This window comes from Trachurus japonicus, chromosome 8 (genome assembly GCF_045865225.1).
Source record: "Trachurus japonicus isolate A0001 chromosome 8, Traja_1.0".
Classification (NCBI taxonomy): Eukaryota; Metazoa; Chordata; class Actinopteri; order Carangiformes; family Carangidae; genus Trachurus; species Trachurus japonicus.
Window position 1 is genome coordinate 22,348,321 of NC_140914.1, and position 55,909 is coordinate 22,404,229.

The 55,909-nt window shown below is 41.7% G+C and overlaps 2 protein-coding genes across 5 annotated transcripts; one reads left to right on the forward strand and one right to left on the reverse strand.

Moving 5' to 3' along the window:
* The first annotated feature begins 15,839 nt into the window (after positions 1-15,839).
* LOC146983212 (uncharacterized) lies at positions 15,840-35,224 on the forward strand. 4 transcript variants are annotated; one of them, XM_085784689.1, is made up of 20 exons: positions 15,840-16,384; positions 17,576-17,693; positions 18,957-19,005; positions 22,581-22,625; positions 22,756-22,838; positions 23,063-23,159; positions 23,347-23,489; positions 24,840-25,015; positions 25,294-25,397; positions 25,526-25,684; positions 26,002-26,150; positions 27,089-27,212; positions 27,306-27,375; positions 27,528-27,570; positions 27,806-28,126; positions 30,036-30,179; positions 30,461-32,380; positions 33,100-33,202; positions 33,341-34,375; positions 34,421-34,959. In XM_085784689.1, the coding sequence occupies exons 1-20, from the start codon at positions 16,219-16,221 to the stop codon at positions 34,721-34,723; spliced, it is 5,352 nt and encodes a 1,783-aa protein (XP_085640815.1). In that variant the 5' UTR covers positions 15,840-16,218; the 3' UTR covers positions 34,724-34,959. The 4 variants fall into 4 exon arrangements, with proteins under 4 accessions (XP_085640815.1, XP_085640812.1, XP_085640814.1 ...); XM_085784686.1 differs by having other exon boundaries at positions 33,341-35,224; XM_085784688.1 differs by having other exon boundaries at positions 33,103-33,202; positions 33,341-35,224.
* An 8,246-nt stretch (positions 35,225-43,470) lies between these two features.
* Positions 43,471-50,065, reverse strand: LOC146983213 (poly(A) polymerase type 3-like). The gene is made up of 19 exons (XM_085785433.1): positions 49,877-50,065; positions 49,391-49,549; positions 49,003-49,069; positions 48,808-48,889; positions 48,508-48,617; positions 48,370-48,423; positions 48,152-48,263; positions 47,920-48,009; positions 47,402-47,540; positions 46,969-47,041; positions 46,741-46,861; positions 46,452-46,536; positions 45,232-45,285; positions 45,013-45,114; positions 44,794-44,897; positions 44,481-44,707; positions 44,115-44,342; positions 43,928-44,019; positions 43,471-43,574 (listed from the first exon to the last, which is right to left on the reverse strand). The coding sequence occupies exons 1-19, from the start codon at positions 49,882-49,884 to the stop codon at positions 43,565-43,567; spliced, it is 1,917 nt and encodes a 638-aa protein (XP_085641559.1). The 5' UTR covers positions 49,885-50,065; the 3' UTR covers positions 43,471-43,564.
* Positions 50,066-55,909: the final 5,844 nt, after the last annotated feature.

The window sequence follows — 55,909 nt, forward strand, 5'->3', positions numbered from 1 at the left end:
GAATTAAACACACCTGATTGCACACACATCACCATTTACACACACAAGGGGAGGGGCTGTGTGGTGAGAAGGTAAAATAATGAAACAGATAAACAAGGAGAGAGAAAACGTAGGAAGCACTGGGAAGAAAGAACACAAGTAGCTTGTAAATGTTCACAGCATTTTTCTGAAAAGTTTATTTTTCTGGGATTGTGAGTAACAAGTGAGTGTGAAACTCATAGAAGGACAAAAAAATGCATTTTTGTTTGCTTTGTTACCTCCCTAAGCCACCATTGCACTGTTTTGTATAAACTAACATATAAAACACCAAGCTAATACCATCACACCACAACTTTGACAGTTATTACCCTGATAATAAAAGATATTTTAAACCTCAGTCATACTGTTTAATTTATGACACTGCTGTTTTATCTCCTGTCTTTTACGCCATAAAGGGAGCTTAAAGGGACAAACGTGCATCACTATGGACTTGCTCTTGCTGTCCTCCACGTGTAAATATTAATTTTGCAAGCTAACTAAAACATCAGCAGTTGTCATGGGCTGTGAAAGGGAAAAAACTGCTTTTCTCCAAGCAAGGGCTTTTAATTTTTAAAGGACAGGAGCACACAAGGGCTTTTTATGCTCAGCGCTGCAGAGACATCGTTTTAAGGGTGTTATGTTGAAGGGTGGGAAGGAATGGCAAAGTACATTTGCACAGGAACAACTGTTTTTAAACCAGCTGAATAGCTAACTAGCGTTATGACATGCTTCATGCTAAAGAGAAGCAGGATAGGTAAAAAAAAAAAAAAGAAAAAGAAAAAAGCAACAACTGTACTCTTCTGCTCATTAGGACATGTTAGCTACTGGTTGGCCTTTAGCTGCTTTTTGGCTAACTGTAGGTTAGATGCGTAACTTTCTGAATAATATCAGATGAAGAATATTGCCTTAAGTAAGGTAGGATAAAAAAAAAAATTAATAATCATTTGAGTTAGCTTAAGGATCAAACATATATTAGCAAAAATTATTGCTAATCATACTTGATGCCAAATATGACTTAAAAGGTTTTCCTGTGTATCATGGCCTCCAGAGTTTAGCTTTAGATCATAGGTTCGCTGCTCTAAATACTCTTTTCAGCATAGGATTTCCAGCAGTATGTACTGACTCAGCAGTAGTAGCTATGTAGCTCAGCACATCAAGGCCCCCTTGGATCCTGAGGGTCTTTCCTGAGGGGTCAAAGTTCAGAACTGCCATCCATGAGCCATGTCAGCATTGACCTTTCAAACCATGCATGCCATATCCATCCGCTTCCAGTGCTTACATCCGCTGTATCTCTAATCGAGTCTCAAATGGCACCCTAATCTCTATACTCCGTAGGGACACTCGACTGCTACATTTAAGACGCCTTACATGGGTGTGTGGGCCCGAGAGCCTGTGCTGTGTTTAACCATGTTTACTCCAATAGAGCGCAGGGTGCTTTTTGAGACGAGACCTCTGTGTATCTCTTCTTACCGCCATACAGCTTTGATACTCTGATATCAAAAACAAATAATTGTATTATTAGTAAAAAATTATTCTATTCTAAAGGTGCCACTGTGCAGAGGATGACAAACTCTGTCACATATTATAGTAATTAATGTATTAATGGGGGGTTTGATGGAAGGGAACAGAGTTGGGAAGCAGGGGTCGTAGTCTTTGTAATAATATATTATTCTAGTTTCATTTTCTACTTTGATGTGGTTTTTGAGATTGTGTTGTTATGCTCACATCTGAAGCCTCTGACAGGAAGGACAGAGGAGAGGAGGAGACTGGAGCGCTTGGACGATCTCTCATGGACGTTAACCTCACCTCACTGGTGTCAGAGAAACACTTGACTCCACAAAGGCAAAGCACACACACACACGTGCATTCAATACAAGGTCACTATACTATTGAGGACTTATGACCATATTTATTAACCCATGACCTTAACACAGCGTGTTACAGGCAAATGTTCACTGTGCAGAAAATAATGCAACCAAATACATGTAAGGATATTTTGACACTTAACCTTAACCCTGACCCATCACAGGGAACAATTTTCACCGTAAACCACTAAAGTACAACTCAACCACTGCCTCAAAAATACCTTTGATTTGAACCAGGCATAACTGCTCATTAGAAATTTTGACAGAAATACCTTTTGAAAGCTTTGCAATTGCTACATATCCAGCATTAGCATTAATAGCCAGTTACTTGATGGTCTAAAAGAACCATTACAACATTTTTTATTTTTTTACTGAAAGGATTAGTAAGAAGAAAGTAGCACCAGTGTTGACTATTGTCTGAAGTTAGCATGCTAACCATCTAGCCTTGGCTTTCTGATAGTGGCTCACTGTAGCCTCCAAGCCCTGCTCTTGATATTTGACAATCACCATCACCTGGTCCCAGCAAGAAACTAGAGAAAACTTGCAGATTGGCCTTTTATCTATACGCATCTATTTAGATGTTTATGGTGACAATATATAATCAAATTTAATTATATTACTATTTTACTTCCTTCAGTCACATTTACTAAGATAATAATGAAACACAAACCTTTCTTAAGTCAATCAAAATGGTTCTGCAAGATTTTTTCCTGCAAGCACTGTGTAAAATCTTGGTCCTCAAAAGTATAGAGACACAAGAACACGACACACAGCATACGCACACTCATTAATGGTCGTGAAAAGACATAGATGTGTGCACAGATATACACTGAATTACACCTTCATAAACTACACACACACACACACACACACACACAGCTTCAGCCTCTGCCAGTGTGATGTGGAGAGAAGTGCATCCTGTTAAAAGAAAAACCACTGTGTCATGTTTGGGGGGGAAAAAATCATTCTGAGTGTTTCCATGGGAGAAAAACAACAAACTGTTCCTGTGGCTGATGTGTCGCTCCTCATGGGAACTTCAAGTACACTGAGCCTACTGATCCAGCAGCGAGGACCAGGAGGACTGTTTCAGAAATGTGAATTTAATGGAATAGTTATGAGACAAACACAAAGTACTCTACATTTTGCACTCGTGCTACCAACACACAAACACACATAAACAACACATACAAGGTTACTGTGTGAGGGGGGCTTATGGGTGGAGTCATGTGCCTGCATGTTTGTGTGTGTTGATATTCACACGTGTGTGTTTGTGTGTAAGTGTGTGTGCAGTTAGCCTCTCCTCACCCATGCACCCAGTGCCTGCCTGTCCTGCCTTCAGACAGCACCCAGATCAGCCATGGGGCTTCCAGTATAACCTCCTCTGCATTCCCACAGCCTTTAATGGTTGCACTGGGATCAGTTTTAGAGCTAACTGCCCCGATCATTCCTCAGCAGACGCAGCCATACAAGCTATAAGGACTGTTTTGGATTCAGAGTGTTCTGGTGGAGTCTTTTTTTTTTTTCTTCTTTCATTTCTGGACTGTTGGCCCTTTATTTTGACACAGCTGCTGTTAAGATCTGGTTTGTTTGTTGACCTTGTTGTCTCTGTCTTTGTGGCTGATTTAGGATCGGCAGAGGGGACTTAGCAGGATAGACAGTAATCTATCCAGTCCCTAATGACAGCTGGTCTTGAATCAGCTCAACTTGCTGGAGCCCCCTGTTTTTTATGTTCACCAACCCAACAAATTCAGCCAAGAAACAGAAAGACCTACAAGCTCGATCTGCACACTTTGCTTGTATGACTTGCATCATTTAAGGATTTGTCCAACGGAGCTTCCACGTGACAGCATTTCCTCTTTCAGAAAAGGTCATCCCACTTGTACCTACTGCCAATTAGAAGCAAAACCTATACTGTTAATGTGGGACAATATACACTAGATCCCTGAATAGAATCTGTGAAAAAAAACAAGCAGCATTTCAAGACATTACTGGCCATTGTGCCTATTATGCCAATTTTCCAGACCTGTTTCCACTTCCTTAATGATTTCCTGTAACTTGTGCCAACTTTTAGCTCTACAGCTAGAGGGATTTCTACCTGTCCTGAATTTTACATATCTCATTTTGAGAGGGAGTGTGAAGTGATTAAAATCTGCTTTTCGTGGTTTTGCCTCAAGCCCCACGTTCAGACAGTGTTGTTTACATGCAGAACATATCTGATGGCATGGTTGAGTAACAAACGGTGAAAGGCTCGAATGGCAGGATGTTTTTCCAGGCTTGGAGAGTTTTGCTCTGTATCAGGTGTATTGTTGCTCTCTCTTGCATAATTAGCTTGTAAGCGAGAGCAACAGACATGTTAAAGGTTTTTTTTTCCATGAAAAAAAATATAATTTTTTTTATTTTTATCTACCCGACAGATTTTCAGAGTAATTGCTACAATGCACATGTGATGTATTGCATTGCTACTTGGATTTTTGAATGAGTGAACTCTCATCAAAAAAGCCACGCCCAAAAGAGACTAAATCGCCCATCACTTTCTACTGAGCCATGGTGTAATCAGTAGTCAGGCTACTGGATGAAGAGACTGGTGAAATAAACAAGAAAAAAGACATGCATGTTTTTAGCCACGATAGTCATGCTATCATGGCTAAAGACAGGGTTTAAGCTATGATAGCAGGGTGGCCAATGGATGGAGGTCCAGACTTAAAGACCACAAATTATTGAATGGATTACCATGATATTTAGCATAAACATTCATATCTCCCTCTGGATCACTTGCATCTACTTGCCCCTTAACTTTAATTTCAAAATTTGTCCAACACTTATATTTACAGTATTACTGAATACATGCAAAGGTCACATTCCCATCAGCCTCAGCTGTGCTCGTGTACCCAATGATCGTATCTGGCCCTCTGCGTTGTGTTTCTCACGGCCTGCCCTAGGTGGGGTTCGATTCCATGACCTCCCGCATTGGAGGCGACGATACTAACCTCTTCGCCAAGAGGTTGACAACCACTTGGCAAATTGGTTAGCACGTCCTTTATGGGTGGAGTGAGTGCACAGCCGTTACACTCGATGTATTAATGCTGCAGTCAAGACAACTCGGAAGTTACCGAAAAGGACTAGGAAATTTCCGACTTCCGACATCAGGTTAACTCGGATGAGAAGAAACATGGATGCCTGAAAGAAGTTTGGCATAGCCTATTGTGGCTGATTGCTGAACACAAAAACAGCAGCAATTTATGCTTATTTTGGAAGCAGATGAATATGTGTGAAAACAAATAACTTTTGTTACAATTCCATTCGAGGAACACCATGTTTCATTGCTCTCACTGACGTCAAGTCGGAAAATCTGAGCTCTGAGATGATACCCGAATTCCCGGACCTGTAATTCCCGGGTTTGGCAGTGTTCAATTCATTTTTCACAACTCTGAGCTTGTTTTTTCTGAGTTTCAAGTTGTCTTGAATGCAACATAAGTGCTAAATAACAAGTGTTAGCAAGTTAACATACATGCTAGATCAAGATGAATATGCTTAACATTAGCATGTGAGCAATGTTGTTGTAAGAATGTGAGCACACTGATGTTAGCATTTAGCTCAACACAGATGATCCAAACTACAGCCAGCCTCACATGGCTGAAGATTCATGTTACTAAATGTAAACTTAAAAAAAAAAAAAAGCAGTAGCTATATGACAGTTAACTGACTTTGTCCATTTTTAACTGACCTGAGGACTGTTAGAAAACAAGAGCACAAACTCAGGAGATGACTCATACGTACATAGTTGGTTTATGGTTTTTATTTGCGTTTATTTATTGTAAAGTACTGCAATGTAGCTGTTATTGCCATATAAACAGAGTAACTTATTATATGTGTGACAATGGCTTTGCAAACAGTAATGCTTTTTTTTTCAGGGTGTGTATCATGCAGGCAGTGTAGCAGTTTGCTTTGAGGCTATTCAGATGGAGATGAGGCAAATAAATAGCAACCAGCCGTTACTGTGTGACATGGAGGGTGACGCTGGGGATCAACAGTGTTACCTTGCAGCACAGATTAAAGTGAAAAACAAAAAAAAGCCTAAAGACAAATGTGCAGCTGGAGCCTGAAGTAGCATTAATGAGCAAAATACCCACCCACTCACCAAGCCCCACCACCAAAAAAAAATGGAGGGTTGTAGTTTTGAAACAGCTAAAAGCATGGTGATCGGTGATATGTTAAAAGGATGAAGATGATCAGTGGGCAGCTTTTTATCCTGCTCCATATCTCTGAGCCGTATCATGAGATACTTATTCCTCTACAAACACGCACACACATGCATGCAGAAACATGCTGGCACTCACATTTGTCTTTCTATACACAGGCACACTGACTGTATAACTCCCACAGCTCACACACACACACACACACACACACACACACACACACACACACACACACACACACACATACATACATAGCTGCCAGTCAGTTTCACTGTATACTTTATAATGTAAACCTCCAACAGCGGTCTGACACGGACACATGCTGTGAATAAAAGCACACTTTTACTTACATGATATAAATATGATTACCTATATCTAGAGAGAAAGAATATTATATACAGTATAACAATTAGAAAATAAAGAGTCACCTTTTCAAAAGTGCCTGTGGTGAGTTCATTTTGTATTTGAGTGTGTGTGTGTGTGTGTGAGAGAGAGAGAGAGAGAGAGAGAGAGGGAGGGAGAGATTGTGTTTGTGTGAATGTAGCTATGATGTATGGCTGTGTGATTTTGTCCCACATCATCAACAAACTGATGCATTTCCTGTATGTATTCGATAATGTCACCTCACAACATCCCAGTTTGTTGGTCTTTTTTCTCAACAAATTTACACCATCTGATCTTTATCAGAAATCCATCCACACATCGGTATAAACTCCTCCCTGAACCATGTGCACACATACAAAAACATTTGATGTGTATCGGCTGTTCTGCCATCTGATATCAATTATTATCTCTGCAGCCACCACCACACTGAATGACGAAGAGAGCGAGAGATGGATGAGAGTTAAGACCTGCGGAGGAGAGACATTTTAAGGAGCAGTAATTATCCATGCGTCACACGGAGAACGCTGGGGGATTCACTGATTGAAACATTTACAGGAATCATGGCATGACATCATCTGATCTACAGACCCTTCAGTGGGATCCATTTAGGGCAGTGGTTGGCAAACTGGAGATTCACCCAACACGGGCACAATGTGAATCAGGTTATAATCCGATTTTTTATATTTTTTAAAGAAAAAGATAATTACTGTTTAACTGAACTCAAAACTTTACTAAAATTTCAAACATTGCCCCAGTTTTTGTTTTTTTGTAAAATACAGTTAAATTTGACTTCTCAAATAAACTCAAGTAAGCTCAAACTCAAATAAACTACACTAAAACCTGTCCATTTCATAAGTGTTGTCTTGTCAGTTTGGATAGTGAAGAACCTGGATGTGACCGCAAAATGGGGCTTCCTATACAGGCATCACAAACAGGTTCTTTTTCACACAATTACTTATCTAAATTTTTCTATGTACAAATAAGAGGATCAGATACAAAGTTGTTCTCCACAGTTATTAACACTTGGCCTCCACCTCATTAATATGGTAGGATGATACTAGACTAATTGGTTTCAAGTATATACCAAAGTAAAATTAATGTAGTGCTTGTACTTATCTTAGTTTTATTTAAGGATGTACTTTTTTTTCTTTTTTTCTTTTTTTTTTTTTACATCTAACACACTAATTCATCCAAACGAGGCCACTGAGTTCCAGGCCAAATCAAGGATGGATTATTTGGAAATCCCTGAGGGCGATCACACTCACAGACCAAAAGGACAAGAAACACGGAAAATGATGTCCAAAGAGTAAGTTCAAATATGTTTAGACACTTCAATACTTTCTGAATTTGTGGCAGTGAATTGTGCTTATATATATGTATACTCTAGCTTGTTTTAGATCTTTTACTAGGCTATATATCATCCAACCACAATTTAACAGCAGGGCAGTAAGTGTGTGTAATGTGAGGAAGGATTTAGTGGAGAGCTCAGATTCACCTGATGAATATTCATAACTCTGACGTCACCGATGGAGCTCCGCGTCGTCGTCATAGAGATTAAAGTGGATGACGGGATTATTGGAGAGTCACTGGGATTGGCTGCCACTCTGCTTTTGTTCCTCTTAACTGCATCTAAATGTGCCATTTTGTCACTCAATCTCTCTCGCTGCTCATCTCTTCTGCTGCACAGAGATATTGTGACTGTTGCCCAGATTTCATTTTTCCATTTTTCTTTTTCCCCTCTTCACCCGGGCTCTCTCTGCTTTTTTTCTTTTTCTCCATGATCCTCTTAGCCATTTTCCCCTCTGCCACTTTTTTCTGTTTTGAGATCCCACCCTCCTGTCGAGCAGTATGGTACTGTAGTAATTGCTTTCTTCAGCTCCATTGGCTCAATAAGAGAAAATTGTTCCTTATGCTAATAGCCCATAAAAGATGCAGAGCAGTTCCCAGCAGGAATCCCACATCAGATTATTTTACATTGCTGTACCAGACAGTAACGTCTTTACTCACAGGCTCTAAAAATAAAACTGAAATTTGTGAGGATGACAATGAATTCTGAATACTGACAATTATTGCACTGTGTTATTAGTTTATCAGTATATTTTTGAATTCATGTAGCTCAGTGCATTATCACCATTAACTTAAGCCAGAGAAAAAATAACTGTGGCAGTGGTACATATACTGTAGTAAGGCCAGCAATAACATTCATTTAATTGCACGAGTCAACCTAATAAATAGGCAATTGTGTATCTTGATTTTTGTTTTTGATCACACCTTAAAATTTTATTGATCTTGAATTGGTGTCACATTTTATACGGAGAAGCTGTTGAGAACAAGTCAATAATGTGGGGACCAGTCCCCAAAAGGTAGGTTAGCCAGCACAGTGTGACTTTGTAAACACACACACGCACGCATGCAAACCTGGCAATGTGACACACATAAGTGATATTATGCAAGATAAGCTCCTGACATTATATACAAATACGTGTGTGTGTGTGTGTGTGTGTGTGTGTGTGTGTGTGTGTGTGTGTGTGTGTGTGTGTGTGTGTGTGCATGTGTATCTCTCTCTCTCTCTCTCTATCTGTGTGTCTGTGTTTATGTCCCAGTTGGATGTTGCTGTAACAGCTGTTTTAGGCTGAATGAGGCTCAGTGGGAGAGTTGCTACCAGCTTTGATGTCTAAATGATCTATCTATCTATCTATCTATCTATCTATCTATCTATCTATCTATCTATCTATCTATCTATCTATCTATCTATCTATCTATCTATCTATCTATCTATCTATCTATCTATCTATCTATCTATCTATCTGTTGTGAGTTTTGAGTACACAGTCAGCTGGCATTGGTAGTGCTTAACCTACCAGTGTGTGTGTGTGTGTGTGTGTGTGTGTGTGTGTGTGTGTGCATTCACCAGAGACATGCAGCAAGCACCTGATGTCAGTGCACGCAGTGTTGTTCAAAGGTTTGAATGCACATTAGTGAAATCACTTGTGCATGGTAAATGTCCTTCTCTGTTTGAGTGCATGTGTTTTGTAACGCCTGTCCGTGTGTAATGTAGGGGAGAGCGGGGTAAGTAGTGCCAATTTTTACTTAAATTTCCTTTGAAGCAAGGGGATTATAATAATACCCCCAACTAATATATGTACATATAGTTTAGGATGTTGTGCATCCCTGGGAACAATCACTTTGAATCTTAAATCAACTGTTTCAGAAATATAGCTTTAGAAAAAAAAAAAAAATTCTGGCACAACTTGCCCCCGGTGCGGGGTAAGTTGTGCCATTGGAGAGAATTCACTGGGGTAAATTGTGCCATTGATAATTGAAGTAAAACAGATAATTTTAATCTCACAAATGTTAATGCTATATAAAAGCAAGACATTCAATACAAAATTAAAGCCAGAAGCGGCGATGATCGGGCCCTCGCTTGTCCCCATGCAGTCGTGGAGGCCTGAGGCACGCTGGGGGCTGTGGCGCAAAGAAACGCAATGTTTTGTTCATCCACCAGGCTACGAGCACAACCAGACTGGGCAGGTGTGTTCAGGGGCGGTCCCTCATCACACATGTTAAGTTTCAAGCAAATCCGTGCCCACTGCCACGTTTCTCCTATACACAGACAGCACTGCCACTGGCACAACTTAACCCAGGCCCTTTGGCACAAATTACCCCAAGCCCAGGATTTTGAAAAAAAAGGATTCCCCAGCTGTTTTGAGCTGGCATAATGCTAACTGTATAGACTCATGGTGTAGCTTAATAAAGCACTAAAACATGTGTGAACTGTTTTCAAAGTTATCTATAATTGTTCAAACACGGCAATCACAAAACCTTGATCATAGAAATTTTACTTTGGAGGGCAAAAACTTGTTTTTTGAACATAAATGTGCTTTCCTCTCAAGCCATGTGTCTCCCTTCTTGATAGGATGAGTGAAATGGATGCCCCTTCAAAAATATGTGGTCACATGACCAACTTCTTCTATAGTTTTCTAGATAACAGGGGTGGAACTACTTGCCCCATGGCACAAATTACCTCACTCTCCCCTACCTGAAGATGAATCACTGTGTGTAGTTCATTATCTGTACAAACTGTTATTTAAGACAACTATCCTCCATTTCATTTGGCGTTTTACATATTTATCACTTTTCATGCGGCCTCTTCACTACGTGCATCAGCATTACTCCAGTTTTGAGAAAGACCAGTTGTTGAATATGTGAAAGTTGTTTGTCCCCTGTTAACCTTCCCATAACTCTTTGTTAACTTATGTTCAGTGTGGTGCATCAGCAAAAATCATTAAATATGTTAATAGTTTTGTGGTAATGTCTAACTTTACAAATGATGAATGGCCTGAGTTAACATTTCACAACGGTTTTACAGCGCACAACATGACGCCTCTATGGACACAGCCCAGCATCAGAATGTTGCTGTGGTACAGATGTTACAGACACATCTGTTATGGCTGAGGACAGTTCGTTTGAGCATTACTGTAAAAGCAGTTTTAGGAATAAGTGAAGACAGACAAAAAACATATGGCTTTGTGTAAATTGTGGCGCCAGATTCACATACTATCACTACTTTTTTTCACTTTACATGTTTATAGTGTTACAGTAAATGTAACTCATTCTTCAGTGGTACAATAACTCATTTAGTTTGGGAGCAGGAGTGATTTGGGGCTGGTGATGGTTTATTGAAAAAGAAAAGAAGCCTATTTATTGACAGAAACAAAATACAACAAAAAAGTGTGTTTTTAAGTGTGAACTGGCACAACTGCTTATTACACACATTACACCAATAGGCATCTTGATATGCAATATTTACTGTGAAATCCCACTTGTCTACTACCAACCATCTGTTTTGCGATATCAAGACCAAGAAGCCTCTGTGATGCTGTTCTTTCAGCTAAATGCGGACAAAATGCTAAACGCAGTAACGTGTTCAATATGTCAACGCTAATGTCTTTATGTTCAGAAGGTAAAATGTAGAGGTGATGGAGCAACAAGCTGACAGCCATGCTGATGGTATGACTAAAAATTCACTTCCTCACACACATCTTGACTCATGATATTTGATATTTTGGTCCAGTGTTGAGGATGGATATCCACTCTGAACCTGGAGACACACAGCGTCAGATCGGTGCCAGACCTGGTGGAGAAATCTCCTGCAAGTTGAGATTTAAGGACAAGAGATACTTCAGTTCTCTGAGAAGGGCAAAGTGAGTGAAGAGCACTCTGAACCATTGACAAGGAGAGCATGTGTGTGTGTGTGTGTGTGTGTGTGTGTGTGTGTGTGTGTGTGTGTGTCTTGAGCTGGGGCGCCGAAAAGGGGGGGTAAAGGAGACAGATTCTAGGGGCCCATGATTCAGGGGGGCCCAGAGAGGCCCCTAATGATGATGAAATGATAATACAGAAAAAATAATGACACTAAGTTATTAACTAACATATAATCACAAATGTTTTATTTTCAATGTCCTGGTAACAATAACTTTATTTGTTTTGGAAACATCAACGCCTGCAGGGCCCCCCTCCCCCCCCTATTTATGTAAAATGGTTCGGTCCGACTGGATCAGCTGCAATCATGTCAATCAAATGGACCACAGCGATGCTGCAACTCAAATATTTTCCTAAAGAGGAGAAGATAAACACATGATACTAATTCTTACAAAAAATATGGTTTAAAAAGCATAAACCCTTTAAAAAAATTAAATAGAAGACGTGCAACAAGAACAGAAGAGAAAATCTGTGGTGTGTGTAGCAGACTGATAGTCAAAAATACCATTTAAATGCATAATTGTATGTAAAATAGCATCAAAAAATTTCACCGCTGTGTTGGGGGCCCTGTAAAGATTCTTTTAATGGGGCCCAAAATCCCTAGCGGCGCCCCTGGTCTTGAGTGGAGTAACACTATGGCCATCTGCAGTGTGAAAAAAAGCCTCGGAGCTGTGAATGCTGCTCAAGCAGAGACAAGAAGGAGAGAGTGAAGGGTGGAGGGGAGGATGGGGGAAAGAAGGAGAGGAGAGAAGAGCAAGTGTTAAGGGCTGAAGGCAACAGAAGAGGGTAGTAGGGAGGGAGTCGTCTGCTGATCACTGTTCCAAACTATTGGTTTCCCCTCAGTCAGAGGATAAGGAAAAGTGAGGATATGGAAAACGGGCCTTTGCTGTAATCTTTACAATCTTTACTTATGGGTCCATTGTGCATTTCTTATTCATTAAACAGTACATTAGATTTGTAAAATAGCATAAAATTACATAAAAGCAGTGGACTGACAGAGGAGATTCAGTTCCATTTCCACATTTCCATTAGAAGACCTGAATAAAATGAGGGAAAACTTGAATACTATATTTTATATTTGTTTTTTTTAAGTATATTTTTGGCTTTTCATGCCTTTATTTGATAGGACAGTTGAGAGAGACAGGAAATGGGGAGGCAGAGAGAGGGGGAATGACACGCAGGATAGGGCCGCTCGACGCGGGATTTGAACCCGTGCCGCCTGCAGTGAGGACTATAGCCTCAACACATGGGGCGGGTGCTCTACCAACTGAGCTAAACACCGCCCCCTTTATTTTATATTTGTGTCAAAATGGCCGACAGAAAGCGAGGGAGTCAGATACCAGCCCGTCAGTTTGCAGCCAGATCGGTCCAACAGTGATGTCCCAACCAATTAAGTCACATTCATTTCTAATCAATGACTCATTCAGCTAGTTAAATTATTTGTTACTCTAAAAATGAGTCAGTAGGCTAAATTCAATAGGCAACCAGACAATTAACTTCTCACAATCCAGGTTTGATGGGAACCTGTCATGAAAACTCACTTGTGTGTTTACACATACTTTAAGAGCCTATCATACTACTGGAAGACCACTTCTGCTGAAATGTTGAAAAATGGATGAGCGAAAAATGAAAATAGTCATAATCAGTCAAAATTGTCAGCTATAAAGTCAAAGTTGTTACTTACCATAGACTTAATGTGTTCTAATTTTGATGCGTTGTGATTAACTAAGTGTATTTAAAATTTTCATTCCCCTGTCTGACTGAAATGGGTTTCCATAGACAAACACCATAATACACTCCAGTTTAAACACGTCATATGCCAGCATACGAGTTTGTTTCCGAGCAGCTCTTTGATGGCTGAGTCACTGAACATGTCCTGTATCATATCATGATAAGAAGAACATCAGTTTAAAGGCAGCAGCTGTTTCCCTTTCATCCTCTCTCCCGCTCTCTCTTTCCCTCTGCATCTCTCCATCCTCCCACTGCTTTCACAATGGTGTGCTAAGCCAGGGAAGATAGGGCAAATCCCTCCTCTGAGCAGAGCAGGCAGGAGAGAAAGAAGCAGAGCAAGAGACTGAGGAGAGAGAAGACTGAGCGCAAAACACTCCTCTCTCATCTCTCCGGTCTCTCCCTCCATATCTGGATCCAACCAATCAGCTCGCAGTCCCCAGTAAACCACTGTCTACTAGCTTCACTGATATCCAGGGCTCCTCATGTGTGTGCGTGTGTGTGTGTGTGTGTGTGTTTGTGGTGCTCCCCACCATCACCAACCTGTGGTGATGATGTCACAGCGTCAGAGAAGATTCCTGCTTCTTAAGCCTCTCGCTCTCTCTCATCTCGTTTCCTCACCACTTGTCTCCTTCCTCTCATCCTAGCTTGATTTTTACATTTTCAGTTTCTCTGCTATTGTTGCTGAGACAGAAGCTAGTTTATGTGAGGCTAAGCTAACTGGCTGCTAATAGCATCATATTTAGGCTACAAATAGTGGAACTGATTTTCTTGTCTAACACCTGACAAAAAAGTTAACATTTTCAAAGTTTCTTTCATTGAAAAAAGCTAATTGTATTACACCTTATTTTGTTTGTTTTGATTCATAAAAGCAATTCTGAAAATCTTAAATACATTTGTTGAATAATGCAACAGACATAATCATCCTTTTAATATCTAGAATTCAACTGTATAAGCTAATGTGCTAATATATCAGAAAAATTGGGTTTCATGCTTTAGTTAAAATTTTATTAGGCCTATTGACATATGTTGTTGTAAACTTAATCCTGTCTTAACTGCAAAATCTCAATGGTTTCCCAATTCTTTCTAAAGGACCCCAGTTGGGTGAGTCATTTAATAGTGGGCTAAACGTCAGTCGAGGGGATTGGTAGGCCTATATGGCACCAAATGTGTAACATTGTGACCCTGCCAGACTGACTGCACGCTGCAGTACAATTCACCTGTCATAAATAGCGCCATAAATGATGCTTTGTCTCCCTCTGGTGGATACTTTGCACTACAAATTAACAGATCTGTTGTTAATGTTGGCAATTAAGTTTAAATGTAGCTAAATTACACATTACGTCCTTCCTACCTGAAAAACAGGTCTCAAACTTCAGTTAGTCTCACTGAACTTGGCAGCTTTGAAGCGACTCTGCAGGGAATGGAAAAACGGGAGGAAAAAAAGAAAAAAAAGCATTTCTAGCATTTCTACTACAACAACTGCAGGGAAAGCAATTATTCGACATATAATAAGTGTGAAACTCGTCGTATGACGGGTTTGAACGGTTTAAACCTCCTCTCCCCTGAGCCCAAACAGGTGCGCTGCTCCGAGCGTGGCCACAAGATGTTGCGTTCAAATGTCAGGTGAAAAATTGTACATGGCCTATTTAAACAAAAAATGTTGCGGAATAGGCTAATTGGCCCTTTTGAAAAGTCATTTTCAGCATAAATGAGACCTGGATTTTCGTGTTTTTCTACTTTTCCTCCAATATTGTTTCACAAACCCTTCTTTATCGCGATTGCATGATTGTGTTGACTTATTTTCTCATTCCCTGCAGCACAGCCATACACAACTTCGTCTGACAAAAAAAATGCCGCAATAGCCTATATTGTTCGTTGATTTATCTCCAAACTTGAATGCTATTCAATAGTAGCTATATAAATAGAAATAGAAATTTAAGTTAGGCTATCTAGGCTACTTTGTGGGTTTTCATGCTCATGTGCCCCAACTTCTTCCTACATTATAAAAAATGGTCAGTATCTCATACAAAAATAATTATTGATATGCCAACAAGTGACAGAAACTTTTTTTTTGTTGTCTCTTGGGTCATTTGGCGTCTTTTTGGGTTATCTGGGGTCAAGTCACGCTTTAGATTGACTGCATGACAAAGCATATTAACAGTTAATTCTTACCGAAGGCCCTGACATGCGATGCCCTGGTAAATCTGCCCGTTTTGTTATAGTTCTACATGGTGAGAGTGAGAGCTTTCTCATCGAAACTGTGTTGCAGGAACTGTGTGTGTAACCGTGCTACGGCAGCTTAGACGCTCGGGAGCTCGAGTGTACGGGAGTCCCCTGAACGCAGCATCAGATGGTGCGTGCACTGTGCTGACGAGCCGTTGCTTGTGGAAACAGCTGGTGGTTTCTGTCAGCACACAACACCTCGGATTGAGAGCAGCATTACCGGGAATAAAAGTTCAAATTAGACCTGAAACTGACTGAATACGATTTGACTCGAGTCTCCGCTGCTGTTCCACCAGACAACGCGACATGTCATCCCGCGGACGCCACTTTAATAGCAAGCAGTTGTTAATTAACCACCTAGCTTGTTAGCGGCGGATCCACTGACGCACGACGCAGCCGGCTGCTAACGCCAGCTAGCCAACTTTGTACTGCCATAGCAACTACCACGATACAGATTTAGTCCCACCGTAGAAGAAAGACTGACTGTCAGCTGTCGGCTCTCTGGCAGTCTTTGGACGAGTTTTCTTACTCATTTTCAGCATGACTCATATTCATTATAAATTCTCCTCTAAACTCAGCTACGACACGGTGGTTTTTGACGGCCCCCACATCACGCTGACCGACCTGAAGAGGCAGATCATGGGCAGGGAGAAGCTACGAGCCGGCGACTGCGACCTGCAGATCACCAACGCGCAGACGAAACAAGGTAAGAAAAAAAAGAAAAAAACATGTGTGAGCGAATGAACAGTGCGTTTATGCTGAAACACGAAGGGTAGGTTGACAATTTGAACTTTGGAAGAAAACACGTGGTCAAAGATTTGACAGCTGTCCGAGTTAGGAGGGTGGTGGGGGTTGCGTCACCCCCCCGCAGCTTGACGGGGGTCCAGAAAAGTCAAGCCGGGACAAAAGGGTCTAATGAATGGGTCACATTCCTGCTGCATGCAGGCTCCCTGCCCTGTAGTTAAACGGCCTGATGGTGGTGGATCAGCCCTGTCCGTAGCTACCATGCATGTAAAAGTCACAGGAGAGGTGCGGGTTAAAAATAGCAAAAGCAGAGTTGGAACACAGCCTCGTCATGACCATTAAAGATTAAAGTCCACACAGACATGACCAATACAGGGAACAACACCAGCTCTTGCAATGTGGGCAAACTCTAAACAATACAGTACATTGTTGCAAAGAAGAGCAATAATGACAGCAGGCAGATTAAATAATGATCTCTATCATCTTGGTGTATCAGTGTCCTGCAGATAAGAACTGCAACCCCGTCATACAGTGTGTGACCACAGAAAGCGCAACCCACCAGTACGTGAGAAAATACAGAGACATACAAAGTACATCTTGGTTTGCACACCCCCGAACAAGTCAAACAAGTAGCAAACATCGAGTCAAATTTCCCAGATTTCCCTCATGGGATTTGAGTTTTGAAAAAAGGCTGTGTCATGCTGCCTGTGGGTTTTTTCTTTTTTCTTTCTTCATAGACCACAGTGTATAATCTAACTATAGTTTGGCACTCAAAAAGAGCAAAAGTGATGACATAAACTGTACTATTACTGTGAAGACTTGTCTGTTTTTTGTTCTAACAAATGTGAGTCATTACATTTAGTGTTTTTTTCTCTTCAAAATTGATCACTGAGCGATTCATATGATTTGTCTCATTTGATTCTAACCATAAGTAAAGTAATTAGTTGATTATTCTAAGTCAATAATTTGATGGGATATTTTATTGTTTTCTGACTATCTGCCAACTTTTTGTAGTTTAAACTATCAGGAACTCAAACTATCAGGAACTTAAACCTTAAACCCCCAGAAGATTGGAGATCTTTTCATAACAGTCTCTAATGTGAGCTCATCTTTAGACTGTAAAGCCTGACTTTCACACATCTCTCCTGCTCAGAGTACACAGACGATGAAGGTCCCATCCCCAAAGGCTCCTCTGTCATCGTCCGGAGAATCCCCGTCAGTGGAGGCAGGTCCAGCTCAGGCAGCAGGTCAGGCAGCAAGAACCAAAACACGTAAGTGGTTTTTTTAGGGGGTTTGAATTGCTACTGTACTCTACTGTTGGTAAATTGTTGCACTGTAATTAGTTTTGCTGTCCCTGCCTGCAAGAGCTCCACCTCCTACCTGGCACCTACAGGTCTGCTCTAGTGTTGCAACATCACTGATACAGTGATTCATCCACAATCAAGAAACAGGCAAACATAAGATGATTTATAGTTTAAGGAAAAATGTGAAAATACATTTTAGTAAAAAAAAAAAAAGTTTTGTATAATATTGTCAGCATCACCCAGCTTCTGCACAGTTGTGTTTTAACAGATGATATTTGCTATAATAAATAGGAGAAAGAAAAAGGTTATTCTAAATTGTACATTTGATGTTAAGTGACTGAATCCCATGGAGATGTGGGTTTTACATGACAAGATCTCATTAATATAAAAAAAAAAAACATCATGCTGAATCCATACAGAGTCCTGGCACACAGCTAACGGCCGCCTGTTGATTAAACAGGGTTTTGCATGTCATGCCATGATAAAATATGCTCATAGGAAAAGAGGAAGGAGTACAACTCTAACTCCACGGTGACGTGCACGAGGATTACCCATGTATTAGTCAAGCTTAGGCAGCAGTAGTGTGAGTTTCATACAGGAAAAGACCTTGTTGGAACAGACCGGCGGTCATGTGATTAGCCTCGTCAGCACCATGCAGAAGGGTGGAGAGGAATGAGGGTTGTAACGCTGCCCGCTAGATTAGATGCAGCAAATCAACTCTCCACCTGCACAATCAGGATGACAGTCACTTAGTTTCACGGTGCTGCCAAGTAAGCCTTAAATGATGAGGTGGTTTAAAGGCTTTTATGTTCACGCTTTACATTAAACTTCACATGAAATTTTAAACTCCACCAAAGTAAAGAACATTCACTGTAAAAACACTGTTAAAAATAGTTGTGGCTGATAAAACTTGGGTTTATGGGGTGGTATTTTTGGGCTATTTATGTCATATTCAACAGTCAGCTGGGTCATGCTGTGGTTTGGTGCAACAATGACCCAAAAAAACACAACAATAAACATAAGACAATAAAACAATTTTTAGCATCGGTCCTCACAGAAAATTTTCTTGGTGCATATTTTTAACTTGTGTTTAATCTCTTTCACTGATATAAACTAGCGCCAACCAATGAAATGTGCTCTCAGAGTAAGAAACAGATGTGGAAACAGCACAGTGTGTTTGTAATTGCAATGGACGACTCTGGCCTAAAACAACTCCTCCTTGTGTTTCAGCGATCGTTCGGATGTCCACCTTCACCACGCCTTTGCAGCCGTCAAAGCAGTACGTAACCAAACCAAATCCCACTGCACGTAACAGCACAGCTCAGCACACATTGTTAACACAGCAGAATAGCTGTGCCTGAATATTTTTCTTAATGTGTGCTTTGGTGCTTTTGAAATTGCATCCTGCTGTTTCCAAACATAAACTAGCAAAAACAAATGAGATCCTTCATCAGGATCATTGAAACTCTCAGTTCCCTCTATTGCTGTTCAGGTTCCTGTTGCAAAGAGGAAGTTGTTTTATTTACAGTAGAGTGGCCAGCTGCTCTGATAAATAAAATTCACTAATGACAGAATTCTTTTAATAATTCTTAATTAATTATAGATTAACATAAATGTAAAAAAAAAAAAAAAAAAGCATTAGCAGTTACACCAGGCACAAATGATTAAGATTAACTTTTCATCCAGTCCATCTATTAATATATGAATAAAGTTGAAAAGAAAAAGTATTGAAATGTATCATCTCTGATAAAGACTGTCAGAATGTAACAAGCTGCTGTGTCACCAGTCAGTGCTCATTGTTGAGGATCATTCAGTATCTATCTGTGGGTGGTGGGATCTGCCCGGGCGGGTCAAACATTATCATGCAGGCCAGCTATTCACAGCTGATAAACCCAACTGTTGTTTTACGACAGTGGCTCTGCTGACAGTCTTTACTAATTTATCCTTCATCCATGGGCGCCTGTCACACTTGCTCACTTATCTTTTTTTTCTTTTTTTATTTAACTCTGTCTCCTGGGTCAACACTGCAAAAGCATTATAGAGTTTTATTCATGATAACTGTGCAGCTCAAGCTGCTACAAGTCTTAAAGTAACACCACAGACCATTTTGTAATTGTTTATTTTTAATGTAGCACAATTTAATTGTCCACTAGATAGGACTGGAATCATCCAACCCTCCACCGAGGAGTTAAATATGTCAAAATGAAGAATTTAGTGTCAGACTAATCTAAATCTCTTGGGAACTTTAGTGAGTGACTGCACAGCATTGTGATTTCTATAGATACTAAATAGAAAAGATTCCCCTGATGTAAACAAGAAAAAATCTTATTGAGGCAGGATGTACAGCATTTTAGATTAAATCTAAAACCTCTGACCAATAAATATTGCATAGCACTTCTCTTACAGCCACTCTCCAGTCACCAAGTGGTGCACCATTGTTGTTTAATGCTGAACTTTTGTAGTCTATGATCATGTGAACTAACTCAAACACATCTCAAAAGCTTTTACTTGCTGCAGTCTGAATTAGTGCTCACTGACCTGACCTGATTTTTCCCTGGAGTTTCTCAGTAGCAGAAGTGTCTGCCGTTCTTCTTAGCACTTTTGAAACTTGTGAGTGTGTGTGTGTTTTTCTACAAATAAAGTCGTTTGTATGAAGCTGTCTTATGTATTGATTATGTGTTGTGACTTGACTGGACAAGTCTGTACACAACCAACTGGGTTTCTGTCATCATGTGACATTTCTAATTAATGGTTAAGTCTTTGTCATGCAACAAAGGGAAAAGATACATAGATACAACAGATATACATGGTATGTAATCTCAAATGGATTCAAAGGGATATTCCACTTTCTTCAAGTCTATAAGAAATGGATTTTCTAGAAAAACTGGTTCCTACTGTACACTTCTCATAATACAACTTGATAACGATACCTGTCATTAGACTTGCCTTACCTTAAAGGGATACTTCTGCCAAAATCGATAATTCACCGATTTTCTACTCGCCGTCATGCCAAGGAAGGGTTTGGAGAACTTTCTGAGTTATCAAAACGCTTTTGGAGTTCCAGGGGGGGTCCGGCAATGGATTGTCATATAATGGCAGCAGATAGAGCTCACTTTTCAATCGTCCAAAACACACACTATGAAACATCCAAAAAGCTCCATACTGCTACTGAACCAAGTGTCCTGAAGACGCGACATGAAAAAGTTGTTGGGAAAAAATTAATTTGATCTCTGTTTTTAGCCTTGTTGTAATAGTAGCTCCCAGTGGCTCTGTGAGTAGCGCAAGATTTGCTGCGACATGTTCTAAACAATGGTTTACAACGACGTACAAACATCTCGCAGCATGCGCACAAACATCAACAGAGCCACTGGGAGCTACTGCTACAACAAGAGATTAAATTAATTATTTCCGAACAACTTTTTCATGTCGCGGCTTCAGGACACACAGGTCAGTACGGACGAGCAGTAAGGAAGTATTTGGATGTTTCATAGTGCGTGTTTTGGACGATTGAAAAGTGAGCTCTGTCCGCCACCATTATATGAAAATCCTTCCTTGGCATGACGGTGAGTAGAAAATTGGTGAATTATCGATTTTGGGTGAAGTATCCCTTTAACTAAATACTGCCAGTATGTATGTCATATTGTCATAAATAATATCAGTGCATTCAGAACCTATTTCTATTGGTTTGAATGCAGCATATTAGATTTGAAATGAAACTGTCAAAGATCTTCAATTTGAGTGTGTTCACATCTACATCTGATGAATAATGCAGGAATTGTCGCCCTTTTGGTTCTAATCAATGTCTGTGTTATCCTAAGTCTGCCAGGCTACTGTATCTACACCTCTTGCTTGTTTCAGTGTCTTTTGCCTGAGGTCTAGTTTATCACAAGCAGAAGTAACTTGCTTGTCCATTGAAGGTGCAGCAGTCTTCAGCTGTTTAGAAACTAACACCAAAGCTGTCTTGAAACCACTACTTTGATCTACGTATATACTTTGATAAATACTGTGTGCTGGTGTGGAGAAACAAAATGTCCTGATCTAACCTGAACTTTCTGTATTCTATGTTCTCGTACAAGTAGTGTGTGAAGGACAGCTGTGCAAACAACCTGAAGCAGTATCTTAAAGAGAGACTGGGAATGAACCTTTGAGTAGATAAGCACAAGGTTTTCAATTCTAACAAAGATTTACTGCAAGAATGTGATGATCTATCGTATCGTCTCAATACACAATTTAACAGAATTTAATATATTTATGCAAGTATCAGGTTTAATTTTGCACTGAACACAGGTGAGGTTGATGGGAATGTCATTAGCTTTTATAAATATTTGGTCATAAATGTGAGCTTTCTGTGGCATGGCAGGTACACAAAATTGTCCTTCTTGGTTCTTGTACCCATTCTGCCTGAGTCAAGTGTAAAAAACAACAACTGGTGAGCAGTATCAAGAAAAAAATGAGGGGAGAGGAGGCAGGGAAGTAGATATAAGACATTTACCAAAAAAACATCAACATCATCTGACAGGTCCAATAAGCATCTTATCATTGACTTCTTCATTGTCATTGTAGTGGGTTTTGAAGGATTTATTATCCACCCTCTCCAAAGAAATCTCTGCAGGATGTTATTGTAAATTTTAGCTCAGTTATAAAAAAAAAATGTGAACAGCCGAACTACAGCAGTTGCATAGGAAAAATCATGGAAGTGGGATGGGCACTTTAGAGCATTTTTTAGCGTGTCCTTGCCAGGTCATAGTGTCTCCTCTCTATATAAACACAGAGCTCTCAGTCTCAATACGTGTGGCCTTGTGGAGGCTCTGATTGCTTCATGAGTAAAACTGATTTTGTGTTTAATTCTAACAGATGGATGACCAGAATTTCTCAAGTGCCTTGCCCTTTTTCTCCAAGGTATACGTCTGTGTTTTTGATATCACTCTGTTTTTTTCACATTCATCCCGGTTTGAAATGGTCTGAACTAGACACTGACCGTGCTGTCTCTGTGTCTGTTGCTTACGTCCTCTCATGTGTGTACATGCAGATGGCTAACCTGGCTGATGCAGATGTGTCAGAGGAGGATAAGATCAAAGTTATGCAAAACCAGTCCAACTTTGATTGCATGAAGTGAGTCACATCTGTAATACTCACAAATCTACTCCTCCATACCCATCTCAGTCCACCTGCTTTCTTCAATTCCACATCTCCTTGTAACAATGTGTCCATCCATCCATCCATTCATACTTAATACTTAACTTTACCACTTAACTGCATTTACTAATTGTTTCATGTGTTTCTGTCATTTTCTTCCTCATCCATTCTCCTCATTCTCTGTCTCTTTCCCTCTCCAGTTACAGCAAAAAGTTTGGTAATGTTCTGCCTTCAAACTACACTTGTTATCGCTGTGGAAATACTGGACATCACATCAGGAACTGCCCCACCAGTGGGGTAAGAGCAGGACATGCAGGATCTCTAAACTGAGACAGTTTTCTTTTGCAGTCCTCCACAGACAAGGAGCTGTTTTGCTTAGTGTGTGTTTTTATATTTCCCGTATCCAGTACAAGAGGTATTAGTGTGTTAATGTTGTTGACTGTCAGCTCTGATCGTTAAATGTAGACGTGTGTGTGGTTGACAGCAGGATAAAAACTTTGAGGCCCCGCTGAGAATAAAGAAGAGCACGGGCATCCCTCGGTCCTTCATGGTGGAGGTGGATGATCCCAGCATAAAGGGAGCCATGCTGACCAACAGTGGACGTTATGCCATTCCTGCTATAGATAGGTGAGTCTGTGTGTGTATGTGTATGTGTATGTGTATGTGTATGTGTATGTGTATGTGTATGTGTATGTGTATGTGTGTATATGAGCATATGTGTGCTTTAAATGTACACTACCAGTCAAAAGTTTGGACCTTCTCAATTACTTTCCACATTGTAGACTGGGGGCATCAGGCATCATAACTATGAAGGAACACATATGGAATTATATAGTAAACACAAAAGTGTTAATTAAAACAAAAATCTTATCTGTGACCTGACCGGAACCCAACTGAGATGAGTTGGACTGCAGAGTGAAGGTAAAACAGCCAACAGGAGCTCAACACCTCTGGGAACTGGAAGACTGTTGGAAAACTGTTCCAGGTGACAACCTCATGAAGCTGATGACAGAATCAAAAGTGTTCAAAAAGCTGTCTTTAAATTAAAAGGAGGCTACTTCAAAATATCTAAAATATAAAACATATTCTGCTTTGTTTAACACTTTTTGGTTTACTACATAATTCCATATGTGTTCATTCATAGTTTTGACGTCTTCAGTTTGAATATACAATGGAGAAAGTAATAAAAAATAAAGAAAAAACACTGAATGAGAAGTTGTGTCCAAACCTTTGACTGGTAGTGTATAGGGTAATACACTTACTGGCTTTCTGTCTGTAACTGAAATGAGAGGATTGATTCGACTTTAATTTCTGCCCAGTCTAAAACTGCAGACATTTAGCTTAGCATAGCACAATGACTGGAAAATGGGGGAACCAGTCCGGTGAGAACAAAATCCAACAACCAGCACCTCTTAAGCTCAATACTAAAACTGCTATATCTCATTTACTGTCATTATACTAAGCTAAGGTGAGCTAAAAAGCTCCAAGCAATAGCAAGAAAATGATTGTGCAAACATGACTGATAATAGTCTTGTCATGTGTCTCGTGGCAACTGAAGAATATAATAGTGTCAAACAGTCCCCTTAAAGATCAAATCCAAAACAATTTTTTTTCAGAGTGGCTTGTTTTACACTGTTTAGATGCATAAACTGTAGGAAGAAAGCATTAAAAACATAACTGAGCTGTTCACAATTATCAATCCCACCTGGAAGTTCTTAGGTCACTCAAAATATTTCAAAATATACTAAAAAATAATGATTTTTAAAGAAGCCTCTTACCCCTTTTAAGCTTTTTGGTTTCATGAAATGTTGTGAATCTAAGTTAATGCATTCAGAGGCAAACATATCAATATCAATATCAATATCAATATCAATCAGCTGGTATGGATGTTGATCAATGGCTAATCAATGACCTGGATAACTGCACCGCAATATGAATGTGAACTTACGTTGTGTCTACTCTGATGTCTGCCATTAGAGAGGCTTATGCCATTGGGAAGAAGGAGAAGCCTCCATTTGTTCCACAGGATCAACCTAAGACAGTAGAAGCAGAGGAGGATCCTGTCCCTGACGAACTCCTCTGTCTGATCTGTCACGATATGCTCATCGATGCTGTGGTCATACCCTGCTGTGGAAACAGCTACTGTGATGACTGTGAGGGACACACACACACACACACACACATGCATGCACATATCATGTCGTATACACTTTGAAAGGCATAAAGCCATTCTGATCCTGATGATGTATATCTGCAGTACAAGAACCAATTAGTCCAAGTGTTTAAATATATAAATGTTAATAGAAAGTGAGCAATGAATATTTTTCTCTATCAGCTGATAACAAAGAACACAAACATAGAGACTAGAAGACTACCCTGCCACTTGTTATTATAATTATCATTATTTCAACTGTATCTCTGTCTTACCCAGGTATCCGTAACACCCTGCTGGATTCAGAGGAGCACGTCTGCCCCACTTGTAGCCAATCAAACGTCTCCCCTGATACACTGATAGCCAATAAATTTCTTCGACAGGTAAACTGTGTAGACACATGTGTAGGAACCAAGAGTTGATATTAGATTTGGTGGAAAACATACACCCCTGATTTGATCCATAATGTGTCTTGACTTTTCAGTTTGTTGTCTTGTTTCTCGCCACACAGGCCGTGAACACTTTCAAGAAAGAGCGAGGCAGTGCCAAAAACACCCCGTCACAAAATCCAACCCCGACACCAAGCCAGGCCAAGCCTGTCTCCACCCAACCCCCTCTAACCACGCAGAGCCAGTCTCAGAAGCCTCAGCAGTCGACAAGCAGCCAGCAGGTTAACCTCTTAATGATGTGTTTTATCTGGGAGGCAGAAAAAAAACGGTCCTGTATCTCTGTGGCTCAGGAGCCAGAGGAATAATTGCTGTTGTCCCAGTCTCTCATAGTGCTAGTTCTCTAGTGGAAACCATTGAAATGAGTGTTAAACTGAAGGTTTTATACTGTAGCCTCCTCTATGTTTAACCTAAAGGAATATGCATATATATATTGATTTATATTGTCATATGTAGATATTCTAATTGTTTATTCTAACAGTTTCTCCCTGAATTTTACATTGCTATTCAGCTATATTTTTCTGCTCCTCTCTCCACGTAGGACCCTCTCCTGCCCCGCCCGCAGGCTGCAGACACACCACCACCACCGTTGTCTGGGAACTCTCCTACAACAACAAGCCCCGCCTCTGCTTGCAACACACCTACCATCTCCCTCCAGACTGAGCCCAGCTGCCTGGAGACACCTGACAAGTATGTTGGCACAGAAGAGCCTACATTCACTCACTCACATATCACAATGTATGTGTTGTGTAAACTGCATTGTAGGAGTGCTGACTCACTCATTTGTGGTGCCTTCATTGCCTCACCTGTATGTCAAGCTGATTCCTTAGACATTGTGTCGAGGTGGTTGAAGTTTAGTTTTATTAGCACATTGTTTTTCAGGTGTGTTGTTGTTGGAATCACCCAGTTTCTCAATTTTTGTGCTGTGGAAGGGAACCACGATAGAACAATTTGTTAATAGGGCATTATTCCTATGTTCCACCTGTCATTTCAGTAATATCCAGAGTATATTTATTGATGATGAGTAAATCACAAATTCAACTGCAACCCACCCTGGTTTTTCCTAGGCTGCATTCAAATAAGGTTTTGTCCTACTCCAGCTCAGAGGGCGTGAATAAATCATCTTTAAAAGCTACGATCAAGGCAAAGGTTTGATCGTCCTCATTGACTCTGTAACATGCTGTTTTCCCACCCTCAGTGAACTCATTAGGGATCAGATACTCACTACAGCAGCTCACTACGGCGTCTGAATGACTGTATGTTCTGAAATAGCTGGAGCTGTTTCTTCCTACCACTGTAATGAGACAGGGAGAGAAGGTCAGATAATATCAATGTCACTTCAGTGTAAATTCAGCTGCTGTTATCAGAGGGGATATAGAGCAAAATTAGAGATTAAACTTGAACTAATTGTGTCAGAGATTTTTTTTTTTAAATGTTTTTTAACAGCTGATGGCATCAACCTAAAAACTTTTTAGAGCAGTCTTCAAAGTACCCAGACAAGCAGAGCATTTGGAGCAGCCTCTAATCCAGCGTGGCTCCATGGATTTGAGACTGAAGAACTAGTAAACAATGACACTGGTGTTGCTTTCATGTGGAACTTGGCTGTGATGCATGTGCTGTTTATTCAGGGAGACTAAAGGAGACTTGGCTGCTGCTGCTACTGCTATCACTGCTGCTGCTGTCGCTGTCGTCCCTTCTGTACTGGTTTCAAACAAAGAGTCCACTGCTGCTCCATCACAGCTGATACCACTGGTGAGAACAGACACAGACACACAGACTGAAACGTTAACTCGCCATGCCACAACACATATCGAAACGCAAGCTGTGATGTCTGCGTCTGTTCAGGTAAACCACCGCGCAGCGCTGGCAGAGCAGCCGCAGACGGTTGGTGTGAATCAACAGCAGTCCTCCATAGGTGAGTCACTCAGGAACTTTGTATCTTTTAATTATATTGTACCCACTGTTTGTTATGTGTCTTGTCTTTCTGTTGGATTATTATCTTCAGAAGTGCAGCAACATGTCAGCACAGGTAGAAAATGATAACACCATTTTTCTCTGACTCCAAAGGTCCAGCACCAGGACAGTCTGGGCCATCGACCTGCTGGGGCAGGTCAGTGAATCGTCTGTGTGTTCATTTATGTGTAGACCTATGTATTTAGTTGTATGCAATTCTGAAAGCAGAGGTACTAGGATATGAGTGTATGTGTGCTTAAAGGGATAGTTCAACATTTTATAATAACGGAACGTTATTATATATGTTGAACTATCTCTTTAAGCACCAGTCTGTATACGGCTCTTTTCACTGTTCCAAGACTGATTTGCTTCTTCCTCCGTCTTTGCCACAGCTCCCCCTCCTCCTCAGTTTGTCCCACTGGAGGCTGGACCGAATCCCAGCAGCTCACTCCCTCCACCTCCTCCTCGTCATCATCATATTCAGCTCCTACTCCTCCGTCTGTCTTTCCCTCCCCGCTTTTTCACACATACCTCTCGGCTCACCAGTCCCACAGCAGTTACCCTCCTGGATACCCACCTACCACGCCCATCTGGACACTCCCATGTCCCCAAGGTGCCCCCATCCCTTCCCTCTGCTCCTCTACCTCCAACTCCTCCATCCCCGCCCTCATCCCCAAGGAGTGGTACAGACATGAGAGAAAGAAGAAGGAGAGGTAAACCAAACAAGCATATGCTCTGTGTGTACTCTGGTCATAACTCATCACAAACAGCAGGATCAAAATGTTGTCTATAAAGTGTGTGGTGTGATTTTTAAACTATATCAGACTTTATATTATTATATTATCAGATTTATACTATATATACAGTATTTTATTGCATACTGTAAGTGTATTACTGTCAGTATTTGTCTGAAAATCCTAATAGTGGTCAGGCTGGACTGTGACTGGTTCTGGAACCGAGAATGAAACTATAATCAAATCTTGCGTTGTGATGAGTTATGACTCTGGTCATAACTCATCACAAACAGCAGGATCAAAATGTTGTCTATAAAGTGTGTGGTGTGATTTTGAAGCTATATCAGACTTTATATTATTATATTATCAGATTTATACTATATATACAGTATTTTATTGCATACTGTAAGTGTATTACTGTCAGTATTTGTCTGAAAATCCTAATAGTGGTCAGGCTGGACTGTGACTGGTTCTGGAACCGAGAATGAAACTATAATCAAATCTTGCGTTGTGATACTGGAAAACTAATCATCTCAACCCTGAACCACTCACGGTGCTGCAGGTGCAGCTGGCTTAACTCTCTTCACCTTACTAATGTAATAAAACTCAGCTAGAGCGGTGGTGTAGTCTGAGGACAAAGTAGTGGTAATAATAAGAAATGTATATATACTTCAAGCAGAAGTAAGCGGAATGTTTGTGTTAATATAAGTCTTAAATAGTTCTATCTTCCGACAGCAATCACTTACATAGAGTGTTTGGTCCGAAACACGGGTCTGTCAGTCACTCTGCTCTGAGCCGAGGAGAAAACTTCTTGTATACTTCCTTGTGTCCTACAACCTTTATCCAGTGAGGAAAGAGAACGGCATGAAGGGCTGTGTGTGCAGGGATGCGCGTGGATGTGGTGACTAGGGATGGGTACCGAAATTCGGTACTTTTTTGGTACCGACCGAATTCCCACCAAAGTACCGAGTATCGATTCACATAAAGTCAATCGGTACCACATTTCGGTACCTGAACGCACCTTCGTCGTGCGTCAGCAAGAGTGCAGTCTGCATGAGCACCGCACACTCGCGCCAGCCCCCCTTCTCTCTCTCTCTCTCTCTGAAATGAGAGGTGGAGAAGCGGTAGAGCCAGCCCGTCGTTTTAAATCACTACCTGAAAAACAGCCGTCCTTCATTTAACGTGAAGAACGGACTGTTGTGACAATCCGTACCGAAGCGGTCCGTCATGTCCTCGTCACGTAATGAGAGCTCATGTAAACGAGGATGAAGTCTCCCTGCACTCTCCTCTCGTCAAAACGTGAATCCACATGTTGCAGAGTTTGCACTGCAGTTTCAGTTTTTTTTTTTATTTCACAAAGTTTCACACAGAGCTTTCTGATGGCTGTAGGAGTCTCTCCATGTTTCTCCTTTTCCCACAGTAAAAACGGACATTTTTTCAGACAAGACTATAGTCTCATAAACTTTTTTTTTTTAATTTTTTTTTTTTTTTAATTTAATGACTATTCCATTATATTAAAATCATTGCCCATCCCTAAAACATAAAATACTCTTAAAGGCTGAGGAGTTGTGATGTTGTTAGGAGGTAAATATTAAAATTTTAGACATTTTTATTTTTAAAATTTTTTTAATTACCACACACACAAAAAGTACCGAAAACAGGTACCGATTGGTACCGGTATCGGTTCCCAGGTACCGAGTATCGATACCGTATCGATTCAAATGCGAAAGGTACCCATCCCTAGTGGTGACGTAGGGACGAGGACCAATAGATCCATGACGAGGGCGGGGACTACTAACTCCATCGGCTGACAAGAAGTTAGCCAAAACGACCGGATCGCTTACTTCTGCTTTAAACTTGGTTGTTTCCCCCTCTCTTTGTCACTCAGGTCACCTCACAGAGGGTCTCGCTACAGACGCTCCTCCTCTCGCTCTAATTCAAAGTCTTCTAAGTCCAAGTCCTCTCGCTCCTACTCCTGCTCCTCAAGCAGATCTGGATCACGTTCACGATCCAGATCCCAAGGAAGGTCAAGGTATTCTGTTCCCTTTATTAAAGGCTTTAGTGTTTTGTCTGTTTGTTTTTTGCTGTTGTTCCTACACACTTTTAGTTTTAGATTTGATTCAATGGCCCAAAAGAATAGGAGCTGTATGTTTCCCATAGTCTTTCATATACTGTACAACTTGGAATTAGAAATGAGATGCATTCAACTTATATCAAAGGCAATGATGGATCAAAGTGTATGACAACAGATGATTTAAATTGTGTGTTTTTATTTTTTTTGTTTTTTTCCTCTTTTGATTTTTTTTTCTTCAGGCCCCGCTCACCTTACTCCAGCCACAGAGACACCCACACCCACACCCACTCTCATCCCCCCCACTCTTACAGCTTTGGCTACAAGCGCCCACGCTCCCCTACACCTTCCTCATCATCTTCACCTCAAGTTGGTCACCATTCCAGGTCCAAGTCATCATCAGATCACCGGAAAAGCCGCCACCATAGCCGCCATCACACCAAGAAATCCGCTTCCATCGGCTCCAGCTCCAAGAGGCGAGGACAGCGCTCGGGGAACGAAGAGGGAGGCTCCGGTCCCAGTTCGGCCGGTTCCCTGTACACGCAGCACGCAAATCAAGCAAACAGTCTGGAGCTGGAAAGAGAGCGCTACCTGCAGTGGAAGAAAGAGTACAAAGAATGGTGTGAGAAATATTTCAGCAGCTACGTCAGCCACTTCCACCATCTGCCTCCTCCCTTCATCAATCTCCCTCCTCCTCCCCCTCAGTGGGAAGGAAGCAAAACTCACCCACAGGCCAACTTTGACTCTCACTACAGACACCTCGCCCGGACGGACGACCGCTCCCCTCCATCGCAGTCCTCAAGTGACAGCCGCTCGCCGTCATCGCAGTCTTCAAGTGAAAGCCGCTCCACGCCGTCTCAGTCGTCCAGCGACACTCGCTCCTCCCCATCTCATACATCCAACAACAGCCGTTCCCCTCCCTCTCAGTCGTCCAGCGATGGTCGCTCCACACCATCCGAAGAAGGAGCGTATCAACAACAGAAGGACAGTCACCTGCCTATCGCGCTCACAAAGGACAGTAAGCAGGAGGAACGGCAAGAAAGGAGTGAAGACGAGAAAAATGTGGAGAAGCTCAGCAGCCTGAAAAATGAGCAGAGGAGGAGGAAGAAACATGTGGAAAGAGGAGCAGAGGAGTTGTCGACCTGTGATGCTGCTGACTCTGCATCACACGCCTGCAAGGATGAAGCAGCTGGCAGAGACGCCTTAAAATCGTCCCAACCTTCTCTAGGACAAGATAAGTCTTTAGATAAAGACTTTGAAAAGAAAAGCAGAGAGCAAAGGAATTTGGAAGCAGAGAAAGGATGGAGGAGAAGCAAGGACTCAGACTCCAGGCACAATGTGGAGAGACATCACAAAGTAAAGCCCAGTAAAGAGGCAGACGGGGCGAATTCAGAAAGATTTAACATTGTCAAAGTCTCCGAGTCAAGTTCAGAGAAGAATAGAAGAAGAAAAGGAGATAATCTGGAGAGAAATGAAAGTCCCAGGAATGAATCCTCTGGTCTTTCTGATAGAAAGAAGCAAAAGACAGAGAAGAAAAGAGAAAGTAAAACACAGACTTCAACAGAGAAGCCCACCCTCTGGGAAGGAGGAATAACAGTGAAACCACAGAAGAAAATTAGCATCAACATCAACCTGGATGGGAAAAGGAAGGAGGAGAAAAGTGAAAAGCAGGAGAGTATCCAGGGAACATCAAAAGAAGAAACTGAAAGGACTGATGGAGAAGAGAAGTTAAACATAGTCGCTGAATTTAATGAAAAGAAGGAATCAATCAAAGAATATGAGGAAAAAATGAAACCAGATGAAGCAGAGGTGAAGCAGTTATGGGAGGAAGCCACCTTCAGACATGACAAGGGAGACATGTGGGAAAAAACTGCAGCAGGCAACGAAGATGGAGAACAGAAAGAGGACGGAGAAGAAGAGGACTTTTACATATGGCATTACACCCTTGAAGGAGAGAAGGAGAATGAAAAGCAGTGGGGAGATGAGGGGATGAAGACCATCAAAGAAGATGTTACTGGAAAAGAGGAGGAAGAAGAGAGAGGAGGGAAAGAAAGTCGACAGCAAGAGATGGGAGAGTTAGTCCCAAATTCCCAGATGGAGAGAGCAGAGGGAGAGCTGAAGACAAAGGAGGAGCTGATGGAAGGAGTAATGGACTATGACAGGTCAGACAGTTACTGCTTTATTTTGAAATTCATAATCACACAGCTTCCTCTCGTAGCTGAAGTTGTCTGTAGCTGCTCCTTTTTGCAATTTGAAATAAAACTGAGAAACATAAAACAACCTTCGTCTTGACACATTTTTATGAATAATCAAAAATCTGTTTATCTACTTTCAGTCTCAGTGACTATGAAAATTACTTAATGCAGTCCTATTAAGGACATATTTTAATTCTGCATCAGCAGGAACTTAATAGAGTTACTTATATAAAGTAAGTTGATTGAACTTGAACAGTGAGACTGATATCAATGATTAAACTAATGCTGGATTAACTTCTCCATCATTTCCCGTCAATCCCAGGAAAAAAATATTATGTTGGTAATTAACAGAATGTAAATAGACTGTGAATGAACATTGCTAAAAGGGACTCAATAGAAACAACATAGCATGAATTCATTCAAATTTAATATAATCTCTTTCATATTATTACTTTGATTCTGTCTGTCAACTACAGATAAAAATAGAAAATGTTATTAATGTGCAAGTCAAGTGTAATAAACTGGACTCAGTCATTAGCAATCAATACAGCACAGAAAGTATTTTGTGTGTTTTTCAAGTTACTGTCAGACAACCAGAGACTCAAGTTTGTTTTGTAGAAGTCTGAATTCCTTTTTTCTAATGTAGATCTTTTGACTGATGTGCTGTCTGTTTTTGTTGAATGCAGCAGCTACAAGGATTGTCAGGAGAGGACGGCAGTGGTTCAAACTCTGGAGGAGTTCACTCAGGACGGAGCTGCAGAGAGAGACGATCAGCTGCTGCTCATACAGGTGAGTCTGATGCTTTGCTTTTTTTTGGAGGGGGGAGGGGGGGGGTCTAGAGGTCATAATGTGAAGGAATTAGAAGACATACACATGCACAAACAAAAATGGCATATTGTCGAGTCATGTTTTGCCTGTCTGTCTCAGGTCCCCCACTCCAAATGGGAGATGGACGAGTCTGAGGAGGAGGAGAAGAACAAAGGGAAGATCAAAGCTGAGGACCCTCTTCCTGTGGACCTGCCTCCAACATCAGTGACAACATTCAGCAGAGAGAGAGAGGGAGAGAATGACCTGAAAAGACAGAGATCAGTGGACAGGGACAGGGACAGAGTTATGCAGAGAGGAGGAGACAGGGAGACAGAGAAAAACCTCTCTCTGTCCATTTTCGACAGGAGTGTGTCTCCCTCTAGTGGCAAAGACAGAACTGGTGCCTTGTGTGCAGAGAGACACAGGGAGAGGAAGATGGAGACAGAAAGGTGGAGGGACAGAACAGGGGGGAGCGGCGAGGGTGAGAGGCTGAAGGACAGACGGAGGGAGAGCAGTAGATCAAATGAAAGGTCAAAAGAAGACGAGAGAGGGAGAGATAGGGCGAGACAGAGGGAGCACAGCAGCTTGACCTCCGACCGAAAGAAGAATTCACCTTCCACCGGTCGCGTCTCCTCTTATTGGACGGAGCAGGACATGGAGAGGAGAGAGCGGCAGCAGCGAGGAGGTGAACACAACCAGGAGAAACGTTCCAGCTCCTCGCGCCTTGAAGGGAAACTCTCTGGCAGCAGAGACAGGGAGAGGAGCTCAGTAAGCAGAGCTGCTGTAATGCCCGATAAACACACACACAAAATGTACGGAGACATGTTACTGAACTCAGAACGTAAAGATAGAAACCATCCCCACGACCAGACTAATCACAGACATGCGGCAGGGGACAGCAGATACCAAGGCAGGCCTGCAGGGACACACCACTCCTCCCACAGCCAGGGAAGGGAAAGGGAGCCACCTCCATCCGATTCCTCCAGTCCCAAGACCGGCAAGCCCAGAAGGAGCAGCCCTGGTCAGGAGTTCGGTAGAAATGAGAGCAAGGAAGAAAAGCAGGAGTGGAAGCAAAACACAGTGAATAAAGTGATGAGAGAGAGAAAAGACCAGGGAGATGCGGAGGCTGTAAGAGGCCAACGTTGGCAAGATGAGGTTGATAGATTGTCCAGAGAGACTAAGTGGGGCGGCGGCAAAGAGCAGGGAGAGAGAGAGAGGCCCAGCAGCAGCAGCAGCAGCAGCAGCAGCAGCTCATCAGCCAGTCCAGAGAACAGCAGGGACGACGACAGGAACGAGTGGAAGTGGAAACAACAGCACCACGAGAAGGAGAAGAGCCAAGCCGCCCCGGAGCAACTGGAGGAGTGGGAGCTGAAGAAACACAAACAGAAGAAGTCAAAGAGGAGCAACGATGGGATGGATGAGGAGGAGAGCGGAGGGGAGGTGGACGACAGGTGGAAAGCGGAGGAAGATCACGCTAAGCTCTGCTCAGTTACCTTCTTTTGATCGTCCTGGAGAAAAAAAAAAGAAAATTACTTGAATGATGTTTTTTTTTCCTTTTTTCTCTGTCCAAAAAGTGCCTGGATTATTTTATTTAATTTTTTCATCTTTGTTTTTCCAGGATACTTTTTGTATCGACTTCAAATCTTGATATTCAGATATTGAAAAAAAAAAAAAAACGCATCAACTTAACAATGAAATGGAACCATTTGTGAGGGAGAAGCACTTTATAATACATATAATGACAATGAATGTGAATGGATGCAAAAGTCGAAAACCTTTGACCCCTTGAACTGTCTTAAGTTCAAGGCCTTTGCACATGCTCTCAGCCTGCTCGGGGCTGCCAGCAAACCATGGTTCATATTTACTGAACCTGCATTGTTACAGCTTGCATGAGGAAAAAGTCTTACATTTTGACAGGTCAGTCTACTTTGATTTGCCTCACACAGTAGTGCACATAGAGGATTATTGAGAAAGAAAAAAAAAAGTTTGCAAATTAATTTAAAACAGATACTGTACATATTTATAATTTGAACCTCTGTGTTGTATTTTTTTTTCTTCTTTTTAATTTTGTAATCATTTAATTTAAAACCAACTGCTGGAAGGATGATTTATGTACCAGAAGAAAGTTGAGTTTTTCCTGTTTTGAAGGAAATAAACGGAAACATCCATAAAACATTGTTGGCTTTGTTTATTTCTACATAACGTTCCTGCAGATTTGATGTGAAAAATCATTTATTATTGTGTCATTACAGATGTAGGAAGAGTGGAGTGAATGATCCCTGCAGTGTCGTACTGTTGCTCTGCTCGTTGTCATCCCTCCCTCTCCATTTCTTCTTTGTCCAGCCTTTACATCAGACAGTGTCTCTTCCAATCAGTCGCCCCCCAAGATTTCAGACAGTCTGAATACAACAGCGTCTCTCCCCTCCACTCATCACCTGTACATCAGGTAAAGATGTTCATCAATCTACTCACTCGCTTTCCTTTATTCCCCTCTTTGCACCATGATCCTGCTTTACATCAAAAAGCAGTGAAACAACAGTAAAGCCACACGCCAAACATGAGACCGTGAACAAAGACGTCGCTCACGCAGTCGGGGTGGCGGCTGGTTCGCCGTGTTGGGTTTTTGTTTAGGCAGGAACTGGGAGCATGTTAGAATAAATATGAAAGACGCGTTCAATATGCCTGCTGCCTGCGCTGGCTTGAGTTATTGTGCCCACTGTGGGCGTGTTGATGTGTGTGTGAAAGTTGATGCTTGAAGTGTATCCAAGCTTTTTTGCTTCATTAACTCACTACAAGGAAGACGTGGCAGAGATCCAGCCTTCTCTGTCTCTCTGTCTGTCTCCTCTCTGTTATTGCCGCTGTAACTGCAATCGCCCAGTGTCGTGCCAAGGCATGCTGGGATTGAACAGAGGAGATCTGCTGGGTGTGGGATGCCCGACTTGGCTTGGGTTCAAAGCTTTGACTGAGGGGTACGGGGACGGTCGGGTGTTTAGACAGTTGGGCATCTCTAGTGATCTAAAAAAAAAAAAAAAAAAAAGGAAAAAGGTATCGCCTCCCCCTGGCTGCTTGTGCACTTTTGCATGTCCTCTAAAATGGCCGATTAACTTCATCCTGCCTCGCCCCTGCTTCCTGCAGTGTCTGTTTCCTCTGCACTTATTTGCTCTGAGGATCCAGACTGCTTTTGTGCTGTAGGATCTGAAACGGTTGTGGGTCCATCTGTGCTCCAGTGTGTGTGTGTGTGTGTGTGTGTAAATGGGCTGCAGCAGACAGACAGACAGACAGACAGACACAGACAGTAATAGACTGTATCTGTATGTAGCAGACTGGCCAATAGACATAAACATGACAAAAGATGCAACAAAAAAAAATGTGAGAGAGACACAGAAACAAACGGAGACAGACAAACTCAGTGGTCATATGAATCACAAGAAAGTAAACTGCAGTTTAAGATATGACCAAGAAAATAGAGGCACCTAAGAAAAATATGAGACAGGCAGGCAGATATGTGCAGACAGCAGACAGATGCACAGACACACAGACAAAGATCCAGGCTGGCAGAGGGACAAACAGACAGACAGATGGACCCTGTAGCAATCAAGAGCAACATCCCTACTGCTCTCCCTGTGTGGTGTGGATCAGAGACGAGGTAGGTTTTTTTTTTTTTGTCAGATTTATCTTTCAGCCTTCTTCATTTCTGTGTCGTCCCGCCATCCGTTGCGCTCTCTGTCTTCCTGCGAGCTTATTTTAGCTTTCTTTCTTTTTGTTTTGTTTTGTCTTGTCTTTCTTTCGTCTGGATTTCCTTCCCTCCTTTGTGCCCGTGATGTGTGCCGACGTCTCAGGGCACTGTGCCAGTGCTGCCTGATGGAGACCAAGCTGTGTGTTCCCTTGTTTGTGTGTGTGTGTATGTGTACATGTGTGTGTGTGTTAGTGTGTTGATGTATGCAGATTGGCTTGTTTGGGGCCAGTGGCAGCTGCAAACACTTGTTTGTGGCATTACATCCATGTGGTGATTGAAAAAAAAGACCCTCTGCCAATCTGTCCTCTGAGATAACTAAGTCTTACTTAAGAATTTGATGTTGAGGAGAAACAAATTCAACATATTCAGAATGTACTGAGGGAAAACAGGACATACAAATAATGTCCAATCAGCTGAAGAGAAAGCAGAGCATAAGATGAATAACAAATTCAGATTTTAATCCATCACGATGCTCAATTCTGTGATTACAGGCAGAGGCTGTTTTGAAAACTATCCATGTTGGTGCATTCAAGGTCAAATTCACCTTATAATTTTTTACAGTTTGCTGCTTTTTGTTTCCCTCCTTGACATGATTATGTGACATCGACGCTAATCAGTGCACAGCTCTTCAGGAGATTGGACGCTGCAGTATATTTAAATGAACCAGCGAGAAAAGATTTGGGAAAACAGCTCATCGCGCAATCCAGAGCATCCACAGTCTAATGAAATCAAAGTGAGATAATTATAAAGCATGGACAAAGTCAGTAACAACATATTGGCATAAAGATACAAATTGATTGCTATGGTCTTTTAACTGCTGGCAGGAGAGGGAGCATCCTTCACCAGGAAAGTGGCAATTCTGCAATTGAAAAAAAAAAACTTTTATAGTTCATAGTGAAGCTGGTTAAAGCTGAGTTAGTTTTAACCTATAAACTTGTATAAACTGGAGCTACTGTTGAGAAGATTGATAACAATATATAATCTAATCTGTCAAGCTCAGCTGCAGTATGTCCCTCTGAAATGTAGTAAAGTAGAACTATAAAGCAGGGTGAAATGGAAATACTCAAGCAGAGTACAGGAACCTGTGTGGCAAATCCTTCCAGACAGGTGTAAAACAGCACTGATGAGACATTCACAGCTGTGACAGCAGCACACTGACACGCAGCACCAGAGGAAGCAGGAGGTTTTGATCTGATGCACACAAACGTGTGTGAAAATATGATATTAACAAGGAAAAGAAACGTGAAGGAATACAATAACAGATGGAACATGATGTGCAGGTGACAGGGTGCAATGAGACTGGTGCTTAAAGGGATAGTTCAACATTTTGGCAAATTTGCCCATTGCCATAATCCTGATCCTGTCATAGGAGGTTTGTTATCTTTAATTGTCGGTGTGAGCTGTTTTTAGAACGGCAGAGCAGAGCTGCGAGCTGCTCAGAGCTACGCTACAGAGGCTAATGGGATTTCTTGGTTTCCCTCATCAAACTCATCAAATACACAATCCAACAACTCCAAAACGCTCTGGTGGACAAACTGTGACTTGCACATTTCACCACGCTATGAGATAATAACGGAACGTTACGAGACAGAGTTGTTTTCCAGGTAAATTCATGCAAAACCGCTGAAGCGCGTTCCTGTCAGGGGCAGTTCTTCGACAAGCAGTCTCTGCATTTGCCTCGAAAACAACTCTGTCTCGTTACGTTCCGTTATTATCTCATAGCGTGGTGAATGTGCAGGTCACAACTTGTCCACCAGAGCGTTTTGGAGTTGTTGGATTGTGTATTTGATGAGTTTGATGAGGGAAACCAAGAAATTCCATTAGCCTTTGTAGCGTAGCTCTGAGCAGCTCGCGGCTCTGCTCCGCCGTTCTAAAAATAGCTTTCACCGACAATTAAAGGTAATGAACCTACTGCTATGACTATAGGGATTATGACAATGGGCCAATTTGCCAAAATGTTTAACTATTCCTTTAAATCAACTTTCTGGGTTATGTGTGCAAAACTAGGAAGAGAAGCTAAATATTGACTAATGTTAGGAAAAGGTCAAGTCCATCCATCGGCTATACCATACTTACCTGTGCAGGGTCATGGAGGAGATAGGTCACCAGTCTGTCACAGGACTGAGACATCTAGGGACCAACAACCTCACACACACTCAACACAAATCTACACGCAATTCAGAGTCGCCAATCTCCCTAATATTTATATCTATGGACTGTGGGAGGAAGACCACTGTTCCACCGTGCCACCCAGGTTAGAAATTCGCCAGAGCTGCTGTGCTTTAAGGACACTGAGCAAGAACCTGTGTCTGTGTTTACAGCAGATCGTGAGACTCACTGTGCTCAAGGAGACAAAAACACTGGGTGTCAGCCCCAATCTGTCAGTGCTGAGTTTAACAGCCTCTAGTGGAAGAGCGCGGTACGAGGCTGCAGCTGGCTCAGTGAAATCAAAGCCAAAATCACAATTAAGATAACAGACCGTGGCGTCCGTAGTCACAGTGAAATCATATTGTTTTGATCCTTGAAGTGGATTTTGGTTGCGCACACGGTCTGAGGTAAGACAGAAAACAATCAGCAGCAGACAGAGATAGTTAAGCTGTGAGGTTCTCCCACTGATGTGTGCGTTCCCACAAACAGTGTTTATGGTGGATTGTCCTCCTGCTTTGTGTTAGTGCTGGTCAGTCAGTCAGTCAGTCTCTCCCCTCTCTGTGTTTCATGGAGTGCCAGGAGGAAAGCTGCTTTCAAAGAGTCTATTGGTGGCAGATGTTACTTTGGCAGTGATGGAATGTGTGTGTTTGTGTGTGTGGAGTGCGTGTGTGGTGGTGGTGGTGTGTGCAATTGTGTATATGCAAATTAGGGGTGCTTTTGTATTTCTTAATCTTGAATGGTATTAAGCATTTGTAATGTGTCATGACAACATGTGCCTTGCTCTGTGTGTGCGTGCGTGCGTGTATGTGTGTGTGTGTGAGTGTCTACACTCCTGCCTGGCCCTGTCTGTGACCACAACTGTGTGCAGAATAACAATGAGCATCTCAGGCTACTCAGACTGTGTGAGTATGTGTGTGTTTGTGTGTGTCTCTGCCAAGGGCTAGTGTTGCCCTATTGAGTTTAAATCCCACCACCTCCTCTCCTCTCCTCTCCTCTCCTCTCCTCTCCCCTCCTCTCCTCTCCTCTCCTCTCCTCTCCTCTCCTCTCCTCTCCTCTCCTCTCCTCTCCTCTCCTCTCTTCCCCTCCCCTCCCCTCCCCTCTCCTCTCCTCTCCTCTCCTCTCCTCTCCTCTCCTCTCTTCCCCTCCCCTCCCCTCCCCTCCCCTCTCCTCCCCTCCCCTCTCCTCTCCTCTCCTCTCCTCTCCTCTCCTCTCCTCTCCTCTCCTCTCCTCTCCTCTCCTCTCCTCTCCTCTCCTCTCCTCTCTTCCCCTCCCCTCCCCTCCCCTCTCCTCTCCTCTCCTCTCCTCTCCTCTCCTCTCCTCTCCTCTCCCCTCCTCTCCTCTCCTCTCCTCTCCTCTCTTCTCCTCTCCTCTCCTCTCCTCTCCTCTCCTCTCCTTGTTCAATTTGACCGTTTTGGAGTTATAAACACTGTTGATGTTTATGCAGCTTGTTTTATCCTATCAACTTTTATACACACATACAAACATGAAGTCAAGTTTATGTTTTGCATGTTTTGCATTTGTAAACAGGTTTTTGTTTTTTACACTACTACTTGCTGCTGTTTACATCGGTGCTGCAGAAAAAGCAACAGCATTCACTGGCAATGAGATCATAAACAATAAACACACATGGACATGTGTTAAAACAGTATGTGAATACAGTGGCTTCTTATTCAAAAAACTGCTATCGATCTTGTTGATGTAGTTCCACCTCACAACATCAGTTATTTCATGGCACTTGTCACAAATAGAGCAGATCTGGACTCAATTGCTCCAAAGGTTGACTGTTAAAATCTACATTTATTAGGATAATGCACAGAAATGTGGTCCAAGACATTTCATCATATTGACTACTGTGATACACTGTTTGAAAAAAAAAAAAAAAACAGGTCAAAGGAAGACGACGATAGAACGGCGATGCCCTTAAAAGATGTGGAGGAGGCTGGGGGATTAGCAGGTCCCTGTTGTGGTGTGTAGGTGAAAACAGTGCCGCCGGTGTGTGCTAATGTGTGCATCTGCCTGTGTGTGTGACTGTTTGTTTACATACCTGGAGGTCAGTGCATTATTTTGTGTGTGTGCGTGTGCTTGTGCATGTACATGGTTGTATGCCAACCTGGCAAGGCATTCAGATGAATCAGTGTTTCCTAAAGGAGGAGATAAGTCATGCATATTTATTTATATCCTAACCTCTCTCTCTCTCTCTCTCTGTGTGTCTGTCTGTCACTCTGTTGGTATGTATGATCAACACACACCAGAGGGTAGACTGACGGCAGTGCTGTCTAGACATCTTATTTATGGTTGTGTGTGTGTGTGTGTGTGTGTGTGTGTGTGTGTGTGTGTGTGTGAGAGAGAGAGAGAGAGAAAGAGAGAGATAGTGAAAGGCAAGGATCAGTCTAAAAGGGAAAAAATAGTCATGTTACTTCTCTTTTGCATAACTTGTCTCGACACACACGCATACACACAAAGACCCAGTCGACAGTATTTAGTGCATCCTCCTCCAGACTGAGGTTGTGTGTTTATTGTGTCTGTCTGCTGTCGTCCATTTTAGTGTGCGTCGCAATAAAATGCCAGTAAAACAAGTCCTATGCAGGAGTGTGTGTGTGTGTGTGTGTGTGTGTGTGTGTGTGTGTGTGTGTGTGTGTGTGTGTGTGTGTGTGTGTGTGTGTGTGTGTGTGTGTGTGTGTGTGTGTGTGTGTGTGTGTGATGTCTACATTCCCCTATACTCCTGATTGGGTCAGTGTGTGGCATTCTGTTTAATTAGCGTGTCTAGAGCGACAGCTCATTAACATGCAGAGGGGAGGGGGAAAGTGAGGGTGGTTATGGGAATTATGCAAATTGGCGTGTTGTTCTGTCATCAAAGCTGAACTTGCATTCTGACACACACTTAGTCATGCTCACACACACACACACACACACACATATACATTTCTATACACATACATGATATTATACACTTTGCTACATTCACACTGTTTAACAGTAACTTTCAGATCTTTTCAGTCGGTGCATGATCTGCTTTAATGAATTTATACTGGGGCTGAACAATTGATTTAACATTATCAGAATCATAATATGGCCAAGTGAAATATCCACATTGCAGTTATTTTTGACAATGGTCAGATGTGTCACTACAAAGTGTCAGTGAAGCATCATGGTGCTGCAGAAATGCCCCAGCCTACAAATCCCACTCTCTTCTTAAGATATAATTTTTGTGAAAGTAACATGTGAAAATTCCCACTTCCATTTCCATTGTAATTCATATAGCAATATTGCAATGTCTGTTCAAATAGTCACAATGTGATTTTCTTTTTTACTTCACTTACTATTTTGTAAGTTTTTTCAGATTTTCCATCTTAGCTTCTACTTTGACAGCCAACAGAGACAGCCAGGAAACACGTCCAGAAAGAGAGAGAGATGGCATACAGCATGAGTCTGGACTCAAACCAGGGATTGCTGTGTGCGGTACGTGCCTTCACCACTAGAGCACTGGGACGTCTCAATAGTCTCCTCTTGTTCAAACAGCCCATTTGCATGTTTAAACGTCAGATAAGCAGTCGTGCACTTCTTTGCAGAATGATAAATCTCTGTGACACTTGGGATAATGAAGGACTCTTAAAGCCATTTAATATGGTTAAAATGCACAAGTAGCTGACAGTCATGCTGCTGACATTTTCAGGATACTTAATCAGCTTTAATCAGCTATGCTGCTTTGCAGTGTTCTCTTTTCCATTTCCATTTTAGCCCTGCTGCTGAAAGCTCTGGCCTCTGTCACTCACTGAAGTCAGAACATATTATTATTTCATTCAATTTTTTATTATATTATATTGTCTAAAATATCTTATCTTATTTCACATTCCTCTGTTTATTATTGAAAATCGCTAAAATATCAGCAGTTCCATAGGCCTCATCCTAATCATTAAAGGGCCAGTTCATCACAGTGTCAAAAGCAACTCCCATCTACTCTAATAGATGTAAGTGTCCATCCATGTATATTCTGTAGGGGTGCTAGGTTATCAGCCATGATAGTTTACAACAGTGTGAAAAACAACTCAACACTGTAGTACATTTACACACATTTACTGTTACTTATGTAATAGGCCTACATTTCATGTGCTTGTTTTAGCCCCTCACAAAAATACAAGTAATATTGGTATTTTAAGTAGTATTGCGATTAATCAAGATAATTCTTTTAATAGTTTGACCGCCCTAATATACTGTATTTATACATTTGGGGTTGAAAAGTCAACACATTCCCCCTCAGCTGAATCCTTGTCACATACTTCATCACCATAACACAATATTCACAATGTTTGCAATTTTTATTTGTAAAGAAAAGATTCAGATTTGTTTACATTCACATTCCCTTTTTTTCTTTTTCTTTTTTTTAATGCACACGAAACACAATAAACTAGCAAAAACAGAAATGGAAAAAAAGAAAAACAATGGAGGATGAGGTTGGTCAGTCAGCTACGCCTGGAAGAGAAACAGTGAAGAGCAGGATTGTTAAGAAGAATGAACGCATGAAGCACAACTTAACAACACTGTCAGTTTCTTTTACTGAGTCTTATATAAAAGAACCACCTCAAGAGTGGTTTCATTGCCTCCAAGCAATGATAATAAAGTTCAATAGTTGAGTGGACAAGCTTTACTGCCCTCTTTTGATGTGAAAAGGTATGTCACACATCTAGCTCTGTCAGTCGACCCACTGCAACACACTTTCTATGGATCCTTTTAACATACTATGTGCTCTGTGTGTGTCATATAGAGGTGTGTGTGCAGCCAGATGGAGCTCAGGAGTGTTTTCTACTCAGAGCTGTGTGCTGTACCCGAGGAGATGTAGTTTGATGACGTTTTTCAGGAAAGTCACAGGCTTGGTTGGTGCAGGCGACTCTTCAGAGAGCTCGTCAGGAGGCTCACTCTGACAGAGAAGGGACAGACGTATGAATACTTCCACTTGTACTGTCTGAGTGTTATCTAACTGCAAGCCGAGCACGTCAGGAAAGTGTAGCATACCAGGTCAGGTTTGAATTTCTTGGCGGGCTCCTCCAGCTCAGGAGTGCTGCGTCTCTTGAGGTTCGGACTCTTGCTGAGAGGGCAGAGCAGCTCCTTATCATCATCACGTTTTAACTTCGTAGAAGAAGCTTCTGAATTTGGAGAAAAAGGTCTCTTTGTGACCTGTGAAATCCTGGCCGGTAAAGTGGGTTTGCTGAATGTGAACGCTTTTGTCATACACACTGATTTCTGTGGAGAACAAAGGTTTGAAACAGCGAGAAAGCAAACAGGTAAATCTCCTATAATGGGGAACTATCCATTGCTATTTTCCACAGCAGAAACTGATAGTTATTGACACCAAAAGCAGCATGATATGGTCTGACAAACCTTGTCAGCTCTTATTCTCTTGGCTGGCATCTCAGACTGAGGCAAGCCTTTCCTCTTCCTGTCTGTAGCAGGAGTTTTGTGGCTCACTTCAGGCTTTTGTTTTGGAGTGAAAAACCTTTTGCTTTGGCCATTAGGCATCTTCCAGCTGAGATTTTCCCTGGGGCTGTACATGGCCGATATGGTCATCCCCTCTTCATATATCTTCAAGCTCTTTGCCTGGATGTACACTGCAGCAGCAAAATAAGAATATCATCATTTTACACATCGTTGCTCCGTTTCTAGTAAATTTAGGAGGAGAGTAGAAACAACATACTAGTGTCAGTGAATAAAAGGAGATCTGAGGTCAGGTCTATTTTCTGCTTGTCTGTATCTGAGGCCATAAACAGTCCAATGAGCCACGATGTGCTCACTCCATTTCTGAAACAGAGGTCAGTGAGGAACACAGGTCAGTGAATGCCTCGTGCTTCCTCACTGCAAACTGAGAGCAAATGCACAGGATAAGAACAGGTCAAATACAACCATAAAACCATACTTGTTATGGAAGGGCTGGACATGAACGTGAGCCAGGTTTACATTTTCATTATTCTCCAGGATTCCCACCAGATGTCTGATTTTGGACTCCACCAGGCCAAACCTGACGCAGATATCAAAACATTTTCGGGAACCGTTTTTTTTCTCTCCCATAGATATTATTAATGAGATGTTTTTTCACCCAAACATCCACACTCCTCCCTGTTTTACTTGAACTCACCACTGAGGATGCTTCTTCTCTGTGGCAGAAGTGACTTGGAGCAGAATGTAATGCCTTGAAAGATAAGAGGTACAACAATAGCAGCAGACAGTGCAGATGTTGGGCCTTTGTACCCAGACAGGACTATTACTACATGAAGAAGCATTTCTATTTTACTAAATAAGATCAATGTGATTACTGATACATTTTAAAGCACATTGGGTTACTGAACAGCATAATGACTGAAATGAGCATACAAAGATGGATACTAGTTTTCATTATGTCCATGATACAGTGAACTTCCAACAGCCTGCATTGTTCTAAATGGGGGTTATCTGTTTGTGTATTCAATGCCAACACAATTTCAAAAATTTGCACCAACAGCTGTACACAACTGCTCAGTGTTTTTGGTGTATTTATCGTTTGGTGTTCCTCCGCAGGATAGTAAGTGGATCAAAAGTCACATCAACACACTGCCTGCTCTAATCCAACAGTTTCAAAAATAACTGTGAAATGAGATAAAGTCAAGGTGAGAGTAAGGTTAGACCGCAGGAAAGGTTTATTCAAACAAGTCATTAAACACGAAGATCAACAGCAAAGTTTAGACACAACACTAACATCGTCTTAGGCAGCGTACAAAGTGATGGAAAACTTCAACAGTCCACACAGCAATGTATAAGACAAGGTCAATAGTGATTTCCAATATTTTATAATAGGCTCCAGTCCATATGTTGAATTACTCTCTGAAATCAATAAAACCTGGACCTCAGAGCCATCCAAATATTCAGGTCTGAGACATTGAAGCACATGAATTTGCAACATACTTTTCTATCTGCACAGAACAACAACGTGACCCACGTCCTCTAAAATTACTTGAACACACAAGTCAACATTTCCAATTAATAACAGCAAAAAACAAAACAAATATATTGGCACATTCATTACAGACATGTTCATATTTGCAGAGCAACAAAAATTAAATAACTTTAAAATAACTCAGTCAGAGTTTCACTAAATAACAGCACAAATAGTTCTGGACATGATTTAACACACAACAACAACAACAAGCCTTCCTTCAGTAGTTCACAGGCTACAGGTATTTCCTTTTGTACAACATAGACATAAATACTGTCATTAAGAAAAAAACAAAACAAACATCAAACATAAAGCTCTGCATCGTTTCAACACACAACTTTAACACAGTTATGCTTATTTTTATATTCAGGTAGATCAATACATACTTGAATTTCTCAAAAAAGTCTGGTGCATCAAAGAGTTCAGACCAGTCTGCTTTTCCTTGTTGTATTTGTTGAGTGATTATGTGGCCTGTGGAGGAGGAAGAAAAAGCTTGTTTCAGTCTCAGAGAAACAAAACCTCATCCCTAAAATGGTTTGATTAAAGTGATTAACTTACTTCAAGCACAGTGACACTTTAATAACTAATAAACTAATAATTCATGGCATGGGCCCACAATGCAGGCAGTGCACGGAGAGCATTGGTGGTTGTCAGCTAAGTGACTACTGTACATACCCCGTTCAATCTCTGCTGTGATGACGGAATAAGTGGAAGGAGACACGTTGAATGCAGTGTTTTGCTGCGGGTACGCTGGGGTTATGATGGGCATATGATGGCGCTGGTCACCCAGATTAAACTGGAAATGCAGAAATACACAAACTGTCAGTTTACATGCATTTAGTAATGGACTTACTTTACACAACTCTGTGTTTGTAACCTAAAATGTTAACAACAAAGCCTCACCCTGGGGTCCCAGAAAGGAAGGTTGTAGTGGCGGTCCTCCACGATCCTAAGGCGAATTGGAATCGGCCACTCCCTGACACACAACACAAGATTTCAATCCAACTGATCCTCATGTACAACTTTTAAATGCAGCTTCAAAGTTTAAAAAGCTCTACACTAAATGTGTGTTCTGGTTGTTAGGAGAAAAGCAGCAAGTGAGGTGGACTGCTGTTTTCCATCCAGTCACATGTGTCTGCCAAGAAGATACAGAGCAATGGTAATAGGTGATTCTGTAATAAATGCATAACTGGAGTCTATCCGTCAAGAGATAATCTGAAAAAGGAAGTTTGGTTTTATCCAGTCATTGCCAGGTGAGGTGACCTGACCACCATGGATGACCCTATGTGATGTTTTATCATTTAACAAAGACGCCAGCAGTGCTGAGACAACTCACCACATGGAGTAGACCTTGAAGAATTTGATCACCAGAGTGGAGACTGTAGCGTTTGGGTAAACCTGACAGATTCTGGCCACCAGTATGGCCCATGATACACCGCCCAGGAAGCCCAGCTTGTTTGAGTATATGTTGCGGCCTGAAGGGAAACAAAAGGACAGAGATGTGTATATATTATATAAGAGTTAAATATTCCATACCTCTGTTTAATTTCACATCACCTTTGCTTCCAAACATTATTAATAAAGTTCAAGTTTAAGCAATAGATGTTTAGAAAAACCAAACAATCCATGGCTACATGGGACATTGAAAAATGTAAGCCTTGGTAGAGAAAATAAAATAACATAACAGTTTTATATTAGTGAAACACAGTTCTTGTGCAATCTTTTCCCTTTATATAATCACTCATCGCTAATCTTTGCAGTGAACAATAAACTGATTTTGACATAAGTCCTGTTTGAAAAACTGTCAGGACCATCAGCCATTGTACAGATCGAACTATTCTGTGTTCAACTCACATTTGGCCCAAAGCTTGATGACTCTCAGTGTAAGTCTGAAGTTATAAACGTTTGGCACAAGGCTCAATATTTCTTCTGTGACTCTGTAGCCTGTAAAAACAGAATGAAAACGAAGATGAACACACAAAGAGCAAACCACAAATTAACAGTTTGGTACACTGTTGTACAATAAGTGCAGCTATCATGTAATACTGCAGGATTCCTCAGTTGTGTGCTTTAATCTGATGTTTACCATTGAGACTCCTGACGCAGTGTTTGTCTATGTTCTGTAACCACTTGTCATCAAGGAGGTTGATACTTTCAGAGACGCTCTTCCGTGCTATACGGGCAAAGACCATGTCAATCTAGAAAATTACAGAAACACAAAAACAACTCAGACACATGCAGACAAAACTTTATTGACAATACTGTGGACAGCAGCGTTTATATTGGTTTCTCAGGACAAATTACCTCAATTCCATCATAGGACAGTTTGATGACAGGGACAAATGCTTCCTCAATGGCCTAAGGGACATAACACTGTCAGTCACAACACGAGGGAGAAAAATGTCTTTTGACTTGTTTGTAATAAATCACTTTATGATTTACCTGTATATCTCTGACCTCCTGCTGGGCTTTGAGCTTCTCATAAAAGGAGGTAAAGAACTCCTTTCTGTCTATAAATCCAGGTCCCACACAAAGGACATCAATGTCAGCACCTGTCAAACACAGATTCACATGAGAGGAAAGTCTAGATTTAAACAGACCATTATCCATGTATGACTGTGCACTTGTCCAATCAAATTAAAAAAGTTCTTATGAGCAAGAAGAAGATGAAAACACAGTTTAGGACAAGTTGCCACAGTCCTAATGCTCTGAATGCTCTGAAGGAAAGAGTCTCTGAATTACCTTTGGAATGAGCTCCCAGATAGTAGGAGCCAAAGGGAAGGACTTTTCCTCCGACATTTTCAGTGACAGATTCAGGTATGTTCTAAAATCAAAAAGCATTGAGGATTAAATTGTACTGTCCATGCAATAACACTTGAGTTCACTTTAAAACATCATAACAGATTAAACAAAAACATTGAACCAACAATTTCTTACCAGTTCTACAGATATTTCTTTGAGCCACTCCTTAAAAAGGAACTCCAGTCTTTTCATGACCATCTCTCTGCAAATAAAAGATGCAGCTTATTTACAAACTTTGACAATTTAAGCAAAGCATGTTATGGTCCTATTCGCATGATATCTGCCCCTTGCATCATTTGCTGAGGATGCTATAGGCTACTGTTAAATCCTTTACTAAATTAATTAAAGATCACTCCTCTGGCAGTAAAAACAAACACAGGAGAGAGATCTCAATAGATGACACCCAAGACACTTTGTCACAATAAACACAACAAAAATCAACGTTTTTCCCCCAGTTCTACAGTACCTCTCCAGGCTTTATGAAAGAAACAAGGAGGAGACTATGAAACAGAAACAGTCATACCTGTGCTGTAGCTCCGAGTCGTCCTCAAACACACCACGGGACTTGAGCATGTCAGTCAGTTTCTTGGTCCGGACCAGGTCAGCCTCTTCGGGCAGGTCTTCACTGATGGGACCACTGATGCCAAAATACTTGGGCATGTCTGGCAGCGGAGGAGCTTGACTGAAAGAGGATATTTACACATTGGTAGACTTAACATGAGACAGTGGTGGAACTAAAAGGTATGGGCAGCACTCAGACATAAGTAGTTATGTTAACTTGAGATATCTCAAAGATTTAAGCTAACGTTAGCGATGTAGGCTAGCTACTCTCACTACAAGGTAAAGTTACTGATGCAAAATGTTTACAAAATCACAACTTAAGCTAACCTCACAGTATATTTGAACAGCAGAATGTGCAGTACAGCAGGCTAACGTTACGTTACAACTCAGTTGTTCTATATCACCTAAACATTTGAATACAGGAGAAAAAACAAGACATGCTACTTACCAAGACATTGTTTTAGCAGTTACGCACTCGTTCGTAAACTTGTTAACGTCGTTTCTAATTTTCACTGGGAAATACACAGGAAAACTCAGCGCAGTTCATACACACACCTGGCGGTACGGATGAACAGTGAAGTTCAGAAGGTCACGGTTCTATCTCAACTGTCTATGGTTCCAGCGGGAGAACGACTGCACTCTATCACTCTACCACACGTGAGTTCGAACCTTGTGAGTTTCTAACAGATTTTAATGCTGAGTTCAAAGTAAAGGGATAACCCGTTTTATCGAGAGATGGTTTCAAAGACACTAAGAAAAATTCAAACCCAATTGTCTGTGGTTTGATTTAAGATCAGCTGCTGTATAATCCGCCACATGTTTTTAAGTGTAAAGGTGCTAAATTTAAGTTTGTGCTATTGCTACTCGACCAGTTGTGTTTCCCCTCCATCCTCTATTGAAGCCATAGTTACTGTAAGTGTCGTCTAGTCTCCCCTCAGCCCAACACTGGAGTGTGTTGTTTGATTTACACTTGACCAGAATACAACTTAAAATCTATGCCAGTGTTGCTCATCTTTGAAAGGTTCACAGTATCAACTTGGCACCATAAAGAGGCCCTCGCATTTTTGACAGAGAGGGCCCACATTTACACAAACATATATAGTGAGTATATAGTAATAGAGCATTGTTCATCCAATGATGATGAGAAAATGCATTGTCCACCAATATTATTTTCTACTGGGTGGAATTGAACCCAGACTGCACCAGTGCTTCTGATCGTGGGGGGCTGCTCTATCAGGTGAGCATCTCCTTGCGGCCGCCTCGGTCACATCTTCGTGAGTCCGCCTCAGCTGCATTGTACACGGCTGTTGTGGCATTTACCCATATTGCCCTATGGCCAGTCTGTCACTGGTTTTATTTTTTATCATTATCATTAGTTTATTCATTGCTAAATAACATCTCCCACTATCTGATAAGTCAAAAAAAAAATCTGAAATGTTGCTGTGTTTAATGATATCTTGTGTTTTGACCCTCAGGTTCATGGGTCACAGAAATTAAAAGGCAGTGAAGGAGCAAACATTATCAGCACCACTCAGCAAATTATTCAAGTACAGTTTAAAAACAAAACACTAGTAAATTTATGATATGGTGCGAAAGTATGATGCTTCCTGTAAAAATGTATTTCCACAATATTTTTACACAACAAAAGTTGAGTTAGCACCATGTTTTAGCACCGTATGCTACATTAATCATCACTTACTATCTTCTTCACAGAGTAGCAACACTAATCTCCAGTAGCTTACATATACTCAAAGATACAAAAGGCCTCTGTAAGATAATGCAGTTCATTGACAGTTTGTTCACAGAGCACACTAATGCTCAGCCCTGTGCATGGCACACTTGACAAACACACTGTGGTATTTTCCAGGGCAGACAGGATCAGTTCAAAATACATTATCATACATTATGGACTAGAAACTTATAAAGCTTTGGTAACCTGTTGTGGAAGAAGAAGGGACACCACCATATATTTTCTTTCTCTTGCTGCTAGTGAGAGAGAAAGAGTGATATGCACAAAAGGCCGAGTTCAGTTCAGCTGAGAATGCAGGTGAAAGAAAACTGGAGAGGCTCTGCAAAGTGTGTGTGCTGCTGGCTTGTGTGTGCACGCGCGTGTGCATGTGTATGTGTCTGCCAGGCTGCTGGTGTGAACCAGCTAGCTGATTGTCCTGCTGCCATTGATATGGAGATGGAGAGGAAAGAAAGGGACTCTCTTCCCCCCCTTTCTTTTACTCTGTGTGTGTGTGTGTGTGTGTGTGTGTGTGTGTGTGTGTGTGTGTGTGTGTGTGTGTGTGTGTGTGTGTGTGTGTGGCTTTAGTAGAACTGCAGAAGTTGTAAAAATCCAAGACAATAATAATTTTATAGTCAATGAAATAATTGTAGCAACAGCAACTTTTTGATGAAATAAACCAAACAATAAAATCTTAGTAAAAGAATAGAAGGCAGAAATCAGTCCTTGGTAGCTATATCATCAGCATCCTTTTGTCACATCGTCTTATATATTGTAATTCCCCCAAACTGCCTTAGAAACATTTATCAAGACAAAATGAATGACCCTTGTGCAGAAATTCTGACATTGCAGTGGTAAAACGCACAAAGACAAAGGATGTGGCAGAGAGAAGGAATATGATCAGGAGATAAAGGAGACATACACAGACTAGAGTCATTAGGGGTTTGGACTGAAGCTTAAAAGGATGTGCGCAATAACTGCGTAGAAGCAGAAGCTGCTTTATATTTACTCCAGAGATACCTTTACAGCATATAGATTTTACTTTGACAAAAAGGTTATTGAAAACAAACTACTACATCATAAAGCTGAGCAAAGAGCTGCCTACGGACACTCCGTCTGTGTGCCAGTGGGTGCTGGAGAAGTTGAGAATAGTAGGTTTATCATATTCCATTTTATGCTGTAAACAGCTTCTTGCTGCTGCCTGAAACAAGGTTGATCAGCGTCAAGACACTGAACCAGAATAGAGGAAACAAAAGAAAGAACTAAAAAAAGACTAAAACGAATTTGGTGAGAATTTTTGGTGGGTTTTTTATAACGAGCTTCTTTGACGTTATACATCTGATCTACTGTTTAAACTGAAATATTGACTGGGACAGTCACTTTAGGCAACTGCCTCCTTTAGACATGGAACCTGTAACATTGCTGGGTTCATCTATCTGCTAATGACCTGTCACTGTGTAGGAGGATACTGGTGCGTGCCTTAATTGACATGGTGGAAAATATGCTCATTGTCATAGTAACCTTGTAGGTGCGGTGTGTTGTAGCCTATAAGGTGTCTTCTAGCATCGCAGTATCTATTTCTGATCTAAATGAAAAAAACTCATATTTTTTCATTATCGAGCAGCCTTGTTGTAAACTTAGCAAACTCACCTTCACTTCACCCTCCCTCCCCCATGTCATCATTTCTCTATCTTACACTCTCTATTTCTAATCTCCGCTCATTTCTCGCTCTTCCCTCCGTGCTCACTGAGATGTGAAATCTGTCGAGCTCCTTCCCTGTGCCATTCTCCCCCTCTTTCACTTTTTTAACCTCTGTCTACTTCTTTATCTTTCTCTCTTTCATTGTCTTTCTCTTTCCTCTTGCTCGCACGCTCACACACTCTCACTCTCACTGTCATTGCTGGTCTTTTGTTTCTGGTAGAATGAGAACCAATTGCTACTTGGCACCGAGCCAGAACCCAGCAGAGATGGGGAGGGGAGCACACACACTCTCACCCCCCACCCCCACCCCCTCCATGCACCCTCGTGCGTGAGAGATTCTCATAAATGTATATAAGTGAACCATTGATTGTCAGAGTGGTACTCATACTCTGTAGAAGTCCTGTTGGCAGTAACTACAGCTCAGACTCTTCTTGGTTAAATCTATGAGCTTTTGCAAACCTGCATTTGGGAACTTAATCCTTTTCTTCCTGGCAGATCCTGTCAAGCCCTGTCAGATGGGATGGGAATAGTTTATGAAGTCCCATCTTCGGGTCTCTCCACAGATGTTCAGGGTTTTAAGTCTGGGCTTTGGCTGGGCCACTCAAAGACTGCCTGAGACCTGTCCCGAAGTCACTCCACTATAGAACGCAATTTGGTCGAAAATGTCAATTTCAATGTCCACGTTTGTCTTAAGATGACAGAAAATAACGTCTTTACGCGTCGATTAAAAAAAAAAAGGCAGAATTTAGCTGTGTGTATGCATCAATTCTGAATGTCTTCAGGCATTTACATTTGGATTGATATGAACACTAAATCATGGTTGCGATATATAACACATCACAGTACCTATGTGATGGAAAATTCTGATATTTAACCCATGTTATGTTTTACAAGTGTTGTATAATCATGCTGGTAACAGAACTTCTTTTCACCTGGTGATATATGGTACTACTCAGTTAATCCCTGTGATGACAGCATTGTGAGATGCAGCAGAGAGTCCACTCAGGACAGGTTAAAGGTTAAGAGCCAGAGAGGCTCCCACAACAGAGTGTCCTGTGGAAATTTACAAGGGATTGTTGTGTCCTGGTGGTGAGGCTAGGCAGAACCACCGAGGTGCCATATATTTTGTCTATTGGTATGTGTTTGGGAACTATAAAGATAGCAGGCCTGAGAACACCCTAGCTCACTCATCCACTGACTGACTGTTCATGCAGTTGTATGTGTGTGACTCCATTCATGAATGCTTATTAAAACTCAGAAAGATAGCTGACGTGTGAAGACTTTCTTTTCAATTCTTTTATTGAATAGACAGAAAACTTTTTGCCACCACAAAACTGGCGACCACAAAGGGACCTCATCTGTGAGCGGGTTCTGGGACTCTGGACTGAAGGTGTGAAAACTGTGCACAGTAAGGGCCTGGGCTCTTTTAGACCCTCAAACTCCCCCACAGAGGAAGGTTGAGAAGAGGGCCTGACGTCTGGAGAACCAGGAGCCCCCTCAACGTAACTTGAGGTCTAACGAACTCGGTGGCTGTCAACACCTCGAGTTTTAAGGATTGCACAGGAAGATCTTCTCCACCTACTGATCGAGAGTAGGGTCGGCAGACGTGCCGGCACCGTTTTTTCCTGGGGAAAAAATTGACAGGTGCAGGAGAAGTGACGAGCTTGTGCTAGGTCCGGGACCTAGTGACCAGTGCAGGTCTGGGACCTGTGGCACCTGATTATACCCACCCGTATTGAGGGGGGGAAAAAAGGTACGTTTGACACCTGACTATTCCAACTGTTAAAGGGGTTTTGTGGTCTAAGTGTAGATTTGTGGTCCGGGTGAGGTGAATCAGTCATGCTGCTGTTGCTCGTCTTACGATTGTAGATCTCCAGCAACAGCACTGACAGCCCCACCGTGATGGAGATGACCAGCAAGACGCCAGTCGCCACCCTTAGGCCGCACCTGAGCCACCTAAGGGTATGCCATGGTCTTGGCCTCTCGATCCGCATCATGGTGTGCGCCTGGATCTGGATCAGTCACCAGTCTGTGGTGACTGGTGTGTATCCACGTACAGTAGCCCTCTCTGCAATCTTGGCTGCTGTCTCCGTCATCAAGAGCACCTGGAACGCCGTTCCACCTGCGAGCTCTCAGCTCTGCAATTCTTTCATTTTAGATCTCTCCCCATGATGTAGTCGCCTGGATTGTGAAGTGTGCAGCTTTGTCTCCGCTGGTTTGGGCAGGGCAGCTTTCACCTGTTGGTGGATTCTTTACAAAAACAAACAACAATACCGTAACATTTCATCCTCACACTGGCCAGTGTCTCCATACCTCATCGATTATTGGTTCCCCGTACGGGGATAGCCCAAAGACACAGCAAACATTAGCTTGTCTTAACATGGATGTTAAAATAGGTATTTTGGACCAAACAGTGTATCATACTGTCTCAGATCAATGTGTAATCAGGAAAAGGTTTTCATTCAAGGAGCTCTCCTTATTTATTCCAGCTAACTTCATGCTGTCACCGCCATGCTTCACCATAGCTGTGGTAGTAGGCAGGTTCCTGGTTTTTACCAGACGGTGATAGAAGTTCTGCACAAATGGTTTAATTTGTGTCTCATCAGTCTAAAGAATCATTGCCAGCTGGCTGTTATGTGCCCACTACTAAAGGTGGCGTCCGTGTCGCTGTAAAAGTCTGGCTGTCCTTTCAGCAGGTTCATCTCTGCAGAGAACTTCTGAAGCTCTAGCAACCATTCTGCATCACTTGCCTGACCAAAGCCCTGCTTGCCTGGTGCCTCAGTTTGGTTGGATGGCCAACACTTGAAAGACTCCTGGTGTTTCCAAACCTTTCATTTAGGCTTCATTTTTCTTCTCCGGGGAACATTCAGAGCTTTAGAATTAGTTCCATACCTTTCCTTTGTTCACTCCTTGCCACTGTTTTATTGCAGAGAGTTCCCTGGACATTGTGGTTTGGTTTTTGTCTTAAAGTCAAGAGGACGTACCTGAATCTGCCGCAGCACTGATATTAGATAGTAATAAGTGCTGTAGGCCAACATACAAGTGTGTTAGCAC

Coding starts and splice junctions, on each gene's coding strand:
- LOC146983212 (XM_085784686.1), top strand. CDS start 16,219: ATGACTCATATTCATTATAAATTCTCCTCTAAACTCAGCTACGACACG. Junction 19,006..22,580: donor CCTTTGCAGCCGTCAAAGCA/GTACGTAACCAA, acceptor TAATTCTAACAG/ATGGATGACCAGAATTTCTC. Junction 22,839..23,062: donor TCCAACTTTGATTGCATGAA/GTGAGTCACATC, acceptor TTCCCTCTCCAG/TTACAGCAAAAAGTTTGGTA.
- LOC146983213 (XM_085785433.1), bottom strand. Junction 48,890..49,002: donor AAGAAATATCTGTAGAACTG/GTAAGAAATTGT, acceptor TTTTGATTTTAG/AACATACCTGAATCTGTCAC. Junction 45,115..45,231: donor GAGAAGAAGCATCCTCAGTG/GTGAGTTCAAGT, acceptor TATCTGCGTCAG/GTTTGGCCTGGTGGAGTCCA.